The 72,089-nt window shown below is 40.2% G+C and overlaps 1 protein-coding gene and 1 pseudogene across 4 annotated transcripts; both read right to left on the bottom strand.

Moving 5' to 3' along the window:
* Positions 1-14,076: 14,076 nt before the first annotated feature.
* On the bottom strand, positions 14,077-47,020 carry LOC137079099 (uncharacterized). Of its 4 annotated transcripts, none has more exons than XM_067447054.1 (3): positions 46,971-47,020; positions 17,164-19,249; positions 14,077-14,479 (listed from the first exon to the last, which is right to left on the bottom strand). In XM_067447054.1, the coding sequence occupies exon 2, from the start codon at positions 19,231-19,233 to the stop codon at positions 17,182-17,184; it is 2,052 nt and encodes a 683-aa protein (XP_067303155.1). In that variant the 5' UTR covers positions 19,234-19,249; positions 46,971-47,020; the 3' UTR covers positions 14,077-14,479; positions 17,164-17,181. The 4 variants fall into 4 exon arrangements, with proteins under 4 accessions (XP_067303155.1, XP_067303157.1, XP_067303154.1 ...); XM_067447056.1 differs by having other exon boundaries at positions 17,143-19,246; positions 46,971-47,012; XM_067447053.1 differs by having other exon boundaries at positions 17,164-19,246; positions 46,971-47,012.
* Positions 47,021-60,158: 13,138 nt separating this feature from the next.
* Positions 60,159-70,166, bottom strand: LOC137079568 (putative nuclease HARBI1; annotated as a pseudogene).
* Between the last annotated feature and the right edge of the window lie 1,923 nt (positions 70,167-72,089).

Here is a 72,089-nt window from a genome sequence, read left to right as displayed (position 1 = left end):
GAGCCATGCTCTTCACTTCGGCAATCGTTCTGTATTTGACGGGAGGCGTTTTCCTCGGAAATCCGAGGTTTGCCACCACAGAAACCTCCGTCGAGCTACCACACTGGATGTCATACTCACCGCCATCCCTACCTATATCAAACACGTCAACACACATATATTACTAATCAGTAACACGCACTTAAACACTTACTTATTCACACAACTGAATCTGGATACTCACCGACTCCACGTTTAATCCTTTCCAGTTTCACTGGACTGTGATTCCTGTCGGCCTGCACGAACGTTGAATGTTTCTCCGCGGCGAAGACGACAACATTGTGAAACTCATCGCGGTTGACTTGGAACACTGCATTAAAAAACTTGTTTGCCGTTCTAAATGCAGTTTTCACTTGACTCACGCTGTGCACATAGCCACAAACTAACTCGTTTTTGTTGTCGACCTTGAATTTTTTTGCAGCTGGCGACTCCATTTTGCGCGTTGTTGGCACGTCTTGTTTTATTCGTTTGCTTGGCAATTGTTCATCCTACACTCGCATCAGCGCCACCTACAGGGCCACTGTATGTATGACAGGGGAAACATAAAATGGACACTGCCAAATAAATGACTTGGTACAATTTGCATCTTTAAACAAACAAACAAAAATGGACACATTAACCTGTACGAGGACGTGCTGAAACTCTCTTTCCTTAGATTAGCTCAAAATTACTGTCAGGTGTAAGTAATTACTTTGGCAACCAATACATCATTAAAACGATCTAAGACTAACGGCTCAATTTGTTAACCTCTCAAACTCTTTTAGTGACTTTGAGAATAACAAATAAAACTGATTGGGGAACTTTGCACCTAGACAATAGAGGCAATACACTGAATGAAAGCTCAGAAGAGATGGCAATAAACTTCCAGTCAGGGACGTGCACAGGGGGGTGCTCAGGTTGCCCGGGCAACTGCCCATATGCCCTTCTCGACTCACGTTGCCCTTCTGGAAAAAAATTAATAAAAAATCGTACAATGGATGCAGAATTTCACGTAGGCCAAGATACAAAAAAAAATGGTGTAATTTTGCAGCAGGTAGGCTAGCAAAAATATGTTTATGTTAGCTAACGTTACCTGCCTGATGGCAAATCCCGCTTGTAACGAACAGTTAGTGCAACTTTGTTTTCAAACGGACGGAATATGGTTACATACTGTAATATGTTTTCTAACGGGATAAGGAAGACGCAGATCTGTTCCAGAATAACTGTTTATCGTATTTAATGACATAAAATTGCTATAGCTTTGTAATAGGTTTTGATGAAAGTGGCATAGCATGCTATAGGCCTATTAATTATTTTTATGCTATGCATAAATAACCTGGAATAGTTCATATATAGCATGCTATATTAACTATTATTATAAACATTATTTAACCAGAAAGAGGCAGAGGAACATGATTTTTTTCCATCGCTTATCTTAATGTGCTAGTGTCGGGATATACTAAACAGTTAATGCAAATATGACATTATTTTTATAAGTTACCAATGGATCTTGAACCGTTACTTTATTCGGTGTGGCAATTTTTACACTGTTGCATTTTGAAGTACAGTATCAGGACAACCCACATGTTTTACTGTTACTGTTTATTAACTATTTAACAGGTATTATAGTCATCTGTTGCAACTTCATAATAACCATCCAGATAATGTTTATAGACAGTTTACAAACCAACTAGTAACCCTTAACAAAGTGTTAGGAATATTTGGTCTGTCTATCTATGTAATGTTTATAGATGTTTTAAAAATGGTTTCTTAAAGTTTTACAAACATGTTTTAATCATTACCCGTTTATCTGTAGAAGGTTAGCCATGTCCATTTTGCTTGGGGCCCCAGATTCCTTCTGACCGCCCTGGCTGAGCCTGCATGAGCGGCACTAGAAGGAGATTGTCGCGGTTGTCCGGTGAGACTTAACGTTGTCGGAAAGGTATAACAAACGGACGATCATCATCATCAAGTTTTATGAAATAAATTAAAATCTTCATAAATCCACTTTTTCTATCTGGACACGGAGCATAATAAACATGCAACTTGTTCATTAGGTCAAAAAGGCTTGCTTTTTTTTAGGTCAGAGCAACTGCCCCTCAAAAATCCTGTGCACGTCCCTGTTGACTAGGTTCATTTTTAACAAGTGGAATTACCCATTAGAAAACCATTAAACACACACATTGATGCATTTTAGATCTAAATATCCTTAAAAGACCAACTGCTCCTCTTCAGGATGACATATAATGGGTCTCCTGCTCGCGAGCTCCTCCTACTAGGTCCTAGGAACCAGTAAGACAAAGAATCATACACATTCATATACAAGCATTGTTTGTCCATATTTATCTTGTATGCTTCACTTTGCTTGCAGTCACCATTGAATCTTTCATGTGACTGCCCCTGGAGTAAAACAAACACAAAATAAATACCTCACAAACTGTTTTGTGTGTGTGTGTTTTTTTAATGAGCACGTGGCTATATCACAGACTGTCAAGTTTACCAGAATAGTGATGAATTGGGAGTAAACTGCCACCATGATCTTGCATTAGACATGCAGTCATGGACATAAAGCACTAAGGGCCTGAATCTGAATGTGAAGGAATAAAATATAATAAATTCAATAACATGAACAGTTTCACACTTTCTAACACAGCTTTGCATTAAGAGCCGCGGTAATGTTAACACTTACGCCACTTATGTAAAAGCCATTAAACCGATTACATGCTATTGACGTCTTATTTATCCTCACACTCAGTGAATCAGAGTAAAACTCATAACACAGCCTTAATGAATATAGTATCACAGGAAACACATTCTGTAAAATAACACACTTCACATACTCGGTACACGACCAACACCGGCGTGCGTGCTAATCACGGCACATATGCTAACCATGTGCGTAGAACGGATCAATGGCGCTAAATAAAGGGTACACAGTTTACAGACATGGCATTCACATATACATCGTCAAACAATATAGGAAGCAATTCTTTCTTATACTTAGAACAATAATGGTGTGCATTTTATACCGGTAAAATGATGAATCATAAATGATCAACATCCACGCTATGCTTCTTCTTGTTGTTTTATCGTGAAAGAAGCGTACCGCGAGAACGACGCGCGCATGCACATACAACCAATCACATACATTCATTTTCAACAACAATAATATAACGTTTACATTTGGATAAATAATGTTTCTTACAGAACAAAAAATATTTATAACCAGCATTTGATTAATGTAATGATAATAATTATATAGATTGGGTATAAATCTATTAAAGCATGAAAGCAACAGAAATGCATAAGAAAACAAATAGTGATAATAACACGCATATACTGTATATATGAAGAAATAGATAATAATTATAATGGGAATAATTCAGTAAGAGGCAAAAAACTACCTGTTCCGACCAGTTTATGCTCACGCCGTTTATGACCTTACTCCTATAAAAGAAAACGGCTTACAGCGCCATTGTCGGCTTATTAGCCATAATCAGCTTTTTTTTAAAGGACCATGCATGTAAATGCACCCATTGAAAGCTTTGAGCTGAATTTCTTCCATACAAACATTATCAGAATCTTTAACTTGGCCTTTCAACAAGTCCTAGAGAGGCTGTGCAATTGAGGCATATTCTTCAATCCAAGGTCTACAGTAACCTGCTGTTCCTAAAAAGGATCGGAGTGTTTTAATTGTATTAGGTGGCGGTATAGCCGTGTGTAACATGTCAGCTGCGGTACCCTTATGTACCAGCAGATGGCAACTTCATTTCCATAGACATATGGAATTCATGTTATTCATGTTATTCTTGGACTTCATTTCCCAGTATCCTCTGCTCATTATTAGTTAACCTATTTCACCTGTGTCTTGTTTTTTTTGGTTTATTACTCTGTCTATTTAAATACCATCTGTGTTCAGGGGCCTGTTGCACAAAAGTAGGATAAGGGATTAAGCCAGGATATCTTGGTGATCCTGGCTCAATTGATCCCTAATCCGGTTGCACTAAAGCTGGATAGGGGGCAGGAGGATATGTTATGGTATAAATTACCATGGAGATTTATTCTGTGGAGCTAGCCTGCTCCAGACCAGGCTTAATTCCAGGATCTATTTAATCTCATCCCTAATGTCAGTCAGCAGTCGCCACAAATGGAAACCAATAGTTATTTCACTGCTCACTATACATTATCACATATAACTAGACCCACTGTCATTATTTAAACGTTTGTGATCATTAATTTCAATCATTTTGGATAAATAATGATTTTTAGATGATGTTGCTATCATTAGATAATTTACAGTTTCCAATAGACTATAAGGCTATATATAAAATGATAGAATATTAGGGCCACAGAGGGGAAAAAAAGACAAGTCATAATATTGTAACCAGTTGTTTTAAAGGAGGACAGTTGTTAAAATGACAGATGTGGGGCATTTCGTGAAATTGTACTTCAGTATGGTTTCATAAACAAAGACATGCTGATGTGCCAGAATATGAAGGATCACATTGTCATAACTATCAAAACTGTAAAAAGAATATGTTGCTTTTCTGCCTCATAAATGTATGACTTTATCCTTTTTCTTCAGTGGGTCCCTAGTACTCTGTCATATAAACAAATACACATTCCATATGAATATAAAAACACAATGTGTAACATTATGTTCCTTTATTAAATAAGGACAAAACAAAGCAGGTAAACTATCAGCTTCTTTCGAAACTGAAATCACAGTGACTCTACAAGATGGAAAGCACAGAATCAAAGCATATTATACATACACATTCAAAGGTCTGTATATAACACACCCTGCATGTCTGCACACTAAAATAAATGCAGGACAAATCCATACACATCAACTGAACAGACAAATGAATGGATGCAGTAGCCTCCCTGCAGCCTTGTATTACACACAGTATACCGCACAATCATCATAAGAGGCCAAATTCGTAAAAAAACAACCCAAAAAACGCTATTTCCTCTGCCACAGCAGGACATTTTTTACCTAAATTGAAAGCACACATACTAACTAAAATAATTCAACACATATTGGTCCCTCAGCAGCCGACCACTGTCGTCATCAGGGAAGATTGCCGGATTGTCCCAGTCCATGGCTGGTGGCACTCTGGGGGCCCTCTCCTTCCTCAGGCAGGCCACATTGTGGAGGACAGCACAAGCCACAGTAATATCACATGCCCTAACAGGGTTGACCCTTAATTTGTGAAGACAGTGAAAGCGTGCCTTCAGGAGGCCAAAGGTCATTTCAACTCTGGCCCTGGTCCTGGCATGGGCATGGTTGTAGGCCTGCTGTGCTTCCTGAGGGTCTGTGAAAGGCGCTATATAAATTAAAGTGATTATTATTATAGCTCATCTATGTATTCAAGAAAATTTTATTTATATAGCACTTTTCACAATTGTTTCATTCTGTCAAAGCTGCTTTACATTAATAAAAGCAGGGGAAACACAAAAAAAACGGTGGACAACATAAGCAGAGTACAACGGCTAAGATTAAACCGTACTGAGCGTAGTAACGTAAAATAATAATGTAAGGCTTTAATAATAATATATCATAGCTTTATACAGTGTGATGGAGTTACGTTACACAATTTCACTCATATATGCAGTGCATTTCAATAAAAAATTTAACCGTTTCATAATTACAGTACAACTGCGTTTTTGGAGATGTGAATTAAATATTTGACTTGTAATTGTGATATTTCAGCGGAGCGGTGAGTGTGTAATTGTGCACTACTTACGCATTCAGGCGGTCTGCAATACTTTGCCACGCTTTTTCTCTTTGCTTTATCACTGTGGCGGTGTTGCCTTTCTTCTTAATTATATCTTTTACCTCCTCGTATGCCTCCATGAGGATTTGTGCTTCCGACGGGGAAAAGTACGCGGCTCTAGTTGCCATGGTAAATCAGTTAATCTGTGATCTGTGGCGGGGTCTATTTGAGTGAGCCGTGAGCGCGCACCTATCCAGGATTGGTTTCACCTGGCTTAATGAATCCGTGTCTGCTCATCCTGGCTTGGTCTTTGTGCAACCAATTAAGCCTGGACGCACATGTTTTGGCTTTATTGAGCTCAGCTGAGTCATTTATCCCGGATGTCTTAATTCTACTTTTGTGCAACAGGCCCCTGGATGAAGTCTTGTTTGTATGTCTGTTGGTTTTGGTTGACATTCTCTGTTGGCATTTTGAGCAGTTTCTTGTTTTTCATAAGTTTGATTCCTGCCTGTGCCTTGGATTCCCTGTTCCTGTCTGCGCTCCTTAGAGTGTATGTGCTGTATTTGGACTGATTATATGTGTCCAAATTTGACCCTCTGCCTGGTATGGACTGTGACCTTGGATGATGCTTGTAAATAAACTGTGTTTGGATTCTCACTCCTTCTGCTGTATGCTTTCAATATAACACCAAATCATTACAGAAGACTTCATCCTCATGAATCCAGCAGTTGAACTAGTCCGTATGCACCAAGGTAACCACACTATCGAAGAACACATACAGATTTTATTGGACATTGCAAATACTTCGGATTTACCAGACTGTGCTCTCATTGACTTTCTGTTATGGGCTTAACCCTCTTCTCAAGGACAAATTGATTTATGAAGCTCCTCGAAGCTCATTAAGTGACTTACTTGAGTATGCGTTGTGTTTAAGCGGGTCCCCGTTCACCGTGGGAGTGGCAGACGAAGGAGGGGGCTATTTTTCGGAGGGGGCTACGTGAGACAAGCTCCGATGTCCACGGAGCTTGGCCTGCACTTTCCATCTGTGCCCACTCTAATGATGACAACCCTAGTGCTTACATCGCTTGCCAGTACAGTCACGCCGGTTACTAGTACAGTCCAGTCAGAGCCGCCAGCTTCCAGTCCAGTCCAGTTAGAGCCACCAGCCACCGGCACAATCCAGACAGAGTTGCCAGCCACTGGTACAGTCACACCAGCCACCAGCGCAGTCCAGTCAGAGCCACCAGCCACCGGCACAATCCAGTCAGAGTTGCCAGCTGCTGGTACAGTCACGCCAGCCACCAGCCCAGTCCAGTCAGAGCGACCAGCCACCGGCACAATCCAGACAGAGTTGCCAGCTGCTGGTACAGTCACACCAGCCACCAGCCCAGTCCAGTCAGAGCCACCAGCCACCGGCACAATCCAGTCAGAGTTGCCAGCTGCTGGTACAGTCACGCCAGCCACCAGCCCAGTCCAGTCAGAGCCACCAGCCACCGGCACAATCCAGTCAGAGTTGCCAGCTGCTGGTACAGTCACGCCAGCCACCAGTGCAGTCCAGTCAGAATCGCCAGCTGCCAGCCCAGTCCTGTCAGAGCCGCCGGTCGCCAGCGCAGTCACAGTGGAAGTGTCAGTTGTCAGCACAGTTGTCAATTCAAATTATCCTGTTAAGCTAAAGACTGAAAGGCTTTATCCTATCATGGACACCGGCTGGCAACTTTTTTTTAAAACGCTGGCGGGGAAAGAGTTAATGGCCAATTCACACGGGATAAGACATCTCAGTAAAACTAGCAGAAGTGGGAGGAGTAACTCGCTTTGTGCACAACGGTATCCTCCGTGTCATCATGTGCGTATGAGCGCATGTCTGAACTCCGTCTCAGGCTATATATGTGTGTTTTAATAAACAGTTAGGTCCAGTCTAATGATTCTGATTGGATTGTTTTGGTAATATACACTTTCCTAGAGCTAAAATAAGTGTTGTGCCTCTAATAAGTGCTTTTGATCTTCTTTTTGCTTTAAATGATATGCGGAAAATACTGGACGTTTGACACAGAGTTGTCCCTCCAACGCAACCGAATGCTTCAAGCGCCTCCATGCTCGCAAAATGCACTTTTTAAAAAACTTTTAAATCGGAAATGACGGAATTTTACCATACATTTTTACAGCAGGTCTATTCGAACGGGATTAGTATTACCCCAGGTCATTTTTCCGGACCTTTTTACAGAAGGTAAAAGTCTCGGTAATCTTCACTGACATTGTCCATAATGATTACCGAGATGGCACATTCGGACGGGACTAAAATCACAGAGAACCTCTGGTTATAATTACTTTACCCCCATGTTAATCTAATCCAGTCCGAATAGGGCTTTAGAGTACGGTCAGAAAAGCAGACTTTCCTATGCCGCTATCACTTAGTATTCTTGCTGATGTTTCTCTGGTCCCCAGGCGTCTACATAACGCCCATTTTGGGCGCATTTACACCTGAAAATTACTGCGTGCGACTGTGAAAAATATTTAGGCGCACCGGTGCGAGTGACCCAATCGATTCTCATGAATGGATGTGTAATACAATTGGAATAAAAACTCCCAAAGTGCATCAACACTGAGAAACTGTTAGGCTACGTTTCCTACTGCAATCAACTGATTTTCATGCCTTCAGTCAGCAGAGTAAGTGCAAAAACGTGTGCGAAGGGCTACACTTCAAACAAAGATTGTTTACAAGGTGAAGCAAGCGAGTGTGACAATGCAGCCTTACCAGATTACCTGATTTACAGCCCAATCAAAATGAACTGGAAATACCGCATTTGGATTATCATAAACAAGCTAAGAAATGAAGGGATGCTTGGGGCATAAAAAATAAACATCAAAAATACTGTCTTAATAATACATTTAAAAAGCCCTTGAGTTCTTGAGTTTAATCTTCATCACACATACTGTTTAAAATAAAATTAATAAATGTATATAATTAGCGAGTATATCATGACATTTTTTCCAAACCATGTTCTTGCCTTATCCTGAATCACTATGGTACACATAAAATAAGTGTTTATATTCCCGCTGCGGATTAGCACCGTATCTGCGAGACTCCCATAGACACAAACAGAGAGAAGTAGATCCGGCTGCAATGTTCTTCCGCAAGACGCATGCGGTTCTGTTTATGAAGCGCCAGAGCGCCAAAAGTTACGGCTTGCTATTGTTCCGAGTATTGGCATGATTGCATTTGTGATACTGATCTTGTTCAAAAGTCCAATAGATAAGTTGATATTAAGTAACAACGTTTTAGCCACAACACTGTCTATTTCGTGAAAATCAAAGCCACACCAGAACTGATTCGCATCCAAGCGATTCGATTCAAATGAATCTTTGTTTTGAACTATTGACTGAAATCCTGCCACCTACTGGCAGTTTTATTTTCATATTTTTTCTTTGTATGGACTTTTTATTTAAAATATTAAACTTTTAAAGTTTAAATTTGTACATATTTGTAAATTCAAAAACTTACATGTAAAACATTTTTCTGAATCCAAGCCTGAGCCTGTCCTAGTCTACAAGTCGGTTCCTGAGCCAGAGTCTCTTTATAAACCTGAGCCTGAGCCAGAGCCAGTCCTAGTCTACAAATCTGTTTCGGATCCTGAGGCTCTTTCTTAACCCGAGCCTGAGCCCATCCAAGTCTACAAGTCTGTTCCAGGAGCCTGTTCGAGTCTATGGATCTGTTCCTGTCAATGAGTCTGTGTACTTTATGGCCATTTACGAACATGATGCCAAGCCTACTCCTGAGGTCAGTTAAGATCTTGTATTTCGCTTTGAATACTGCCTTGTGTCTACGTTGGTTAACCCTGCCTCTCCAATCACTAATGTGGATGTGAAGTCTGTCTGCCAGATTAGTTTTGTGAGGTTTTCCCGGCTTTGGCTCGCAGCTGATCCGCCTGGGAGGTTTCTTGTTCCATCTGCCTGGCTCTGGTGGTCACGGGCTGGAGACCCTCTGTCTGGAGGGCTCTGCCCTGGAGACCCTCTGTCCGGCGGGCTCCGCCCTGGAGACCCTCTGTCCGGCGGGCTCCGCCCTGGAGACCCTCTGTCTGGAGGGCTCCGCCCTGGAGACCCTCTGTCCGGAGGGCTCGGGCCTGGAGACCCTCTGTCCGGAGGGCTCTGGCCTGGAGACCCTCTGTCTGGAGGGCTCTGCCCTGGAGACCCTCTGTCTGGCGTGCTCCGCCTTGGAGACCCTCTGTCTGGAGGGCTCTGCCCTGGAGACCCTCTATCCGGCGTGCTCTGACCTGGCCGTCCTCTGTTCGGCGTGCTCCGCCCTGGAGACTCTGTCTGGCGTGCTCCGCCCTGGAGACCCTCTATCCGGCGTGCTCTGACCTGGCCGTCCTCTGTTCGGCATGCTCCGCCCTGGAGACTCTGTCTGGCGTGCTCCGCCCTGGAGACCCTCTATCCGGCGTGCTCTGACCTGGCCGTCCTCTGTTCGGCGTGCTCCGCCCTGGAGACTCTGTCTGGCGTGCTCCGACCTGGCCGTCCTTTGTCCGGCGATTGAATTATAAAATCTCATAGATTGAATAGACTTAAATATCACATAAGAAACATTTCAAGTGAAACACTAATCATTCACACGGGGCACTGGATGCTTGCCATTTGTGGCTATACTCTTTTATTCATTTATTCTAATAATCTAATCATTCTGAAGGATCATGTTCCACTGAAGACTGAAGTGATGATGCTAAAAAAAATCAGCTCTGACATCACAGGAATATATATATATATATATTGCCTTGATGAGCATAAGTACTGACTCATGAATTGACTTTTAAAGGGACATCTCTAATGTGAGGCTGTGGACAGTTTTTGATGTCTGTTGCTGGCTGACAAGAAATGACCTCTCTGCACTTGCCCCATCTTTTGAAGGTGTGTAAATAGTTGAACAATGACTGTTTATAATTGCCCACTGTGCAACAAGAAGGCATTTTATCTTACCCTTTTACTCAAACACATTGGACATCAACTTGAGACTCATTTTCATATAACTTGTGGACTTAATGGATGCAGCCATTACAGTAGTTGTTTTACTTCCTGCTGTCGAAAACTGCTAAAATGCAATCTTTAAATTTGTATTTAATTAATTTTTCAAGTTAATTATTTAATTTCACACACACACACACACACACACACACACACACACACACACACACACACACACACACACACACACACACACATCACTGATAGAAAACTGTGTAAATATTAGTTACGTCTTCTATTGAGTGTCCACAATGACACTACACTTACTTTATAACAGCAAATGTGTCATTTCTAAGGTATCCAACACAGCAGCAGTATAAAGAAATGTGTACTGCACTCACTGAGATGTATCCAAACTTGAGAGTCCAAGCCGGCATTGGATATGTGAGATGTTTTTTTATTTTTATTTACAGTTTGTGCATAAGTCCTTTCGAAATTCACCATTCGCTTATGAATAAAAGTTTACTTATTGTATAAAAGTTAGTTATTGTTTACTCACCTTCAAGTTGATGCATGAATTTCTTTGTTCTGCTGAACAGAAAATAATCAGTAATATATTGAAGAAAGTCATAATCAAACAGTTGATGGACCCCAATGACTTCTGTAGTTTTTTTTCTCTATTGTGTAAGTCAGTGGGGTCCATCAACTGTTTAGTTCCCCATATTCTTCAAAATATCTTTGCCTATGTTCAAAGGAACAAAGAAATGTATACACATTTGGAAAAACTTGGGGGAGAGTAAATAATAATAATAATAATAATAATTAATAATTTGCTACATTTAAGTGCTTTTTCTGGGTCCTCATGATGACTGAATTATAATTTTTGGGTGAACTATCTCTTTAAATTGTTTGTTGTTATCAGGAATCCTGGCATGGAATGTTGAGAAACAAATTCAAGAAGGAACAGAAACCTCTTGCAGATCTGAATTTAATGAATGTGCCAGGACTATACATCAGAAAAGGCAGAAAAAGAAGTCTGGATGAAAATGAAAATGATACTGCTTCAATTGCTGATGTAAGTTTAATACACTTGCATTTAAAATGTTCTGACTGCATAGCACATCATTCCAGTTTGTGTATTTGTCTGAGAGTGCTGCTCTTTCGGTCACTGTTGACTAAACTATTACAACTATGGTTGTTTTACTCAGATGACTACAGAGGATGAATTTAGTATTAGACAGCACATTAGCAAGATGAACACAGAATGTGAGAAAAAGAAACCTAACATCTCCATGCTCCAGGATAAAATGAAGAGAACCGAGAGGGATAGAGATGCCTACATTAAAGATTGACGTATCTTATCTAAATCAAAAACAATAATGTGTTTTTAAATGTATATCAAGTACATTTTGATATACACGGTAATGTAATTTCTGAAAATATATTTTTTCAAATCAGATTTTTTCAGAAATGAAAACAAAATATAATACTGACGTGGACAGGAGAATTTTGACTGGATTTGGGACCACTGCAGAAAAATGTGTGACTGAGGCACAAAGAAGAGGTGTGGCTAAGGATCTACTGGATGTCCAACACTGCACTTCAGTCACATGCTGAAGAGCCACACAAAGGTCAATGCTTCGGATTGCGTACATTAGATAAGCAATGAAAGTTTATAACTAAAATTATTTGTTTCTGTAATTGTGAACGCTCACATTCAGCATAATCATGCATTCGACATATAGTTTGTCCAGTCCATTTTTTTTTGTCCACAGCAACTGTATGTGTTTTTTCTATAGAGATATATATATATATATTATTAAATTGTTATTTTCTTTAAATTTTTAGGCCTCATGGTCATTGCAGGAATCCTTGTCTTGCCGTACCTGTTACATTATGATGTGATAAACAAGGTCAGTTTTTAATGTATATTATGCAAATGTTTTGGGTCATTGATGATTCAAATAATCATCTTAAAGTTATGCCAGTATTATGCCAGTTATTGATAGAGATTTTGTGCAATTAGCCTCTCCACATCCTTAAAGCCACTGCTACAAAGAAAAAATGGCCTTGAATATTATGTATATTGTCAGCTTAGTGAACAGCTAAATTTGCTGTTCCTTATTTTTAAGTCACTTTGGATGAATGTGGAAAATGAATACATGTAAAAGTTTTGTAATGAAATTGTATCTTAACCCCTCTTTTTTCAACCAACAGCCTCAACAGAACCTCACACCAACTATGGAGATCACTGGAAACCCATTGGGTGAAAGCAGCATTGTGGTTTTTCTTGATGGTGAAGAACTGTTTGCTGATGAACCGGATGACGTAACCATGGGAGTAGGCCTCACTATGAGTGTCTACTTCCTATTCAACATACAGTACAATAAACCAATTCAAAACACACTGACCTTTCTGCAGTATCTGTTAGGGATTCAGAAGGAGAGCATCAAGCTACCTATAATTGTGTTACGGCTCATAAATTACTTCAAATGCCCAGTGTGAACACGTTACAATTGACTGCATTTTACAATCTACTGTAGTAAATTTGAAATGTACTATTTGTACTATTGAATTTCATATTTATCTTTTATAAGATGATTTCATGTTTTGCATGTGTAAACTCAATGTATAATGTATTAACATAATGGGCATAACTGAAATAGATGTTGATGTAGCTATTGACTGTTCAAGATAAATATTTATTTAACTTTTTATTCAATCAATATTGTTGTGTATTAATAAACAATGTTTGCTTTGCATTTGGTTTTAGTTTTTAATTTTTCAAACAAATAAAATGTAAATAGATAAATGTTATTTTATAGTAGATAAAAGTGCGTTATAAATCAAATCTATTATTATTATTATATGGGGGGGGGGGGGAGCCGTGTAATAAATCTAGATAAGATGTAGCCTGTTGGTGACACTTTACAATAAGGTTTCATTAGTTATCATTGGTTAATGCATTAACTAACAATGAACAATACATTTGTTAAGAGTATTTATTAATATTTTGTCAATGCTAGTTGATAACATCTTGGTTAATAACACAACTGTTTGTTCTTAGTTCTCAGGTCTATTAAATTATATTAACAGATACAACACTTGATTTTAATAATGTATTAGTAAACGGTTAGTAAAGGAATATAGGAGTATGTTCATTGTTAGTTCATGTTAATTTATATAGATAACTAAATTAATAAATGTAATTGTAAAGTGTTATTGATTTGTTTAGGTTTAAATCATGGCAAGTTATTAGGAAGAAGCAAAAATTGGTGAGCAGAAGAGTGATATAAGATACTGATATGTAATTCAAATCAAGAAGCAATATAAATAAACTTAAAATAAGTAAAAAACATTTAAGCTATTTTAAATTGTCCTTGTTTTATTTTAATTCTTACACATGGTATTCTAATTTCTTATGCACAGGTTATCACTATTTTAATACATTTCTATGTAAAGCACTTTGATTTGCCTTTGTGTATGAAATGTGCTATAAAAATAAAATTGCCTTGCCTAAAACAGAGCTAAAGTAATAACTGTGCTCTCCAGTAATATTTGCATACAGCACATGCCTAAAGATAAATGCATTCTTAATAGAAAAGTAAATTGAAGTATAACTAAAACCCAAAGAGAACTCCTTGAGTAAACACCATAAGTAAAATCCAATATACTCAAAAACATGCTCTCCAATTTTCCACAATTAATCTGCGTGGAAATGCAGATGTTGATCGGTGACCGGAATGGTTGTTGCTTTTGAAAGAAGAGGCTTTCGTCTTGTCTCACATTTTCTAAAAAGAAACACACATAGTTATTGAAATCCAGAAATCCTGGACCATTTTAAAGACAAAGCTATCACACAGACAACATTGAAGTCAATTTATGATCAGATATATGTTTTTAACATTATAAAAGGTAATGATGTTTCTTTACTGAAATGTCTTAATTCATGAGAATTTAAAATGAATGGTAATAGAAAACAAAATGATTAATGTGATCATCTAAAATGTTCTACACAGCAAAAACTCCAGTGTTAAATTAACTCTCCTCAGAGTTTATTTGGCTCCACACTCAAGAGTGTTAAAAGTAACTCTGAAGAAGTGTTAAAGGTAATGAGATAATTAAGAGATTAATTAAGTGATGATTGGCCATTAGTGATGAACACCTGATGATAACAAGCAAAATCACTGAAGGAAAGAGTCACCATTTTTAAGTCACCATTATGGAGATCAGTGTTTTCTTTAGTGGGGCTCTTGACTTTATAACATTAGTCTTTGCCTGACTGCTTTAAAGCAGCCATACAAGTGCAGAGAAAATGTGACCAAGTGTTGATGGTTATGTTTTGACATAATCATCATGAGCTGAATCACTGGTGCCATTTAGAGCCTAATCTTTGAGTTAGGTTTACTTTATTGATTACAACAGCTCTGTGATTCTACAGCATATGCTCTGGTGCTTACAATATAATCAGATGGATTTTTAAAAATTATTCTGTTCTTAAAAAAAAAGTTTTGAATCTCTCTGTCATTCAGTCACACAGAGACATCAATAATCAGCGTATGAATCTCAGCAATGGTGGCCATCAAAAAGCTTTTGCAGTGCATTCTGGGTGCACCAATCAAAACTCACCCATGGCTCCCAGCATGCATTGCAGCATGTATAAATTATAAGATGAACTGATTTAGTGATTTCTTTCTATTCTCACCATTTTATTTTATTTTTGCTGTTTTATGTGACTTTAGTAGCTTGTTTTGTGATGTTCAGAGTTGATCTGTGTATATGATATGCTGTTTGTCACCATTGTTGAGATTCATACACTGATTCTTGATGTCTGTGAGTGTGTAAAGCAACAAAGTAGTTTGATTTTTTTGTTTGTTGCAGAATCTCACCCTATTAACTTCACAGAGCTGTTGTAATCAATAATGTAAAATCAACACATGCCCCATATAGCTTGAACTTTGTCTCAGAATGATATTAGTTGATCCAGTCACTAAATGATGATTATCTTAATCAAAACATCACTAACTCCTGAACATATTTTCTCTGTGCTTTCTTTGCCAAAATGTATGTTCCAAACACACAGTTAAAGCAGCAAGAACAAATAACTAATGTTAGAAAGCCAAGAGTCAAGAGCCCAACTAAAGCAAACACTGATCTCCATAATGGTGACTTAAAATGGTGACTCTGTCCTTCAGTGATTCTGCTTGTCATCATCAGGTGTTCATCACTAATGGCCAATCATCACTTAATTAATCTCTTAATTATCTCATTACCTTTAACACTTCTTCAGAGTTACTTTTAACACTCTTGAGTGTGGAGACAAATAAACTCTGAGGAGAGTTAATTTAACACTGGAGTTTTTGCTGTGTATCATGGCTTCATGTTAAAGAAAAACAAAGCTTCAATTTGAATTATATTATCACCAGGGGCCTGTTCTTCGTACGTCGCTAACTCAGTCAGCTGGATTTGGTTGTTGACGGTTTGGCTTGATCTCGGATTGTTTGGTTCTTCGAAGCTCATCTTGGACCTGCTGTCATAGCAACAGGTCCGTTAGCTTAAACCTGCTCAGGCTTATTTCATATAAACCGGATTAGATCGCATCTTGAGGAGATCCTTAAAATCTGTCCCAGCCACTGCTACTTTATTACAAGAGTTCATTACTGAACCAGGGCAATAATCATTTAAAATAATAATAAATATCAAAGTTTATTTGAAAAGAATATTTTAATGTTATGTATAATACTATAGACACAGTCACTTGATAGAGAGATTTATTTATGAATTGTGATGGAATGATTACTTTATAGTTGTATTGGAGGTTTACACACATTGTGCAGTTATTCTCTGTCGTGCATTAATGTGAGTGATGACGGATATTATGGGATGCAGCGCAAGAGATGCAGATCATTTGATCTTGACCATTAAGAAACTTTAATTAATATTGTCACATAACAAATCTGCTTCAAATTGACTTAAAAATAAAATTACAACTTTGAAATAAAAATGTAAAGTGTGTACAAATATTATAAAATCGTGAATATAAATAATTGGGAATCATGTTCATCAAAACAGTGCACATTTAATTTATCTAACTTTCATTGGTTTAGTCGTTTGTCTGTTTCCTTATAAAGGTCCAGAAACTCGTTTCTTCTTCTTTTTTTCTTTGACAAGTTTTTTGCCAGGTGGCTTTTTTAATTATATGACGTCATTGCGTGGTTTTGACGGCAGCCAATCGCTGCTGATCGTGGTTTCGAGTATCGATCATCTGCCCTCTTCAGGGAACACAGGAACGAGCAGTGATCTCAGATAACTTCATCCAGATATTTTAATCCAATCCGCAAATTCGTTTGAAGAACCAAATTAGCCAGATATCAGTTATCACGATTAAAAGGGATCTGTCAAATCATCTCAGATGTATTAAGCGAGGTACGAAGAACGGACCCCAGGTGCTCACCAATGTAAAACTAGAACATACATATGTCTTCACATTCCCTCAGATATATGCATCCTCATTGAATCCAGCATGAACATCTTCTTTAATACTCTGGATTTCTTTGGGAGAAGCAGCAGGTAGAATGGCAAGCAATTCACGATCAATCCTTTCTTGTCTTGCGGTGGTGTTCTTGTCAAACTCCTCTTTATTCTTCAGGACAAGCCTTAAGATGCCTTTCTGTGCCTCCTCACAGCTGTTCTGGAGCTGTTTTCGCTCCCTTTCAAATTCTGGTTTATTTTTATCCATGGCCATCAGTTTGCCCAGTGAACTGACACGATCCATCAGGTACTTGTTGGAAATATCTGTGTATGTTCCAGAGATCATATGGACCAGATTAGCAATGTTACAGGCTTGGAAAGCTTGCGTGTACAGCAGATCTTTTGAGAAGAGCTTTGCGTTGTAGGAGAGGGCTTGTGTTTTCTCAGACGTTATGACAAAGTTTGTGAGAGTTTTGCTCAGGCTGGTTTTTATAATGTTGGATACCATCTGAAAGAAGCGAACCAGCTTCTCCCACTGCTCCTTCACTCTCCCCATGGCATCCATTCCTTTGACCAGCATCGTCATGATAGTTTTGAAGTCAATCTCTTTCAGCTCACAATGTCTCATTTCGACCAGGATATCAGTCAGTTCCTTCTGGTTCTTCTCTAGGTTCTCCACACACTTCTCATAGGTCTCTCTTGTCTTGTTCAGCTGAGCTCGGGACTGCTCTATGGCAAATCTTGCATTGTCAGTAGCCTTCTGTGAAGGACTCTGATTCTTCTTTTCTTCATTTGACATCATTGGTGGTTTTTGAGAAATGGCTGGAGAATTTGTGATGTCTTTGCTTTTGCTATCAAAACTACGAGCAGACTTAATCAGATCCAAGACACGTTGAATTATCTCAGTGGTTTTATCTTTGTCACATTTGCCATCTGGTGCATATTTTGCAAGCTCTTTGCATATTTGAATGCCCTGTTGGCCCATCTTTTGAGCTTGTTCCTTGGCTGGGCAGTCAGGGATTTTCTGTAAAGTTTCATTAATTCTTTCAAACTGGTTTGCTATGAAATCCGTATATGTGGCTTTATTCTTCTGATCGTATATATTTTTCCAGTCAATGTCTGTCCCATTACCCTTCCCATTAATTTTTTCCTGGATAGTCTGTGCACAATTTAAAATTTCACCTGACTTACTATAGACATTTATTTCATCTACCACATCTCTTTTTGGAGCATTTCCTGAGCTTGTAGCGTCAGGCTTCTCTTTTGTTTCACTTTGCTCTGAACGAGAAAAAATAGATGTCACTCCATTAATCATGCCTAAAGCACTGCCTGCTATCCCACCCACAAAATCCATGCCAATCATATCCCATCCATTAGGGAGAGAATCCATAGCTCTCTTGTAGCTCTCGTTGGCCTCAGCCAGGTCCTTCTCCATGGCCATCATTGCCTTATCAGTCCTTTTCTTGGTTTCTAGTGCTGACTTCTCCCTCAGTTTGCCCTCTTCTATTTTCCTCTTGATTGCTACCATCTCCTCCCCATAGAACTGATCTGCATTCATACACGCTTCAAGCAGCTCTTGGACGATATTGATGACATCAGTGAAACGCTTGTCAACATCAGCAGACAAATTAAGACATTCATCAGCAATGTCTTTGATATTCTTCAGCTGATCAGGAAGATGCGCTTTAACAACTTCATCATCACCGTGGAAGAGAATCTTCACAGCTCTCTTCATGTAATCTGGAACTTGGGCAGTGTAGAGACGAATCTGATCCATGTTCTTATGGGCCTCATTAAATGCCCACCAACCAGAGTTACACACTTGCATGAGAGAAGCGCGAAAGGAATCAGGGTATTTGATGAAACGATAGCCCTCTTTGGGTGGATTTTTATTGATAGAGAAATCTGTTGAGGACGAGATGAATACCAGCTCCCCCAGGATGGCTATAGAAAGAGGGGCTGGTGTCAGATACTCTTCCCAGTTGGCATAGGGCTGCATCATAAGTTTGGTTTGGTTCCTCATGTCTTCAGAAGTAGTAAGACTTTGAGTAGATTTTGAGACAGCAGTAGTCATGATTTTCCAGTTCCTGCTTAAAACAAAGATACAATTTGAAAGTAAAGTAAATGTCTCATGGGGGAATCTTTCTGTGTAGCAACAACTTTTATTAGACCTAGATCTAGTGTGTCTGTTCAGAAATTTAATTACTAAAAGTACTTCAGTTAACTGAGATTACAGAAGGTAACTGAGGTTACTAATCATAGCCTGTGCCAGCACTGTGCACATACATCAGACCATTATCATCAGTACAACGGTGCAAACACAAGACCAGATATATGTATACACACTAGGGCTGTCAAAATTGCTCAAAAATGACGTTCAAATACTCCCTGTAAAAAAAACCGGAATATTCGAACTATTCGAACATCTGGTTGTGCATTTTGTCAATGACGCGCATTGCGTCATTAACAGGACAAATAATACAAAAATAGACTTAACTACTTGTATAGGTAGTCTATTTAAGTTTAAACATATTTGACAACATATTACTTACACAAACACAAGTAAATCAAATAAATGAAGCTGTTCTCTGCGGGTACATGAGGGATGAACGCCGCTGACGGTCTGGAGCTCACATCATAATGGCCAAGACCGCCGCAGACCTCACTCTCTCTCGCCCTCACACTCTCTGCTCATACCCGTTTAAATGAACAAACTTTGAGTGCTGATCAAGAGTTTTGTGCAAGCAATTTAAGGTCTGAATTTTGTCTCAAATATAGCAGGCTTCTTTCAGTGATTGAAACAAATATTATTAATATTAATGTAAGTTTTACAGCATATTGAACGCTCCCAGCGAGCTGTGCTGTGCTAAACATGGAGCTTTTCCTTGACATGAAACGGTAAATAATCACACCAGTGAAAGCAGTGCATTTATCCTTTATTCATGTGATATCTTCAGTCATTACAGTAGCCTACACTTTAGTGATGTTTCTGTTTAATGTTAAATAAAATGAGGCATGGTATGCTAACTGTAGCTTACATATCTGGCATACAACTTTATCTCGCGGCTTAACAATTTGAACTCCTACTGACCCAAATCCAAAGTGCTTCCAGACATGGCTTTTTAGATTTTGGAGGGTTTAAATCTCTTTCTCTGCTGCGGTCGAATTGGGCTCTGCACTTTCTGCCATCTTCACTGCAAGACGCGTCACTTTCAGCAGTGACTCCTGTGACCTGTCCCTGAACCCCATGAGCGCGCCCACTCGCAAAGCAGACAGCCACGCCGCTACTACCGCTGGCGGGTTTTTTTTTCCCTTTTTTATTTTATTTTATTTGAATATTACTTTTCACCTGCGAAATTCATTTTTTAAAAACTATCTGAATATATATTCGATTTTAGATTATTCGTTGTAAGCCCTAATACACACTAGTGTGTCATATCGTCCTTTCGTCAGCCTATGAGATCAGCGATACATGGTACTATTGTGGGGGATAGGGCTTATATAATTTGCTTATTTACTTGGTGTTACAAATGCAGCATTTTGACTTCAGCACGAGATGACATTTAAAGAAAGTTGGTGCTTTACTGTGAAAAGCTCTCTGTATCAATGCGTTAATAAGGACGCTATCCTCTCGCATACACTCACTTCAATAAGATCAAAGAATGCAAGTTAATGTGTTTATAGTAATCGGGAAAGGAGCAAAAATTGACTGGTTTATGCTTAGGAATGTGCATGTTGAAACAAAACTGTCCAAGCTTTTGAGTCGCTGCACAGCAAAAACTCCAGTGTTAAATTAACTCTCCTCAGAGTTTATTTGGCTCCACACTCAATAGTGTTAAAAGTAACTCTGAAGAAGTGTTAAAGGTCATGAGATAATTAAGAGATTAATTAAGTGATGATTGGCCATTAGTGATGAACACCTGATGATAACGAGCAGAATCACTGAAGGACAGAGTCACCATTTTAAGTCACCATTATGGAGATCAGTGTGTGCTTTAGTTGGGCTCTTGACCCTTGACTTTTTAACATTAGTAGATTTATTTCTTGCTGCTTTATTTGTGTTTTGTCAAAACACACATTTTGGCAAATAAAACACAGAAAAATCTGTTCAGGAGTTGATGCTGTTTTGATTAGAGAGGAGCAATTAATTGACTGATAGACAACTACTCTGTAAGTGTTTGTAACTTCTCATTTGATTGTTTGTTCATTTGTTGTTGGATAAGTGTGTCTGTGTAGTGCAGAGGTGTGTATTATTAGTTTTGGTATATTCTCTCGGTGTGTGTGGGAGTTAGCATTTGTTGAGTTAGCATTTGTTTGGTCATTGCCACGTTGGAGTGAGTTTGTTGGGGGCGTGGCCAGCGAGGTATTAAAAGCCTTGTGTGTTTGTAACATTTTGGCTAGAGAGGAGCAATTAATTGACTGATAGACAACTACTCTGTAAGTGTTTGTAACTTTTCTCATTTGATTGTTTGTTCATTTGTTGTTGGATAAGTGTGTCTGTGTAGTGCAGAGGTGTGTATTATTAGTTTTGGTATATTCTCTCGGTGTGTGTGGGAGTTAGCATTTGTTGAGTTAGCATTTGTTTGGTCATTGCCACGTTGGGAGTGAGTTTGTTGGGGGCGTTCCCAGCTGCTTTCAATAACGATACTCAAGTGAGTATAAATAGCGTGATAGTCCGCGGCAGCGGAAGCGGCAGTGTGAAGCCCTCCCTGTGCAAGACCAACGAGTGTAAAGACTTCAACTCTTCTCTGTGCAAGACCAACGAGTGTAAAGACTTCAACTCTTCCCAGTGCAACTCCGCCCGAGCAAGGACCCCGGCAAGGCACTTGAGTATCATCTTCCTTTTCATTATTTGTGGTCGGTTCTTTTCTAATTTCTATCTGGCCTTTTCTCTGATCTGTATTCACCATGTGCTTTCAAATCTCAACTATAACTACTAGCACTCGTAAATCACGCTCTGTACTAGAGTTTAGATTCTCTGCCCGAGCCCGAACCCGAACCTGACCCGAACCGACCCGCGGGCCGGGTCGGGCTGAGATTTCCCTGCACTATCCTCGGGTCGGGTTGGGCCGGGCCCGTGATCAAGCGTTTTTTTTTTTTTTAATCATTAGCCTACTTTACTAGTCTAATTGGGTGGGCAGAAAGCTATGCTATAATCAGAAATTATATATATTTAGCAAAGTAAGAACTAATACAACAACTAAGAAACAAATGTGTAGGCTACAAAGCTGCACAAGTCAGGATTAGTGTAAAAATGCGTGTTAAACTCACAGCTCGAGCAGTGATGGAGCGCAGCATTATAAACAGAAACGCTCTGAGTCAAGAGCTGCTCGCGTGAACACTGCACTTTGCTTAATTAAATATCTTCGAATCGTTTCGTTTAAAAGTGGACATTTCAAGCTTTCTATATGCATATTTCTCATGTCTGTGAGGCGAGTATAGCCTGCTGAGTTTCGGTTTATTAATGAGACGCGCGCTCCAGTGCATGAGGAATGAAAGCGATCACTCCCACGACTTCACCTCATAATTTTATTCTGCTATTTGCTTTTTATTTATTAAATCCAGGCAATTGGTCTAAGAAACCTTTTTTAAAATTAAGATACAATTTAAACAAAACGAAAAAAATGATTTCAACAAAACAAAACTTAATATTAAACTAAATATAACCACCAAAATCATTTCTGACCCACTCGCATCTTTTCACTCATCGTAATCAGATGAAACATGTAAAAATAATATTATAATATTTAAACATAAATATGAAGGAAAAAACACATTGTTTAATGGCAACAACAAAGTAAGCTACAGATAAATGTCTGAGCTGGATTTGAGCAAACATCAGTTTACCGGTGAGCGGATCATGAGCGCGCGCCTGCGGATTATTGAGCGGAGTCCAGTCAGCTTTATTTATAGCCTATAGAGCTTTTACAATGATGATTGTTTCAAAGCAGCTTCAAAGTGTTAAACATGACAATATTGCAACAAAATGTTATTCGGCAGTACAGTCGCTGTGGAGAAAACTGAAAACTAAATGTAGTTTTATCATGAGCCTCACCAGTCCGTTTCGCTGCGCTTTGCTCATTACAGGCTCGTTCTCATCAAACGCCCACGTATTGAACAATGGTCGGGTTTAAATCGGGCTCGGGCTCATAATTACAGTTAATGTGCCGGGCCGGGCCGGGCTCGGACACAACGTGCACGGGCTCGGGTAGGGTCGGGCTTGATTTTTTGAGCCCGATCTAACCTCTACTCTGTACGCACAAGATGCCGCAATCCTAATAATTTGCGCTATATCCTAACATCCTCTGCTACTTTACTCTTTATTCCAATTGGTCTCTGGAATTGCCAGTCGGCTGTAAACAAAGCAGACTTTATTTCATCTATTGGGACTCATTCTCAGCTCAGCCTCATGGCCCTAACTGAGACCTGGATCAAACCAGAGGACACTGCTACTCCTGCAGCCCTCTCATCCAATTTAACTTTTTCACACACTCCTCGGCCTATTGGGAGGGGTGGGGGTACTGGTTTGCTTATCTCAAATGATTGGAAATTTGATCCATTACCGTCTCTACCGGCCAATTCATTTGAATCGCACTCAATCACTATTACTCACCCTGTTAAAATCCATGTGGTAGTGGTCTATCGTCCTCCAGGTCACCTCGGTAACTTTGTGGAGGAGTTGGATGTGTTACTTTCTAGCTTCCCTGAGGATGGCACTCCACTGATTCTGCTTGGCGACTTCAACATCCATCTTGATAAACACCTAGCTGCAGACTTCAGCACTCTACTGACTTCATTTGACCTTAAGTTAGTATCTACTACGGCTACTCACAGATCAGGTAACCAATTAGACCTTGTCTACACACGCAACTGCTCCACGGACAACACTTTAGTTACTCCATTACACACATCAGACCACTTTCTCATCACTCTTAACCTCATACTGACTTCTGATACAACACGTACTCCTACACAGATTACCTTTCGGCGTAATCTACGCTCCCTCTCTCCCTCTCGCCTATCCACTATGGTTTCATCTTCACTCCCTCCACCTGCTCAGTTCTCAGCACTGGACACTAACAGTGCTACCAACACTCTTTGCTCCACTCTAACATCCTCCTTAGACAGTTTTCATCCAGACCAGCCCGCCCCACCCCATCTGCCCCCTGGCTGTCTGAAGTTCTCCGTGAACATCGCTCTGGACTCAGGGCGGCAGAGAGGAAATGGCTGAAATCTAAAAACTATACTGACCTTGCCTTTTATCAGTCTCTTCTCTCTTCTTTCTCTACAAATGTCTCCACTGCTAAAACAACATACTACCACAACAAAATCAACAATTGCTCTGACTCTCGCCAACTCTTTAAAACATTCTCCTCTCTCCTTTGTCCTCCTCCTCCCCCTCCTTCATCAACTCTTACAGCTGATGACTTTGCATCATTTTTCACCAACAAAACAGCAACCAGTTCTCCTCATCACAAACTGACACGCACATCTCAACAACTAACACGAACACGCTTCCATCCTTCTCTCCACTCTCCGAGGCAGATATTTCTAAACTCATCCTTTCCAATCACCCTACTACCTGTCCACTTGATCCTATACCCACTCACCTCCTTCAGGCTATTTCTTCTTCAATCACTCCTGCACTCACTCACATTCTCAACACTTCTCTTCACACGGGAACCTTTCCCACAGCATTTAAGCAGGCTCGGGTAACCCCACTGCTTAAGAAACCCTCTCTGAATCCAGCACTTTTAGAAAACTACCGACCGGTATCCCTTCTGCCTTTCATTGCAAAGACCCTTGAGCGAGTTGTGTTCAATCAACTCTCTATGTTTCTTGAACGGGACAACCTCCTAGACAACAACCAATCCGGCTTCAAAAGCGGCCATTCGACCGAGACTGCCTTGCTCTCGCTAACTGAGGCACTGAGACTGGCAAAAGCAGCTTCCAAATCCTCAGTGCTCATTCTGCTGGATCTGTCTGCTGCTTTTGACACAGTTAACCACCAGATCCTCCTGTCAACACTTAAAGCTGGGCATACACTGTGCGATTTCTATGCGTTTTCAGCAAGGTTACCTACTCACACTGTACGAGTAGATCGCATGCGATGTAAAGCCAAAGCTCACGATTGATGTGCTCTCACTGTGCGGTCCGACCGTCGAGCGCGTCTTGACTGCTCACACTGTACGGGTGAAAAATGCGCAATAAAACCCCCGTGGCGACGATAGACCATGGTGTAGGTAAATGCATCAGCTATTGATATCAAGAGGATTTAGAATTTATGTATAAAATTATTATTATTATTAGAGTAGGCCTACTTTTATTATTAAATTGATATTACATTAATTTGCCCCCTCCCCCCAACAATAATGCATAATCGACACACTGCATAATAAAATAATAGATTACTCCTCACTATTAAAAACATTTAGCCCGATTAAACAAGGAATTATAGGTCTATAATTATATGATTATAATGTCAGAACACTGCAATAATAATGTCCGTCTCAATGAAAAGTAAGAGCAGATTTATCTAAAAACAACTTCTTTAACACAAAATGGGCCTACTTCTCTTCTATTTTTTTTTCTCACAATATGGACCAAAATAGAAATATTAAGAAAATAAATAAGAAAGAAATAGGCTACGTTATCAGTATGTTGAATTAGATTTATCTCTCGTTGTCTGAGAATATGTACCGAAAGCTTGACAGATTTTTACTTACAAATAGGGCAATCAGTTCGTGGCTTTGCTTCAGCTGTGCGATAACCTCACGAGGGGCGAGCAGAATTTCTGACATGCCAGAAATTCATCCGACCATCCGATTCCCGATCGTGAGAGGTTTGTCGCCCCTCGCTTCCCCCTGTACACTGAACGAACACCTCGCGACAAACGACGCACGATAAATCTGAAAATCGGCCCGACCCAAAAAAGAGTCGTACGAGTCAGAATTCGGCTCAAAATCGGACGAAAATCGCACAGTGTATGCCCGGCTTAAGAGGACAGGGATCTCAGGATCTGCTCTCCAGTGGTTCAGGTCTTACCTCTCTGGTAGTTCCTACAGGGTGTCATGGAGAGGTGTAGTGTCTAAGTCACATCATCTAGCTACTGGGGTTCCACAGGGCTCAGTCCTTGGACCACTTCTCTTCTCCATCTACATGTCATCATTAGGTTCTGTCATTCAGAAACACGGCTTCTCCTATCACTGCTATGCTGATGACACTCAACTCTACTTCTCATTTCAACCAGATGATCCTACAGTCAGTGTTCGTATCGCTGCCTGCCTGACAGACATTTCTGACTGGATGAAGGAGCATCATCTTAAACTCAATCTTGCAAAGACAGAATTACTTGTTTTCTCAACCAACCCAGCACTTCATCAAAATTTCTCCATTCAGCTTGGTTCATCGACCATAACTCCATCCAGGACAGCAAGAAACCTTGGAGTTGTGATTGATGACCAGTTACACTTCACTGACCACATTACTGCAACAGCCCGGTCCTGCAGATTTGCTTTATACAACATTAGAAAGATTAGACCCTTCCTATCAGAACAGGCTGCACAACTCCTGGTTCAAGCTCTTGTTCTCTCCAGACTGGATTATTGTAATGCTCTTCTGGCTGGGCTTCCAGCATGCACTATCAAACCCTTGCAGCTGATCCAGAATGCAGCGGCGAGAGTGGTCTTTAATGAGCCGAAGAGAGCGCATGTTACGCCTCTCTTCATCAAACTGCACTGGTTGCCAATGGCTGCTCGCTTCAAATTCAAGGCACTAGTTCTCGCCTACAAAACAACCACTGGCTCTGCACCAATATCCCTAAACTCACTTGTTCAGACTTACACACCCTCCAGAAGCTTGCGTTCTGCGAGCGAGCGGCGCCTCGTTGTTCCATCCCAAAGAGGCATGAAATCACTCTCACGGACATTTTCCTGGACCGTTCCCACCTGGTGGAATGACCTGCCGATCTCAATTCGTGCTGCCGAGTCTGTAGTCATTCTTAAAAAACATCTTAAGACACATCTTTTCCATTTGCACTTGACCAATACAGAATAGCACTTACTGATCACCACAGCAACGACCAAAAGCGCACACTCCTGGATCATATCTACGTCTCTCACCCGGATTTGTGCCTTCAGGCGGGTATGTTACATAGTTATCATAACTATCAGAATCCAGTGTTCTGTATTTTGCGTACGTGAGTTTTTGTTGTAGATGGCTATTGCTGCGCGTTTAGCTAGAATACAAAACCAACCCATTGGGCCACTGAATCTGCATTAACGACAACAGCTGGGGCAACAGCCTTAGTCCTAATGGGTTGTTATCATAGCTATCAAAATCCAGTGTTCGGCATTTTGCGTACGTGAGTTTTTGTTGTAGATGTCTTTAAAAAAAAAAAAAATTGTTGTGTACTGTGCTAATTAATTGAGATTTCTTACAGCTCTTACAGGTTGTTGGCCTTGTCTGTTTCGTTGCTTCTATTACTCTCCCCTTTTTTGTAAGTCGCTTTGGATAAAAGCGTCTGCTAAATGATTAAATGTAAATGTTGCTTAACATTATTAACATAATCATCATTTAATGACCTGATAAACTAAAATCATTCTGAGACAAACTTTTAACTTAATGGGGTGTGTGTTGATTTTACATTACTGATTACAGCAGCTCTGTGAAGTTAATAGGATGAGATTCTGCCCATAACATTAATCACACACACAGACATCAAGAATCAGTGTATGAATCTCAACAATGGTGACAAACAGCATATCAGATACACAGATCAACTCTGAACATCACAAAACAAGCTACTAAAGTCACATAAAACAGCAAAAAGAAAAGAAAATGGTGAGAATAGAAAGAAATCACTAAATCAGTTAATCGTATAATTTATGCATGCTGCAATGCATGCTGGGAGCCATGGGCGAGTTTTGATTGGTGCACCCAGAATGCACTGCAAAAGCTTTTTGATGGCCACCATTGCTGAGATTCATACGCTGATTATTGATGTCTGTGTGACTGAATGACAGAGAGATTCAAACCTTTTAAAATCAGAATAACTTTTAAAAATCCCTCTGATTATACTGAAAACACCAGATCTTATGCTGTAGAACCAGGGCTGCTGTAACCAACAAAGTAAACTTAACTCAAAGATTAGGCTCTCAATGCCATCAGAGATTCAGCTCATGAGGATTATGACATGATACCAAGTTTTTACCAAGAGTTTTAGCTGTGTGCATTAATGCTGCATTCTCTCAAGCTTCCTTAACAAAAGCTGATAATGGGAGGCCTATATCAATCTTAATTTACTTCTTAATTATTCTTGTGGACCATAGCCTACATTAATGACAGTAAAAAAAGAGAAGTATCAATATATTGCTTGTTTAAGTCAGTGTTTTTCACAGATGACTGATTTGTGCTGTGTTCTGACCTAAGACTGTTATTAGGCCTATATCATTTTTATGATATTATACCTATGAGTGATTTGCCATTGTATTGTTTTTAGTGTTATGGGTGTCATTAATTATTTTAGTAATGCGCTATAGAAACAATGAAATCCTGACGAACATCTATGCCGCTTTCATCTTGGCTTAAACAACTGTATATGATGCATCTCTTTCATAACAAGCTCAACAATTTGTGAGTAGATTAACTTTAATATAATTTTGATGTGGGATGAAGTATTGTAGTAGTTAAAAAAAAAAACCACACATTTCATTGAAAAGTCCTCAATCCTAACAATTATGAAATTAGGGATGGCAAATTAACTGAATTGTAGGTAGCAATAGAATATGAGCTTGGGCCCTCTATGGTACCAAACATACAGGCCAACCTATAACGATCCAAAATCATTATCAGCCATTTCATTATATACACACTACTCAAACTAAAGTTTGTAATAAAAAAAAGTAAATGATTTTTAAAATGTTTTTTAAAAAGTCTCTTCTGCTCACTAATGCTGCATTTATGTTATTAAAATACAAAAAAGCTGTACTATTGTGAAATATTATTCAAATGTAAAATAACTTCTCTATGTGAATATATAGTAAAGTGTGATTTATTCCTGTGATCAAAGCTGAATTTATCATCATTACTCCAGTCTTCATATATATATATATATATATATATATATATATATATATATATATATATATATATATATATATATATATATATATATTTAGGATTATTTGATGAATAGAAAGTTTTTTTAAAAAATTCTTTTATAAAGAAATTGAGCGAAAGAGTCAGTTCTGGCAGGCTAGTTAGTCAAGATGCTGCTAACGCTATTTGGTCTCATCAGCTGATTTGCATCAGTGCATCAGCTGTTCACACTCCCCTGCTGCTAATGGCCATGATATAAACAGCGCGCACCTTCAAACAGATTCAGTTCGCTCCTAAACTGCTGTTGCTAGCTCTTTGCTCCCCACCACCTCCCCAGCTCCTCCATGTCGTGTATAACGTGGCATTTTACTTTGTCATCGTTGCTGCTCTGTTCATAGGGGGAATAGTTCAGCTCTCACAGCCCTAAACTGTGCGAGCGTTCCCTAATACTGCTGCCGTCTTCTGACTCTCTGCTATTTCATGGTGCTCATCAAAGGTCAGAGGACTCCCTGAACAGAGCCATACCGCCAAAACATTCATTCAGAATTATCAACTGAATTGCAATCTATATAAAATTCCTAAATCATTTTATTTGTTCTTGACTTAATAGACCTGACAGAACTTAAATAAATGAATACAGATTTTATGCAGCAAGGATGGTCAAGTGACAGTATAACATTTAAAATGTTGCAAAAGCTTTATATTTCAGATAAATGCTGTTCTTTTGAACCTTCTATTCATTAATTTTATCCTGAGAAAACACTGTGTTTTCAACACTGATAATAATCGTAAATGTTTGTTGATCATCAAATCCTCATATGAGAATGATTTCTGAAGGATAATGTAATTCTTGAGACTGCAGTAATGAGGATAAAGTCAGCTTTGATCACAGGAACATTTTTTTTTAATGTATTCAAATAGAAAAAATATATTTTACATTGTAAAAATATTACACAATAATACTGTTTTGCTGTATTTTGGATCAGATAAATGTAGCCTTGGTGAGCAGAAGATACTTTTTCACAATTTTTTTTTTTAGATCTTACCATTCTTAAACTTTTGACTGGTAGTATCTGTGTTAAAAAGCACAATAGCTTCTTCTCATCTCCGTCCCCTTCTCCTTCTTCCTGATCTGCATATTCCTCTTCTCAGAGCTGAGCTTTGGTTGATAAAGTCTTTGCAAACTGATTGTTTCTGTTGCTCGTTTAACTGCCATCGTAACACATCTGTTTAGTTAGTTAACTTACACATCTCCCCTTGCACATTGTGTTAACTGACGCACAGCAGCTGTGAACATAAAGCCCACGGAACGTTGTTTTTATAGGTTGTATAGGTTATTTGACGTTAAATGCATTATATGAGTCACATTTACAAAAGCCAAAATTACATTATTTTTATTTTCATCGTTGAAAAACGTAACCTATTGAATAAACTATCGCTGTAGGCTTGGTTTAGATAACCAGACTCGTTGTTGAGCGTGAAGACATCTCTAATTTGACAGTTTACCATCTGATCTCAGTGATGCAGAAATAAGACATCATTTTGTTTTATTTGTTACTCTGGTAGATTATACATTTACAATTTATATTTCATTACTGCTAGTACTGTTACTACTATTAAAACTGATCTCTGGGGGCCCCAAAAGTTCTTGAGCCCTTAGAATCGTCCTAACTTTACTCCCCTTAGCTACGCCTCTGATGGTTAATCTCTGTTGTCTATCAGCACAACTCTAATACACACACATCACCACAATATATATATATATATATACAGTCTTGTTCAAAATAATAGCAGTACAATGTGACTAACCAGAATAATCAAGGTTTTTAGTATATTTTTTATTGCTACGTGGCAAACAAGTTTCCAGTAGGTTCAGTAGATTCTCAGAAAACAAATGAGACCCAGCATTCATGATATGCACGCTCTTAAGGCTGTGCAATTGGGCAATTAGTTGAAAGGGGTGTGTTCAAAAAAATAGCAGTGTCTACCTTTGACTGTACAAACTCAAAACTATTTTGTACAAACATTTTTTTTTCTTCTGGGATTTAGCAATCCTGTGAATCACTAAACTAATATTTAGTTGTATGACCACAGTTTTTTAAAACTGCTTGACATCTGTGTGGCATGGAGTCAACCAACTTGTGGCACCTCTCAGCTGTTATTCCACTCCATGATTCTTTAACAACATTCCACAATTCATTCACATTTCTTGGTTTTGCTTCAGAAACAGCATTTTTGATATCACCCCACAAGTTCTCAATTGGATTAAGGTCTGGAGATTGGGCTGGCCACTCCATAACATTAATTTTGTTGGTTTGGAACCAAGACTTTGCCCGTTTACTAGTGTGTTTTGGGTCATTGTCTTGTTGAAACAACCGTTTCAAGGGCATGTCCTCTTCAGCATAGGGCAACATGACCTCTTCAAGTATTTTAACATATGCAAACTGATCCATGATCCCTGGTATGCGATAAATAGGCCCAACACCATAGTAGGAGAAACATGCCCATATCATGATGCTTGCACCTCCATGCTTCACTGTCTTCACTGTGTACTGTGGCTTGAATTCAGAGTTTGGGGGTCGTCTCACAAACTGCCTGTGGCCCTTGGACCCAAAAAGAACAATTTTACTCTCATCAGTCCACAAAATGTTCCTCCATTTTGTAACCTCTTCTGCACATGCCTTTTTTTTAACAGAGGGACTTTGCGGGGGATTCTTGAAAATAGATTAGCTTCACACAGACGTCTTCTAACTGTCACAGTACTTACAGGTAACTCCAGACTGTCTTTGATCATCCTGGAGGTGATCATTGGCTGAGCCTTTGCCATTCTGGTTATTCTTCTATCCATTTTGATGGTTGTCTTCCGTTTTCTTCCACGTCTCTCTGGTTTTGCTCTCCATTTTAAGGCATTGGAGATCATTTTAGCTGAACAGCCTATCATTTTTTGCACCTCTTTATAGGTTTTCCCCTCTCTAATCAACTTTTTAATCAAAGTACGCTGTTCTTCTGAACAATGTCTTGAACGACCCATTTTCCTCAGCTTTCAAATGCATGTTCAACAAGTGTTGGCTTCATCCTTAAATAGGGGCCACCTGATTCACACCTGTTTCTTCACAAAATTGATGACCTCAGTGATTGAATGCCACACTGCTATTTTTTTGAACACACCCCTTTCAACTAATTCAACTAATTGCCCAATTGCACATCCTTAAGAGCGTGCATATCATGAATGCTGGGTCTCATTTGTTTTCTGAGAATCTACTGAACCTACTGGTAACTTGTTTGCCACGTTGCAATAAAAAAATATACCAAAAACCTTGATTATTCTGGTTAGTCACATTGTACTGCTATTATTTTGAACAAGACTGTATATTAGGGATGCAACAATACAGTTCGACCTCGTACCACCTCGTTCAAAAGGTTCAATACTTACCTCGGTTTTTAACCACGGTTTTTCAGTTCGGTTCGTTTTTTTTGCTATTCTATTCATAGGCGACAGGAACAGAAAAAGGTTAAGGAGAAAATGTTTTTATTGCAATACTCTTTCTTTATTTTACTTTAAAGACCCTTACTTAAACTTAAAACTTTACTTAAAAAACCCTTGTACACATTCCAAGTGTATTGTATAATATAAAATAAATATATAAAGATTTACAGTGGCAGCTCAGAGATGTACAGTAGCATTTAAGAATGAAATTGAATGAATAAATGAAGGCTTAAATTAAAACTACATAGTCTTCAGTATACAACATTTATTAAAAGCTACTGTATGAAAGGTCTTTTATTTTTATTTTTTAAAATCACTTTAGAGGTGAACTGTCCCTTTAAGGACAGCGTGTTCAGTAGGCTGCGCTGCTGTCAATTGAAGACCTGCTCATCTCATATATAGACACTTTAGACATATCCGACTGTGTTTATATGTTTACCTTTTGTGTATTATTTGACATTATACCATGGTCTGTTTTAAAGGGATCCCCTGGTGTTGAGACTTGTATGGCTTATTATAACATAAATAATATCTCTAACTGAAATATGTAGTAGAAACCCCATGAAAGATCTACGTTATTTAAAAAATCGTTCAATCTAATAAAGATCTAATAAAAATCTAATAAAGTTCAGTAATTTAAAACCTCAATCTTTAAACTTTCACTTTTAAGACACAAATAACATCCCCTACTTTTGTTCACTAATACAACTTGAAGGAGTGAATGAAGACGAGTGTGTGAAGTCGGACAGCTGTTTGTAAATCGGCTGTACACTCGTTATTGCGGTGAACGTGAGACTGAATGACTGCACTCGAACATGTCCCTATGGTGTCGGACAACACTACAAATGGCCGTCGCTTCAAATAATGCCCTATTTCAGGGTATAGGGGGTCGATTTCAGATTCAGCCGCTGTCGTGGAGACTGAGCAGCCCAACATCTCGATTGAGACAGCGCAGTCTGTCAGGTGTGTGTGCCCGGCCGCCGATCTGTTTGTGACTTGTGTAGGTGAGTTTGTGTGCACATATATGTTTGAGTGTGTTTTAAGTACAATTACAAAGCAATTCATTGGTTTTGTTTAACTCTGAAACAATTTTCGAGTTGCGTTGTGGTAAAAATAGCTACGGGTAACGCCAGCTGATTAAGGAGTTCAACCAATCTACGTCATCAACCTAGAACGCAAACAAAATGGCGCCGCCCATGGTCCAAATATAAAATCGATTTTTTAAATAATGTAGATCTTTCATGGGTTTTCTACTACATAATTCAGTAAGAGACATCATTTATGTTATATTAACATACAAGTCTCAACACCAGGGGATCCCTTTAATACTCGATTCTGATTGGCTGGAAGGTGTGCAGTAAAACCGTTTAATGCACACGTAGTTCCAGTCAGTTTGATTACAGTTCGGAATTAATCCGCCACTATAAACACTGGTAACCATAGTAACACAGCTTGCAAACAGAGTGACAGTGGCAGCTGGCAGTATCAACCACAGGTATGCATATCTATGGCAGCATTAAGTGACATGAGACATGACGTGACACACAGAAGCCAATGGCACATATGTCACTGCGCAGGTATGTATATGTATGTATACCTATCTATGACTATGCGCGTATTGTATTGGCACATCCGTGGCACATGCGGTCTTCATTGTCATGTCACTGACATTATCGCGACACACACTGACACCTGCATGACACTGAGTTGCGGAACATGTCGCCGTGTTCTATGATGGCCATGACACTGACAGACTCGAGCACCTATATTATTATTTAATTTAATGCATTAAATGTAATGTCTTTATAGGTTGACGCGGGGTTTATTTCACACTAGGCTACATGATGATTAGTTCAAATAAAGATTGCCTTGTCACTGCAGTGTTGCCTGTCATTCATAAATAATCATTCAATAAATCCATTAAATAATCATTAAGTTATATTCGATATGCTTAAGCAACTTCAGACTGACATGAAGAAGAGATCGCGAACGCATCTCTCTCTCTCTCTCTGATCTTTCTCTTGCAGTTCTGTCTCTTTCTTTTAATAATGAATTTAAATAAATGTGGTAACTTGTTCATATAAAAACATTTCGATGGCTCTACTTTATTTAAAGACGGTGTGCTAGAACTAACGAGCCATAAGAAAACAACCCTCATTTTAACCCGTCTCTTAAAAAGCATCAGTTACAGCTTTAACTTGTTTTTAACTTGGCAAATGACCATGGTATAAGCGGGATAATCCATGGCTAGCCATGCATTAAAGGTTCTTTGCCTCTACGCCGTGCATTAACCGCACTGGCCATTATTATTAATGGAAGGAGACATGGGCGCATTCAGGGCCGGCTCTAGCTCTTTGGTTGCCCTAGGCGAGATGGAGTTTTGCGCCCCCCACCCCTCCCCACTCACTTTTATCGTCTCTATTCTAATTCAGCACATGTCTTTTTTCCTAGGCCTAACCGAGAAGCACTTATTATTAAACACGTTCGACGCTTTATTTCCACTTTTCAAACATTTTCTCACTTTTTATTGAAAATAAATGCCTTTCCGATCTGATATGTGATGGGAAAAGGGAATAGAGCGAGTGTGGTAAAAGGCAGGATCGAACCTCTGATCGATCAGCATCAAATCTTGATGCCATGTGACTTACCACTACACTACAGCCACTGTAAAGAATTTGGTGAACACAGCATATTTGTGTTTAATGTAAATAATATGGCATCTTTCGTTAGGCTGCTCCAGTAAAAAAAAAAAAAAAAAAAACGAGAGGCCGTATTTATTTCCTTCCGACGCCCACGTAGAGAGCGTTTGTACTTTTTATAAATAAAATGCATACGTTACATTCATAACCAACTGGACTTTTTATATTTAAATGACATCCATGTAGGTTATTGTAGATTATTGTCAGTGAAGTTATGTTTGCAATACGTATAGTAATTATGTAGAAAACTAGCAAGTGATAGCTTGGTGACAATATTAATAATATTTATAAAATAAATATTAGTTGATAAGATTGATACTAAGTAATTTTATTTAGTTTGACAACTTATTGGCTGAGATAAGAAGACTAACCTCTATACTGGGCTTTCTTTTGATTTTCTTCCTTTCTTTTTTCTCTTTTTCCGTCCCTGTGCGTGGTTTAGGCGCCTCATTTTTGATGAACGCGCAAGATGAGCACTGGCCTGACCTAACGCCTGAACTAATAATCAATAATCACCATCAATTCAATCTAATAATCAGGTTGATAAGTAATTAAACGTGTGGCTGAGGGGGCGCCCTATGACGATCATGTTTAATGAACATTATGTTGTATTTCGCTTGTTCCGATTCGTAGTAATGGGCGGCACTAGAGTGCGCTCGCGCCCCTAACACAATTGTCGCCCTAGGCGACCGCCTAGCTCGCCTATAGCAAACGCCGGCCCTGGGCGCATTATTCGAGCATTAATTAAAAATTAAAAGAACAAAAAAATGTTGATTATGAAAAGTAAGCAGTTGAGTAAAATAGGCTACATTAAGTTACGTAATATGTCTGGAGACATGGAGTGAAGTCATACATGATTTTGACCACTTCATGGAGTATTATTTTGTAGAAAGTCTTTCTTTAAAGGGAATTTAGTTTTGTATAAATTGTATTATAATTTTGATCAATGTTTCATCAACTAATTGCATGTACATTAAATAAATAAGAAGCAAACCAAGAACCAGCAGGGCCATGTCAAGCCTTTGCGGGGCCCTGGGCTAAGCTTTTACGGGGCCCTTGCCTTGCTTTTAGGGTGGCAGTTGAAACCCCGGTAGATCCGCCCCTGCCTGCCACTGTCATATTTCCTTACATTTTCGTTCGACATGTTGAGGTGATGTACTGGGTGTCCGCTGTGACTCGATTCGGGTGTGTGACACACCACCACACCTGTCCCTAACTCTACCCTTAAACTGACCCACACCACCACACCTGTCCCTAACTCTACCCTTAAACTGACCCACAACACCACACCTGTCCCTAACTCTACCCTTAAACTGACCCACACCACCACACCTGTCCCTAATTCTACCCTTAAACTGACCCACACCACCACACCTGTCCCTAACTCTACCCTTAAACTGACCCACACCACCACACCTGTCCCTAACTCTACCCTTAAACTGACCCACACCACCACACCTGTCCCTAACTCTACCCTTAAACTGACCCACACCACCACACCTGTCCCTAACTCTACCCTTAAACTGACCCACACCACCACACCTGTCCCTAACTCTACCCTTAAACTGACCCACACCACCACACCTGTCCCTAACTCTACCCTTAAACTGACCCACACCACCACACCTGTCCCTAACTCTACCCTTAAACTGACCCACACCACCACACCTGTCCCTAACCCTACCCTTAAACTGACCCACACCACCACACCTGACCCTAACTCTACCCTTAAACTGACCCACACCACCACACCTGACCCTAACTCTACCCTTAAACTGACCCACACCACCACACCTGTCCCTAACTCTACCCTTAAACTGACCCACACCACCACACCTGTCCCTAACTCTACCCTTAAACTGACCCACACCACCACACCTGTCCCTAACTCTACCCTTAAACTGACCCACACCACCACACCTGTCCCTAACTCTACCCTTAAACTGACCCACACCACCACACCTGTCCCTTACTCTACCCTTAAACTGACCCACACCACCACACCTGTCCCTAACTCTACCCTTAAACTGACCCACAACACCACACCTGTCCCTAACTCTACCCTTAAACTGACCCACACCACCACACCTGTCGCTAACCCTACCCTTAAACTGACCCACACCACCACACCTGTCCCTAACTCTACCCTTAAACTGACCCACACCACCACACCTGTCCCTAACTCTACCCTTAAACTGACCCACACCACCACACCTGTCCCTAACTCTACCCTTAAACTGACCCACACCACCACACCTGTCCCTAACTCTACCCTTAAACTGACCCACACCACCACACCTGTCCCTAACTCTACCCTTAAACTGACCCACACCACCACACCTGTCGCTAACCCTACCCTTAAACTGACCCACACCACCACACCTGTCCCTAACTCTACCCTTAAACTGACCCACACCACCACATCTGTCCCTAACTCTACCCTTAAACTGACCTACACCACTACACCTGTCCCTAACTCTACCCTTAAACTGACCTACACCACCACACCTGACCCTAACTCTACCCTTAAACTGACCCACACCACCACACCTGACCCTAACTCTACTCTTAAACTGACCTACACCACCACACCTGTCCCTAACTTAACCCTTAAACTGACCTACACCACCACACCTGTCTCTAACTCTACCCTTAAACTGACCCACACCACCACACCTGTCCCTAACTCTACCCTTAAACTGACCCACACCACCACACCTGTCCCTAACTCTACCCTTAAACTGACCCACACCACCACACCTGACCCTAACTTTACCCTTAAACTGACCCACACCACCACACCTGACCCTAACTCTACCCTTAAACTGACCCACACCACCACACCTGTCCCTAACTCTACCCTTAAACTGACCCACACCACCACACCTGACCCTAACTCTACCCTTAAACTGACCCACACCACCACACCTGTCCCTAACTCTACCCTTAAACTGACCCACACCACCACACCTGTCCCTAACTCTACCCTTAAACTGACCCACACCACCACACCTGTCGCTAACCCTACCCTTAAACTGACCCACACCACCACACCTGTCCCTAACTCTACCCTTAAACTGACCCACACCACCACATCTGTCCCTAACTCTACCCTTAAACTGACCTACACCACTACACCTGTCCCTAACTCTACCCTTAAACTGACCTACACCACCACACCTGACCCTAACTCTACCCTTAAACTGACCCACACCACCACACCTGACCCTAACTCTACTCTTAAACTGACCTACACCACCACACCTGTCCCTAACTTAACCCTTAAACTGACCTACACCACCACACCTGTCTCTAACTCTACCCTTAAACTGACCCACACCACCACACCTGTCCCTAACTCTACCCTTAAACTGACCCACACCACCACACCTGACCCTAACTTTACCCTTAAACTGACCCACACCACCACACCTGACCCTAACTCTACCCTTAAACTGACCCACACCACCACACCTGTCCCTAACTCTACCCTTAAACTGACCCACACCACCACACCTGTCCCTAACTCTACCCTTAAACTGACCCACACCACCACACCTGTCCCTAACTCTACCCTTAAACTGACCCACACCACCACACCTGTCCCTAACTCTACCCTTAAACTGACCCACACCACCACACCTGTCCCTAACTCTACCCTTAAACTGACCCACACCACCACACCTGTCCCTAACTCTACCCTTAAACTGACCCACACCACCACACCTGTCGCTAACCCTACCCTTAAACTGACCCACACCACCACACCTGTCCCTAACTCTACCCTTAAACTGACCCACACCACCACATCTGTCCCTAACTCTACCCTTAAACTGACCTACACCACTACACCTGTCCCTAACTCTACCCTTAAACTGACCTACACCACCACACCTGACCCTAACTCTACCCTTAAACTGACCCACACCACCACACCTGACCCTAACTCTACTCTTAAACTGACCTACACCACCACACCTGTCCCTAACTTAACCCTTAAACTGACCTACACCACCACACCTGTCTCTAACTCTACCCTTAAACTGACCCACACCACCACACCTGTCCCTAACTCTACCCTTAAACTGACCCACACCACCACACCTGTCCCTAACTCTACCCTTAAACTGACCCACACCACCACACCTGACCCTAACTTTACCCTTAAACTGACCCACACCACCACACCTGACCCTAACTCTACCCTTAAACTGACCCACACCACCACACCTGTCCCTAACTCTACCCTTAAACTGACCCACACCACCACACCTGACCCTAACTCTACCCTTAAACTGACCCACACCACCACACCTGTCCCTAACTCTACCCTTAAACTGACCCACACCACCACACCTGTCCCTAACTCTACCCTTAAACTGACCCACACCACCACACCTGTCGCTAACCCTACCCTTAAACTGACCCACACCACCACACCTGTCCCTAACTCTACCCTTAAACTGACCCACACCACCACATCTGTCCCTAACTCTACCCTTAAACTGACCTACACCACTACACCTGTCCCTAACTCTACCCTTAAACTGACCTACACCACCACACCTGACCCTAACTCTACCCTTAAACTGACCCACACCACCACACCTGACCCTAACTCTACTCTTAAACTGACCTACACCACCACACCTGTCCCTAACTTAACCCTTAAACTGACCTACACCACCACACCTGTCTCTAACTCTACCCTTAAACTGACCCACACCACCACACCTGTCCCTAACTCTACCCTTAAACTGACCCACACCACCACACCTGACCCTAACTTTACCCTTAAACTGACCCACACCACCACACCTGACCCTAACTCTACCCTTAAACTGACCCACACCACCACACCTGTCCCTAACTCTACCCTTAAACTGACCCACACCACCACACCTGTCCCTAACTCTACCCTTAAACTGACCCACACCACCACACCTGTCCCTAACTCTACCCTTAAACTGACCCACACCACCACACCTGTGCCCGGTTGCATAAAACACCTTAAGTTTTTCCCTTAAGTATGATACTTAAGGCGTGATTTCCCCTTATCTAAGGGAATGATTTAAGGGTGTTGCATATAATCCCTTAAACGGTTCTCTTAGGTAAGGGACGCCGCTAAGTGTTTCACGACTGTGACCCAGGTTTTACCGTTATAAAATTCTATTGTTGCCATAGACACGCTACGCTGGCGGGTTAGAGAGTGCAGCTGAGATTCAACAAGAGGAATATTACACGGAGTGAGAGAACATTATTGTCTTAAATCAAATAAAAATGATCACTGCTGAGGATAAACGATTTGAAGATCACGACAAAATAAAATACTTTGCTTGGTAACGTTATTTGTTTCACACGTTAGACAGCTTCAACACCGGCAGAGCGCCAGCAGCACGCCAAATCATGCAGCAAAGTGAGGCTTTATTGCGTCTTTGTTAACAAATATTTTAGTCTATTGTTAATTTTACTTAGAACAGCCTCGATATTATTTTTAGATTTTTTTCATTATTCCTTCAAAACACTTGTGAATTGCAGAAAGACGCAAATATCCTCTCCAGCCGCGACAAGAGAAGAAGTGCTAGAACTGCAGAGAGACGTCCTACAGCTTCAAAAGACAAAACTGCAACTAGAGATCGAAAAACTTAAAAAGGAGAAGGAAAATCAAGACCTTTGCAACTTCATTCTTAATAACAAACTAATGCAGCTACAAAGTGAAGGAAAAATAAAATGCACATCAATTGACGAATATTTTTTTATGACAGATCTGACAGGTTTTGTATTTATTTATGATTTATTTATTTATATTTTATTTATTTATATTTATGAGTATTGTCCATAGGCTACTAGCTAAACTAATTAAAGAATGCATTTACGATGGCATCTCTGACAACAAATCCAGCCCGTTGAAAATCTTGTTGATTTTCTTCATGAGCCTCTTCTGCTTCTTGAGCCTCTTCTTCGACATCATCTCCTCTTCACAATACATCTTTGACATGTTAAAAAGAACAACGCTGGAGACAATAATTCTGCAGACGCGCAGCTCGCTGTGGAGACAGTGAAATCTGCGTTTGAGCTGTCCGATCGTCCTCTCAGTTATAGACCGTGTGTGTGTCAACGCATTGTTGTATCTTTCATAGGATCAAACGATGACCATAATTATCAACAAGTCAAAATACATTTTAATACATTGATAAAATATTTCATTTCTAATTCTGCACACATGGTCACACTAGCTGCACATTAACAGAATGGTAATTTTTTCTGTTAACATACTGATCTTCATGCGTGCGGGGAGCCTGCTGAATTCTGACATGTGTGCCATCAATTACACCACTTATTCGAGGAAACCCCGCTTTCCGAAAAAAAGAGGTTTGAATGGCATCCAGTTCAACACGCGTTGGAAATGTCACAGTTTGGCTTAAATGACGGCAGAGAGCCCCTGCAACCCGGTGAATAACTCTACTAACTGACGATTTATGAACATGGAAAACATCTCCCACTACAGACTGGAAACTCCCAGCTGCAAAGAACCGAAGTGCTATCAGCAACTGTAACACAGAGGGTAGTGAGCGGTTACGCTGGGTAACATGATCAAGATCGCCTTCCAGTTTGTTAGCGATCTCATTTATCCCGCGGCGATCAAATCTATATTCGTGAAGCAGTTTTTCATCGCTAAGATGGTCCAGAGGATTCTCCCTATCGCGAAAAATTCACTTTGGCACATTTACATCTTCACCAGGATCAATAAACTCAGCCATTTTTTTCTCATTAATGTTCGTCAACTCTTAAGGTAAACTTTTCCTAACCTTAAACTATACTTAGGAAAATGACAGTTAAGGGGCTTTATGCAACACTTACCGGTTTTTAAGGGATTACTTAAGTGAAAAATAGACATTTGAGGATAATTCTAAGGGTTTATGACGTTTCAGTTTAATAAACCCTTAAGTGATACTTAAGGGTTATTTTATGCAACACCCTTAAGTTTAAGGGAAACCTAAGGGCGATCTTAAGGGAAATTTTCACTTAAGGTTTTTTATGCAACCGGGCACTGACCCTAACTCTACCCATAACCTGTTAAGCTGACGAATTTTGAAAAAATCCTAAGAAATGTATACTCAGACTAAAACAAATACAGTTTGTGAATCCTTTGCACTAAAAGCATAATTATGGTCTCATTTGAAAGCAGACACCTGGCAGTTTACTGTAAAGTCAAAATGATAATATTTTTTATAATCAAAAAAAGCTATAATAAGCTTCAAAGTTTTGTAAAGTTATTAGAAATTTATTTGTATGAAATATCTTTATGAAAATAAAATTGAAGTGGGCCTTGGAGAAATCTAGAAATGCACTACAGCTAAAGCCACAAGTCTGACCATGTTATATTTCAGATCTGAAGATGATCAGTCTAAAACTCTGCATTTTATTAAACGTTTTACAAGATCGTTTCATGTGATTTTATTTTGAGATATCTCTGAAATATCAACTGATGTTTATTGCCATGTCTTCTCAGCTTTCAGTCGCTATATTGCCTCTATTGTTTAGAGGTGCAAACTGCCCCATTCAGTTTGTCTCCCCAACACATATTCACACTTCTGCGGACTGGTTATGGCTCTAATTATTATTCTTTTGTCTGCATTATAATTACTAACGATTCTCTATTCAAACTGTTCTATTCAAACCTCATTTCTAAATCAAACCTCTCACTTTACCCTCACTGAGACTCTATTGAATGCATTTCGTCCAAATAAGCATTTCAGTAGTTTTACATTTAGAAAATGTTCATAAAAATAAGTATTTACTCAGTGGCAGGTGCATCTAGGGCACGCTAACATGTTAGCTTAGCACACCAGCAAAATAACAATTTATACGATTAAAATCACGTTTTATTCAAAACTTGCTTCATATCACTTTATAATTTATAAGTCGAATGTTTTATATAACAATATGTGATCTCATGTAGCTTCGGGTCAAAAAATCTGACAGAAAATATACAATGCTAAAAGCTATGTGGAATAGCATTGCATTATAAATATCATCTATTATGAAACCACCCAACATGGCATAAAGAACACAGACCAACCATATATTGCCGCGATTGTGTGTTTATGGTCTTAAAACGTGTCTATCTGCATAAAATAGCCATCTGACGATCGCTAGAAAGCAGCTTTGGTCATGTCAGATACTTCCTGAATGTCACATGGTGTGTCTGTTCTTCATCTATGCATAGGGGAGTGAATTTTCAGTAGTACAGCTTTCCAGCGCCCTCCGGCTGCCAGAATGAATTGAAAACACAGCATATCACAGTATACTGCGCTCATAATCACACATCTGCGGATTTTGGATAAAGATTTAATAAATAATACTTCTCTGTATAGAAATTTGACTCAAACATGTGAGAATCTATCAATATTTCTCCACATCTGCACACATTTGAAGTAAAAGCCCTGAGGGAAGTTGTTTTGTCGAGTGTCTTCATGACGACCACAGAGGAGTTTTTTATGAATGGGAGCAAATGACGCGCATATTACAATCAAAAGGTAGAGACGCCCAAGATCATATTCATAACTCCTGGCACATATTAACACATTACTGTGACTATAAGACTTTGAGAATAAAACAGAGGTAAAAAAAATTAAACTTTAGTCTTAGATCTTTTTAATGATGTATAGTTTGTCAAGGTAATTACTTACATCTGATAGTAATTTTGAGCTAATTTAAGCAAAGAGAGCTTCAGCACGTCCTCGTCCTCGTGACGGTTATCAGGTTAAAATGACCCACACCACCACACCTTTCCCTAACTTTACCCTTAAACTGACCCACACCACCACACCTGTCCCTAACTCTACCCTTAAACTGACCCACACCACCACACCTTTCCCTAACTCTACCCTTAAACTGACCCACACCACCACACCTGTCCCTAACTCTACCCTTAAACTGACCCACACCACCACACCTTTCCCTAACTTTACCCTTAAACTGACCCACACCACCACACCTTTCCCTAACTTTACCCTTAAACTGACCCACACCACCACACATGACCCTAACTCCACCCTTAAACTCACCCACACCACCACACCTGACCCTAACTCTACCCTTAAACTGACCCACACCACCACACCTGTCCCTAACTCTACCGTTAAACTGACCCACACCACCACACCTGTCCCTAACTCTACCCTTAAACTGACCCACACCACCACACCTGTCCCTAACTCTACCCTTAAACTGACCCACACCACCACACCTGTGTCTAACTCTACCCTTAAACTGACCCACACCACCACACCTGTCCCTAACTCTACCCTTAAACTGACCCACACCACCACACCTGTCCCTAACCCTACCCTTAAACTGACCCACACCACCACACCTGTCCCTAACTCTACCCTTAAACTGACCCACACCACCACACCTGTCCCTAAATCTACCCTTAAACTGACCCACACCACCACACCTGTCCCTAACCCTACCCTTAAACTGACCCACACCACCACACCTGACCCTAACTCTACCCTTAAACGGACCCACACCACCACACCTGTCCCTAACCCTACCCTTAAACTGACCCACACCACCACACCTGTCCCTAACTCTACCCTTAAACTGACCACACCACCACACCTGTCCCTAACTCTACCCTTAAACTGACCACACCACCACACCTGTCCCTAACTCTACCCTTAAACTGACCACACCACCACACCTGTCCCTAACTCTACCCTTAAACTGACCACACCACCACACCTGTCCCTAACCCTACCCTTAAACTGACCCACACCACCACACCTGACCCTAACTCTACCCTTAAACGGACCCACACCACCACACCTGTCCCTAACCCTACCCTTAAACTGACCCACACCACCACACCTGTCCCTAACTCTACCCTTAAACTGACCACACCACCACACCTGTCCCTAACTCTACCCTTAAACTGACCCACACCACCACACCTGTCCCTAACTCTACCCTTAAACTGACCACACCACCACACCTGTCCCTAACCCTACCCTTAAACTGACCCACACCACCACACCTGTCCCTAACTCTACCCTTAAACTGACCCACACCACCACACCTGTACCTAACTCTACCCTTAAACTGACCCACACCACCACACCTGTCCCTAACTCTACCCTTAAACTGACCCACACCACCACACCTGTCCCTAACTCTACCCTTAAACTGACCCACACCACCACACCTGACCCTAACTCTACCCTTAAACTGACCCACACCACCACACCTGTCCCTAACTCTACCCTTAAACTGACCCACACCACCACACCTGTCCCTAACTCTACCCTTAAACTGACCCACACCACCACACCTGACCCTAACTCTACCCTTAAACTGACCCACACCACCACACCTGTCCCTAACTCTACCCTTAAACTGACCCACACCACCACACCTGTCCCTAACTCTACCCTTAAACTGACCCACACCACCACACCTGTCCCTAACTCTACCCTTAAACTGACCCACACCACCACACCTGACCCTAACTCTACCCTTAAACTGACCCACACCACCACACCTGTCCCTAACTCTACCCTTAAACTGACCCACACCACCACACCTGTCCCTAACTATACCCTTAAACTGACCCACACCACCACACCTGACCCTAACTCTACCCTTAAACTGACCCACACCACCACACCTGTCCCTAACTCTACCCTTAAACTGACCCACACCACCACACCTGTCCCTAACTCTACCCTTAAACTGACCCACACCACCACACCTGTCCCTAACTCTACCCTTAAACTGACCCACACCACCACACCTGTCCCTAACTCTACCCTTAAACTGACCCACACCACCACACCTGTCCCTAACCCTACCCTTAAACTGACCCACACCACCACACCTGTCCCTAACCCTACCCTTAAACTGACCCACAACACCACACCTGTCCCTAACTCTACCCTTAAACTGACCCACACCACCACACCTGTCCCTAACTCTACCCTTAAACTGACCCACACCACCACACCTGTCCCTAACTCTACCCTTAAACTGACCCACACCACCACACCTGTCCCTAACTCTACCCTTAAACTGACCCACACCACCACACCTGTCCCTAACCCTACCCTTAAACTGACCCACACCACCACACCTGACCCTAACCCTACCCTTAAACTGACCCACACCACCACACCTATCCCTAACTTTACCCGTATCTACATCAATATCAGCAAAAGTGATGTTTTTGATGCAAGTACTTAGTAGTTAACGCCACTTATTTATGTTCCCACTTTATTTAGTGTTTTTGTTTTACATTTTTACATTGGACTTACATTTAAAAAATAAATGCATGTACTTCCCTAATTAAGTACTGCAATCACATGTATAATTAGACCTACAATTTTGACCCTACCACTGAACCACAATGTTGTACCTAGCATTGATTGATTGATGTGAGTACATAGTAGTTAAAGACGCCTAATATAAGGACCTGATTTGATTAGTTAATATAATGAGTTATTTTAATTGTAATTACCTTACCTTGTTGGATAGTGAGAAGTGTTTTGTCAAGTCTCTGGTTATGGTCTGGTAGAATGGTGAAATCAAGGCATGCCTTTTTATTTTCATCTGAAAGGGGCGGAGGTGGAAGATGAGGACTTGGGGAGGAGTAACTAGAATAACTCATACTCTGTCTTAAGGCTATTAATATTGTTCAACACGTAGATGGCGACAAAATCCCACTTCTCTCAAAAGCCAATTGGGGTAAGGGAGTGGGGCCCATTTTCAGCCTGGGAGTTTAATTCTCTAACCAAATAAACAAATTACATGCTAAACTTTTTAAGCACACATTCTGCCTCAGTCTTATGACTAGGCATAATTAAAAAACCACCACGTAAAAATAAAAAAAGTCCATAATTAATATGAATATCAGACACCAGTATGGATTATGTTCTAATACAGGGGGTTTTCAAACTTTGATTCCAAGGACCCCCAAATATGACAAACTTTTTATAAGGAACCCTCTTCCTAAAATAATTTATATACTTTTATGTATGAAAAAAAAAACATGTGTAAACTGTTAGATAAATAGTAATTGTGAAATAAATACAACATATGGTGTCCTAACATAAATTGTCTGTACTCTATGTTTGGATGTATAAACCAGAAGAACATTCTTCAATGACAAACAATTTGTATAAGCAACTTTCACAATAAATGTATTTAAGCAGCTAAGTGAGCAAAATAAAGGGGACTATATAGTGAGAAAATCTCACTAAAGATACAAAGCACACATACAATTCTGGAAAGTATGTATACAGCACGAAAGGAGAGAAACATTTAGAACTGAAACAGAATGCTTTGTAGACTTTAACAATTTTTGCTTTGTCTTTTAATTCTCTGAACATTTCTGGGGACCCCTTAGAATATTCTGAAGGACCCCCGGGGGAGAGCGGGGGAAGGAGAGGCCCTGCTGCCATCCCCTGGAAAGAACTGGAACCCATCTCTGTGCTGTCCGTGTCAAGAATGCTACCCTGCCTGGTGTTAAGGGCAGGCTGCAGGATTGAGCGGACTGGGCGACATCCTGTGACCACCTTCGTCGTATGGCCCCGGTGAAGGCTGCTGCTGGGTCTGGGCCGGAGGGCGCCCTCAACGGCGAGCAGAATGAGGTGAGTATGAGTGAGGCAGTATGTTTTTTGTATATATGTTTTTTTGAAAAATATGTTATTTTTCTCCATCATGCCCTGATGTAGTTTTGGGTCCTTGCCACTGTCGCCTTGGCTTGGCTTGCTCAGTTGGGGACACTAAAATTATGATCCAAGTTATTCAACTAAATATACAAATTAAATGTATTAATAAGGTCATATTAAATTCTATAAACTATCCAAATCAAACTAGCCAAATCAAATTTTGTTGCAATATTGTCCTGTTTAACACTGTGAAGCTGCTTTGAAACAATTGTCATTGTAAAAGCGCTATATAAATAAAGTTGATTGATTGATTGATTGTATGTGTTCTTACAATCACTCAGCCTTCCCACATCGATCAGGTGAGGCCAGATGTCTTTTTCCGGACCACAGCTGTGGACATCTCCTGACCCAGGGGGCGTTTGGTCACCTTAACCGCCCGGAGGGCGGGGTCGGTGGCGGCACGCAGCTTGTTGATGAGCCCTGGACCGGCTCTGTCCTTGTGCATACACTCTAAAAAATGACCGTGATTTTAACGGTGTAAGGTTGTAATATTCTACGGTTAAAAACTGTTATTTGGTAAACAGAAAGTTTCCGTAGGAGAGGTTCCGTACTATATACGGTGAATAACTGTAATAGATCTAACCTTATGCCTGTAACATTTACAAAAAAACAATGTAAAATCCCAACAGAATATTATTAGAACCCCAAAAACATATATTTTTTGTTTAAATCACAATGAACTTTTGTAAACTGTTAAACAGAATATTGTGTTATATTTACAACAACATGTGATTATGAACAAATTTGTTTCTTAAACCTACAAATATTGGTATCAACAACAGAGAAATACTGTAATAATGTAAAAACTATTTTGTTAATTTGATATCTAAATATTGTAAAAACTTATGTTTTAGTCAGTTGTTCTTAGAAATTTAAGTAATTTTACAAGTTTATGCACTTAAAAAATGTCTAAATATGTATTTGAATTGCATATAAATGTTCCATGCATTTTGATTATGTAATTTTGACAAACAAATTAATAAATTTAATGAAAATCTTATTTGTAAATCAAACATAAATGAAACAGGTAAGATACTCAGATGAGAAGCTCACTACTGAGTTAAAGTACTATTCAACCAGTGTTGACATTAATGAGATAATTAAGAGCCGATTGAACATTAATGATGAACACCTGATGATAATGAGCAGAATCACTGAAGGACAGAGAAACACAAGATCTACAACTGACTTCAGCCACAGCTTTAGATGAAATCAACTGAAGATAAAAGAAGACATTAAATCTCTGAAGATCTCAGCAGAGGATTAAACAACTCCACAAACAGCATTACCAGCTTCACACATTACTAACCAGACTGACTTTATTTCTGTAATTTATGTTTTAATGAAAATAATAGTTTTATTTGAAGTCACCATGATGGTGAGTAGTGTTTTCTTTAGTTGGGCTCTTGACCCTTGACTCTCCAACATTAGTTTTCTGGCTGCTTTAACTGTGGTTATAACACTTTTGTTATGGCATGGAAAGCAAAGCAAAGACATGGCCAGATGATTTGACTCTTTGTTCATGATGCTATAATCATCATCTAGTGATCACTGATCTTTTTCAGAGTCTAAGGTCCTTGTTATGTGTGTTAATTTTGTTTTATTCATAATAGTGGCCAACTAGCATTTCGTTCTACAGCATGAGTTTCAGCAATGTGGTGGCAATCTAATAATATGCAAAGCTAAAAATATAAAATAGAAAAGTGTGCAAAAGGTTTTAATCTATGGCAATTATTAGACACAAACAGATATCAAGAATCAGTGTATAAATCTCAACAATGGTGACAATCAATGAAAAGCTTCATGCTGCAGTGCATGCTGGGTACCACCATTCAAAACTCTCCCATGGGTCCCAGCATGCATTGCGGCATGAATAAATTATCCATCTGAATTGACAAATTTTCTTTGATTCTTACAACTTGTTTTTTTTTTACTTTTGCTGTTTTTCTTGTGACGTTTTATAGTAGCTTGTTTCATGTTAAGAGTAGATGTTTATCTGATTTTTTTTTTTGCTTGTCACCATTGTAGAGATACATACACTGATTCTTGATGTCTGTGTGTGTCTAAATTATGCTGTAGTTTAAAACTTTTTTTATAAACCTGCATATTGTTTGATTACAACAATCATACTGGCTATCATACTGCAAACCACATGGATATTTTTACACATACGGCTAATCACCTTTATAACCAGAGCATTAGAATCTGAATGAGCTCAGTGATTGAACCACTACATGACGATTATATAATCATCACTAAAGAGCCAAATCACCTGGCCATGTTTCTTTCTTGGCTTTTCATGCTATAACAAAAGTGCTTTACAAACACAGTTAAAGCAGCCGGAAAACTAACGTGAAAGAGATATGGGTCAAGAGCCCAACTAAAGAAAACACTGTTCACCATCATGGTTATCATCAGGTGTTCACCACTAATGCTCAATCATCACTTAATTATCTCATTAACATCAACACTGCTTCAATGGTACTTTAACTCAGTAGTGAGCACACACATGAACACCGGGAAGTGGTAATTTAACATGAGCATTTTTCGGTGTGCTTTTCCATCCTGTTTAATTTACGTATAACTGGCATATATCAATCACATTCAGTTTATTAATACAATTACACAAATCTTACCCGTTTAATCTGTGTATACTTAGAAATATGAATCACATTAAGTTTATTATTTTGTTTATGTAAAAAAAATCCAAATCCATTGAAAATTTATATGCAATATAAATACATAAATCTTATGCTTTTTGTTTCCTTTTTTCTTTTAGTCTTTACATTTTGATGTAATACTTACTGGTTTTATATTTATATTTATGTAAAAAAAAAAAAAAAAAAAAAAAACAGTGCCTCCTCTAACCACGCCTAATTTTGAATTTCATAGTGTGCATAGTTTCATAATTCTCTGGTAACGGCAGCTGCCAGCGTTTTCCCGTAAAAACAACAGTTTTTCCCCATAAAATTTACGGTAAAAAACCGGCAGCTGTGGTTGCCAGAACTTTACCGTAAAAAATACGGCATTTACGTTTTAGGTTTTACGGGACAGGACCATATAATTTAAAGGTTTATACTGTAATTATTACGGTTAAAAACCATTTATTTTACAGGTTAAAACTGTATAATTTACAAATGTTATACATTTTATTTTATTTAACAGTAAAACACCGTTAAATTTACAGTTTTTCGAAGTGAAAAAGAACAGGTCATTGTGTAATTAACAGTGAAAAACCGTAAATTGACATTCCCAGAATTCCCCATGTGACACTTCGCATTTGATGCATTTTCATTGAATTAACTATGTTTCTTCTTAGTTTTTTCTAATCACTTATGTACATTAAGGTTTTATTTTACATCTAATGTTGTTAAATTAATGTTTATTGGATTTTTAAAAAGCCATGTCTGTTACCATAATGGTGTTTGGTGTTTAGTGTTTGTGTGTGCACCTTCTATATGTTAATATTGTCTCTCCAAAAGCTGCTTGTGATGAGCTTTGATTCATCATGTGATTCTCATCACCACTGTCATTGGTGGCTGTCAAGCTATATCAAAGGTACATAACAGATATTAGCATTTCAATAAGTTGGTAAATTAATATTATTTCAGTTAAATATTTTTTTACCGTAATTGTTTATAGTGCACTGTGTACATATAATTATTACAATATAAACTTTCAAATTATATGGTTTTGAACTGTAAAATAAACAGTTTTTAGCCATAATTACCACATTATAAACCTTTAAAATATATGCTGCTGTCCCATAAAATCTAAAACGTTGCTGCTGTATTTTTTATGGTAAAGTTCTGGCAACCACAGCTGCCGTTTTTTGACCATAAATTTGATGGGTATTTTTTTACAATGTACAGTTTTGAATGGTAAAATAAACGGTTTTCAACCGTGATTATTACATTATAAACCTTTAAATTATATGTTGTTGCCCCGTAAAAACTAAAACGTAACTGCCGTATTTTTTACGGTATAATTCTGGCAACCACAGCTGCCGGTTTTTTACCGTAAATTTTACGGGGATTTTTTTACAGTGTACGCAAAGGGTCGGCGGCTTACGCCGTAGCACTGCTGGACTTCGCCACCCAAGAAGATGAGCCGACAGGCTTTGGGAGAGCACTTAGGATAGCCTCACCCCGTTAGGCCAAAGCACTCCTTGGACACCGTAGTGCACAACAGAGCGTTTGACTGAGGGGGAGGGACCCCAGTGTACCAAAGTACCACCTCTTTCAGAGACGGTAGATTGGAGTGTGGCAGAGGGGACTCTCTCTCTTTACAGGGGTCATTGAGTCTCGACCACAACACCGCGATGGTCATGTTCCTGCAGAGGGAACACGGCACATCCATAAACACTGTCCGATCGTGCTGAAGCCCAAACACGTCGAGCAGTGAATGCGCCCAAAGACAGCAACGGATATCGATCGCAGCCGGAAGTGCATGGTCAAACCGTCTTGAAAAAAAGATGTGCCACAGGCAAGCTCTTCTGTGAGAGGAAAGCATTTTGTGAGAGGAAAGGGTTATTTGTTGGTCAAATAACGAAGCTGGAGGCTTTAATCTTTATAATTATAACAAGTTTTTCCAGATGAAATTAGAGTGTGATGTTTTAACGTGCATTGATTGTTGAAAACAGTAATCTGGGGCCATCGGCCATACCTGACTGCTAAGGGGTTAACTCTTAGAAATTAGCCATATATATATATATATATATATATATATATATATATATATATATATATACACTCACCTAAAGGATTATTAGGAACCCCATACTAATACTGCGTTTGACCCCCTTTCGCCTTCAGAACTGCTTTAATTCTATGTGACATTGATTCAACAAGGTGCTGAAAGCATTCTTTAGAAATGTTGGCCCATATTGATAGGATAGCATCTTGCTCATTGTCATGTTCAAGAAACCAATCTGAAATGATTGAAGCTTTGTGATATGGTGCATTATCCTGCTGGAAGTAGCCATTAGAGGATGGGGAGATGGTGGCCATAAAGGGATGGATATGGTCAGAAACAATGCTCAGGTAGGCTGTGGCATTTAAAGCGATGCCCAATTGGCACTAAGGGGCCTAAAGTGTGCCAAGAAAAAATCCCCACACCATTACACCACCACCACCAGCCTGCACAGTGGGAACAAGGCATGATGGATCCATGTTCTCATTCTGTTTATGCCAAATTCTGACTCTACCATCTGAATGTCTCAACAGAAATTGAGACTCATCAGACCAGGCAACATTTTTCCAGTCTTGAACTGTCCAATTTTGGTGAGCTTGTGCAAATTGTAGCCTCTTTGTCCTATTTGTAGTGGAGATGAGTGGTACCCGGTGGGGTCTTCTGCTGTTGTAGCCCATCCGCCTCAAGGTTGTGTGTGTTGTGGCTTCACAAATGCTTGGTTGAGTGGTTATTTCAGTCAAAGTTGCTCTTCTATCAGCTTGAATCAGTCGGCCCATTCTCCTCTGACCTCGAGCATCAACAAGGCATTTTCTCCCACAGGACTGCTGCATACTGGATGCTCTTCCCTTTTCACACCATTCTTTGTAAACCCTAGAAATGGTTGTGCGTGAAAATCCCAGTAAATGAGCAGATTGTGAAATACTCAGACTGGCCCGTCCTGGCACCAACAACCATGCCACGCTCAAAATTGCTTAAATCCCCTTTCCTTCCCATTCCGACATTCAGTTTGGAGTTCAGGAGATTGTCTTGACCAGCACCACACCCCTAAAGCATTGAAGCAACTGCCATGTGATTGGTTGATTATATACAGTCCCTGACAATAGTCTTGTCGCTTGTGTACAAATTGATCTTAAGTGCCGCTCAAATATATTTCTAATCAAGATTTTTTTTTACAAGAAATGGCTCATTTTAATCCCACCAGCTTTTGTGATAATGTTTCAGTGAAAAACTAAACTTTCAAAAAGTATTCTAATATTCACAGCTTGGTAAAGCCTGTTGAGTCAATTTTGGCAAAGACATAAGTGTTGTCACCTTATCATATGAGCTTCACCTGTGACTAATAATGGATCAATTAGGTCTCAAGTGTGTATAAAAAGAACCCCAGTACACTAGACCTTCACATCAACTGCAACTAGACCTCTGCAAACATGCCTAAGATTCACCCAGAGACTAAAGTTTTGATTATCAAGAGGCTGAAGACCAGATCCACTGCTGATGTGGCAGACACCTTCAATGTGTCTCAGCGTCAAGTACAGAGGATAAAAAAAAGATTTGAAGAGACTGGAGACGTTTTTGACAAGCCCAGGTCAGGCAGACCCCGCAAGACAACTGCTCGAGAGGACCGTTTGTTGGCTCGAAAATCCAAGGCCAGCCCATTTTCCACTGCAGCAGAGCTCCACGAGACCCGGTCACCTGAAGTCCCTGTGTCAACCAGAACAGTTTGTCGGATTCTGTCTCGGAATGGCCTCCATGGTCGAATCAGTGCCCAGAAGCCAGCACTAAACAAAAGACAATTGAAAAACCGTGTGGAATTTGCCAAGGCCCACAGCCTGCTAAAAGGATGGACGCTGGAAAAGTGGCAGAAGGTGGATTTTTCAGATGAATCTTCAGTTGAATTACACCACAGTGGCCGGAAATATTGCAGGAGATCTACTGGAGCCAGAATGGATCCGAGATTCACCCTGAAAACAGTGAAGTTTGGTGGCGGAAAAATCATGGTATGGGGTTACATCCAGTATGGGGGTGTGCGAGAGATCTGCAGGGTGGAAGGCAACATCAATAGTCTAAAATACCAAGAAATCTTAGCTACCTCTTATATTCCCAACCATAAAAGAGGCCAAATTCTGCAGCAGGACGGTGCTCCATCGCATACTTCCATCTCCACATCAAAGTTCCTCAGGCGAAGAAGATCAAGATGCTCCAGGATTGGCCAGCCCAGTCACCAGACATGAACATCATTGAGCATATGTGGGGTAGGATGAAAGAGGACGCATGGAAGACGAAATCAAAGAATATTGATGAACTCTGGGAGGCATGCAAGACTGCTTTCTTAGCTATTCCTGATGACTTCATCAATAAATTGTATGAATCCTTGCCAAACCGCATGGATGCAGTCCTTCAAGCTCATGGAAGTCATACAAGATATTAAATTTGGATCTCACTGCACCACAACTTAATATGCTGTCATATTTTTGTATTTGCTGTAAATTTGTTCAATTTCTGTATAGGCGACAAAACTTTTGTCTTGCCAAAATTTGACCTTTCTGTCTTGATTAAATAATAAATATTTTTTCTGTCAAAATTATTTATTTCAGTGCATTAAACATCATTTGGGAGGGTTTTAGCTTTTCATATGAGCTATTTCTAACCCCAATTAATTAATTAAAAGTCAGGTTAATATCAGGTATTTCTAGAAAATAGATAAGCGACAAGACTTTTGTCAGGGACTGTATTTGCAATAATGAGAAATTGGACAGGTGTTCCTAATAATCATTTAGGTGAGTGTATGTAGCCTGGCTAAAAAGTTATGGTCTGGCAAAGCTTCATAGACAAATCATCTCCAAAGTGGCGTCATCAACGGACAATGATGGATGCAGAGCGACAGAGAAACATCTGAGACAGCAATTCTCTGTTTTGAATTCTCGGTCTGATTTCCAGTGGTCTGTTGCACAAAACAAGTTAGGTAAACTCCGGGTTACAGAGTAAGTTCTGAGTTAATAAAACCACACAGATCTAACCTGGGTTAATTAGGGATAATATGTTTCATGACGCTGGTTATCAACTTTCTCTCTCAACCCAGGTTTAAACCCTGAGTCAATGATTAATTATCATAAGCATGCACATAAGAGCCACACCTTTTCCGCTATCAGCCAATAGCATTCAACATGGAAAAAAGCAGGTATGCCTATTTCACAGTGGAAGAGCAAGAAATCATAATGAGGAAATATAACGAATTTAAGTCAATTTTAACAGCAAAAGCAACACAGTTGCAGCGGCCAAAGCTCAGGAGAATTGCTGGCAGAAAATAGCCGATAGTGTAAATGCATAAGTTTTTACACATTAATTTTTATAGGATATAACTCATAAAGTAAACATATTGCATATAATTTAATAAGAAATGAGTATATAAAAAAGAAAATGATTTGTACAGAAATAATAACTTAAAAGTGAAGAAAATATATGTTAAAAGATTTTACTAATTTAATAGTGATTTAACTCATTATTTTATATTTAGATGCAACCCGACCTGCAAAAGGTCTTTTCAGCAGATAAAAATGAAATACAAAAACATCATTCAAAGTGGTGAGTAATTGTAATGTGGTTTTTATTGTTCTTGTTGTCATGTTATACTTACTATGTAGCCAAGAAGAAAATGTGTGATAGTAAGAAAACTGGGTGTGGGCCACCTCCTCAAAAATACACTTCTGCAGAGGAGTTGGCCTTGTCCAGTAACCAGGGTCGACCCATCATGGATGGCATTGATGGGAGTGCATCCTCGGATTCAAGTGCTGGCTCTTCCAAACGGGATACATTTATACAGGGTAGGTGTACTGTACATACATTTTGGCTCTTTTTTAAAAATTAGCTGTAAACTGTGAGCACTTATGACTTGGTGTGTTTTTCAGCAGGGGGAAGTTCAGTTACCTTGTTGGAGCCAGCACACTCACCTACAGGGTCTCATGCAGAGGTAGTAACCAGCACAGAACATACTATAAGAAAATGTTATTGCCATGCTAAATATATTTATTGCATTACCTTATTTGGTTAACAGGTTGAAGCCAACACAAGCCAACACAGATCAGGCACTCAAGGAACTGTATGGGAATATAAGTGAGCAGGAAACCGCGTACCCAGATGCAGCGTTTGTTGTTATGGGGGACTTTAACAAAGCTAACTTTAGAACAATAGCTCCAAAATACTTCCAACACATCACCATCAATACGCGCGGTGATCGAGTACTCGACCATTGTTACTCTCCTTTTCGGGATGCATACAAATCTCTCCCGCGCCCACCTTTCGGCAAATCAGATCACTCCTCCGTCCTGCTCCTGCCTGCTTATAGGCAGAAACTGAAACGGGAAGCACCCGCCCTCAGGACCATTCAACGCTGGTCGGACCAATCAGACGCTACACTACAGGACTGTTTTGATCACGTGGACTGGGACATGTTCCGTGCAGCGTCTGATGACGATATTGAGGTGTACTCAGAGACTGTAATGTGTTTCATCAGGAAGTGTGTTGAAGATGTTGTACCGACAAAAACAATTCGTATCTACCCCAACCAAAAACCGTGGATTAATAGCGATGTTCGAGCAGCCTTGTCCGCACGAACATCCGCTTTTAAATCCGGTAATGCTGATGATCGCAAACAAACCAGTTACGATCTCAGGAAATCCATCAAAGCCGCGAAAAGGCTATATAAAATCAAAGTTGAAGAACAATTCAACAACAATGATCCAAGAAGTATGTGGCAGGGAATCAGTAACATCACAGACTTTAAAGGGAATAAACCAGCTATGGTGAACATTGCCGCCTCTCTGCCGGATGAGCTTAATAACTTTTATGCTCGTTTCGAGGCTCACAACACTGCCCACACAGAGAGCGCTGCCGCGGCTGCTGCAGGAGACGCGAGTGCACTCACCGTATCCGTCGCGGATGTAACCCGATCCTTCCGACGGGTAAACATCCGCAAGGCAGCGGGTCCTGATGGCATTCCAGGCCGCGTGCTCCGAGCATGCGCATTCCAACTAGCCGGTGTCTTCACAGACATTTTCAACCTTTCCCTCTGTCTGTCTGTGGTTCCCTCGTGCTTTAAAAAATCCACCATTGTGCCCATACCAAAGAGAAGCAAAACCACCTGCTTAAATGACTGGAGGCCCGTAGCTCTCACACCCATTTACAGCAAGTGTTTTGAGAGACTCGTCAGAGACTACATCTGCTCTGTGCTGCCTTCCTCATTGGATCCACTACAATTTGCGTATCGTAGTAATCGTTCCACAGATGACGCTATTGCTTTCACCCTACACACTGCTCTCTCTCACCTGGAAAACAAGAACACCTATGTGAGAATGCTGTTTGTGGACTACAGCTCTGCATTTAACACCATAGTGCCCACTACACTTGTTGCAAAGCTCCAGAATCTGGGACTAAACAGATCTCTGTGCAGCTGGATCCTGGACTTCCTGACAGGCAGAAGTCAGGTGGTCAGAATGGGCAACAAAACGTCGTCCTCGCTGACCCTCAACACTGGTGCTCCTCAGGGCTGTGTCCTCAGCCCACTCCTGTACTCCCTGTACACACATGACTGTACAGCTACACACAGCTCCAACGTCATCGTCAAATTCGCCGATGACACAACGGTGATAGGCCTGATCACCGACAATGATGAAACGGCCTACAGAGAGGAGGTAAGCACCTTGACTGAATGGTGTCAGGAGAACCACCTCTCACTCAACACCGACAAGACCAAGGAGCTGGTGGTGGATTTCAGGAGACAGAGCCGAAAACACAGACCCATCACCATCGGCAAGACACCTGTGGAGCGGGTAAGCAGCTTTAAGTTCCTCGGCGTTAACATCAGCGAGGATCTCACATGGACTGCACACACTGACGCAGTGCTCAAGAAGGCACATCAACGCCTCTTCTTCCTGAGACGGCTGAGGAAGTTTGGAATGAGCTCCAGCATCCTCAGATCGTTTTACACTTGCACTATAGAGAGCATCCTGACGGGCTGCATCACTGCCTGGTTCGGAAACAGCACCGCTGGCAACCGTAAAGCTCTGAAGAGGGTCGTGCGAACTGCCAGCCACATTGTTGGAGGTGAGCTTCTCTCCCTCCAGGACATCTACACCAGGCGGTGTGTAAGGAAAGCCCGGAGGATCATCAGTGACTCCAGCCACCCGTCCCATAGACTGCTCTCTCTGCTGCCCTCAGGTAGACGTTTTCGCAGCATCCGATCCCGCACTAGCAGGCTTAGGGACAGCTTTTTCCCACAGGCTATTAGATTACTTAACATTCAAAACTAATACACTCACCATACTCCCACAATAAGGCATACCACACACCGCACTTAACTTTAAGAGCCAACACTGCACTATATACACACACACTGCATTTAACATCTACCTGTTACATCAGGCACATCCATCACATTTCTTCCAGTTCATGTACAATCTGTGGCACTTCAGCATTTTTATTTTTATGTGTATATATGTCAATAATGTAGTTTGTATATTCTGTGTAATTGCGTAAACAATGTATAGTGTAATGTGATGTTAACTGTGTGTATGTATATTGTGAGTATAATGTGTAGTGTAGCACTAACTGTAAGCATGCCAATGGTACATTGTGTGTACTGACTATGTATGTGCACATTGCACATTTTACCTGTTGAAGTTTGTATGGTTATATGTTAACTGTTTCTGCAAATTTCTGGAGCATGCTCCCAAGAATTTCACTTACCGAGGCACATGTGCTGTGGTAATGTGACAATAAAAACTTGAACTTGAACTTGAAGCTTGTGAGGAGACAATATCTGTGTGCTCTGAGACTCCTGCAGAGGTAAATGTGCTTTGTTCAAACGTGTGGAAAACGTTTCTCATGTCTATTATAGGATTACTCACCACTGCATCCTCTTCATGAGGCCTCTTCTTCAAAAAGCTTCCCAGGCCGCAGAAAAAAGGTAATTAATCTTTCCATATAAAGTTACAACTGCAATAAAATCATAACCAGTCTGTTACAACTTTAGCAGGAAACAGACACCATCAGAGTCCTCTATAAGAGAAATTTGGAGCTGGACTATGAAATTAAATTACTGGGGAAAAAAAGAAGTTAAAACTACAGATTGAGCAGTTGGAATACCGTAAAATGGTATGTGAAGCAATAGTTTTGAATTTACAAAAACTTTAAGAATGCACTAACTTTTTTTCCCCCGTTTCTTTTTTTGAGCAACGTGAAAATCAATAAAACACTAACTCCCAAGTATGTGTACTGTACTATTTATTAGAAATCAGTTGAAATACTGTGCTGTTATTGCATCTCTCAGTGCTCTGCCAGATGGTTAGTCCAATGTAATGGGGTCAGTTTCATCAGGGGGGAGTTGGTGGTTTGATGGTGGCACTTGCTCTTTTCTTATGGTGGCTATAATGTGCAGTAGTGCACATGCAGCCACTATCTGGGATGCTCTCTGTGGTGATCTTCTCAGGCCACTTAGACAATTAAATCGTGCCTTCAGGATACCAAAGGTATTCTCAATTCTGACCCTGGTTTTGCTGTGGGCCACATTGAATTGCTGCTGGGGCCTTGTGTCAGGGTAGGGGGTCATCAAAAATCGCTGGCAAACATAACCCCTGTCTCCAACCAACAATCCATCAAACATCCCAAATACAACAGAGTTGCATTTAAGCATGTGTGAAACACACAGTAAATTCCCCGGTGTTGAATTAACACCGGTCGGTGTTCATATGGGAACCACCACCAGGGTGTTAAAGTAACACTGAAGCAGTGTTAGAGTTAATAAGACACTTAAGTGATTAACTGGGGGAGGATTGTTTGATTATTAACAACACCTGATGATAATGAGCAGAATCACTGAAGGAAATATGTTGCTGTTTTCTTGGAATGTTTGTGTTTGTTTTGAGTGAAAAATGTTTGTTTTCAGTGTTTCCTTTAGTTGGGCAGTTTGCCTCTTGGCTTCTGATGTCAGTTTGTGTAACAGTGTTTATCAAAACATGTAATTAGTTACAAAATAGGTTTAACCAAAGATTATCAGATGATAAAACTTGGTTCATTATAAGAAAATATTGATTAAACTCATCCCTGGCTCAAATTATTTAACTCTTTATAGATTATATTCAATTGCTTCCTCGCCACAGATCAAACATTCTGAAAAATAATCTTTATCCAAACACAGAAAGATCAAGAATCAGCGTATGAATCACAACAACGGTGATGTTTTCATGCTGCAATGCATTCTGGGAGCCACTAAAAATCATGGCTCCCAGCATGCATTGCAGCATTTAAGTGTGTCACCATTGTTGAGATTTATACACTGATTCCTGATTTGTGTGTGGATCTAAAATAAGTAACACCATTTATTTAAGATAAAAAAAAAACAATTCAGACTGTTTTATTAGTTACAAGAAAGTACTGTTGGTGAATATTATCAATTAACATCAAGAAACCTGTTTTAATCAATGAGAAGTTAAGAAAACATTTTGCTTTATGATGATGAAAGCAATATTGTTGTTTTCACAACAAATAACTGTTTTAAAAAAAACATAATTGCTCAAATCACAAACTGACCTCAGAAGCCAAGAGGCAAACTGCCCAACTAAAGGAAACACTGATCACCATAATGGTGACCAAACATTTCAAGAAAACTAATAATCAAACAATCGGCACTCAATTAATCACTTAAGTGTCTTATTAACTCTAACATTGCTTCAGTGTTACTTTAACACCCTGGTGGTGGTTCCCATATGAACACCGACCGGTGTTAATTCAACACCGGGGAATTTACTGTGCACCCCCCCATACCTTCCTCAAAGCGCTGACCTAACACAGATTTCCCAAAAAATTCTTGAGTCATGTACTGAGCCAGGCCATGTAGCATCCAAACTTGTGATCAAGTATTAATGGTCACAAGTCATCTGCAATTAACAGAAATGTCAGTATAATGGATGATATGACCAAAGGTTAAAAGTTTTATAGGATTTGATAAGAGTCTAATCCATTATAAAGAAATGAGAAGGCATCTCATGTTGATGTCCCCACACATTCCAAGGGACACACACTGGATTTGGTCATCTCAAACTCAGCCCTCCTCAGTAACCTACAGGTCTATGATCTTGGAGTATCAGATCATAAGGTTGTGACTATGGAGTTGCCCTTTCTGTCATCTCACACCAAACCTAAGCGACAGATCCACTATAGAAGGTTGAAAAACATCAATGCGGATGTCCTAACCCAGGACCTTCAACATATCTCATCTGTCTCCTCCAGTTTTTCTGACTTCATTTCTGTTGCTGACTCTGTGGATTTTTATAACCAGTCCCTGAGCAGTCTTCTGGACCTCCATGCCCCGCTAATATCCCGGACAGTCTCATTCACACGCTCAGCACCTTGGTACACTTGCGAGCTGCGAAAGATGAAGGCGGCAGGGCGTGTCCTTGAGCGGCGCTTCAAGGCCTCGGGACTTACTGTTCACAAACAGGCATACCGGGAACAAAAGAGGGCTTATGCTTATGAAGCTCTGCGAAACGCACGGTCACAGTATTATTCCACTATCATTAATACCAACCATGGAAACTCTAAACAACTTTTTCCAACTATAAACCACCTTCTTAAACCCCCTGCATTCTCCCACTCTGAGACCACCGAGGAAAGGTGTAATATGCATATTCATTTTTTCAAACAAAAAGTAAATAACATCCGCTCCAACCTTACTACTACTACTGCTCTGTCCCTTCAAATGGATGACCCACCATTGAAGATTGTCCAGCCCCTCTGTTCTTTCTCAAATGCTACACAGGAACAGGTGGAGGATGTCATCAAAAAAATGAAGCCGGCCACTTGTGCTCTGGATCCTTTCCCTTCAACTCTATTGAAGGCCAACCTCTCTATAGATTCTCCTTTTATTACCAAAATCATAAACCACTCCCTTACGGTTGGTCAGATCCCATCTACATTAAAAACTGCTGTCATCAAACCTTTACTGAAAAACCCATCCATGGATCCAGAAGTTCTCTCCAAATATAGGCCCATATCGAATCTGCCCTTTCTATCGAAGGTCCTAGAAAAAATAGTTGCAGCACAACTTCATGTTCACCTCAAACACAATAACCTGTTTGAAAAGTTTCAGTCGGGTTTCCGCCCTGGTCATAGCACTGAAACAGCCTTGGTCAGGATCACCAATGACCTCTTGATGACAGCTGATACTGGTTCTCCATCTCTTCTCCTCCTACTAGACCTAACAGCTGCTTTTGATACAGTAGACCACAACATTCTCTTACAACGCCTGAAATACAACATTGGACTCTCAGAAAAAGTTCATAATTGGTTTATTTCATACCTGACTGGTAGAACTGAGTATGTTGCCCTTGGAAAATGCAAATCACTCACCCAAAATGTCACCTGTGGTGTTCCTCAGGGCTCTGTGCTGGGACCCACACTGTTCTCTATGTACATGCTTCCCCTTGGAAAAATCATTAGCAGACATAGTATATCGTTCCATTGTTATGCTGATGACACACAGCTTTATCTACGGACAACCTCTAATTCCTCTGCTCCCCTGCCAACATCCACACTGACCACCTGCCTGGAGGAGATAGAGACATGGATGAACCTCAATTTCCTACAGTTAAACTGTTCCAAAACTAATGCTATCTTAATTGGTACACAACATCAGCTTCGCTCTTCGATCATCACTGGCAATACTTTCTCTGGCCAAAATATCACCCTTTCCACATCTGTCAATAATTTAGGGGTCAAAATGGATTCTCACCTCACTTTTGACACCCACATAAAACACCTCAGCAAGACTTCCTTCTTCCACCTCAAGAACATCGCCAAACTCCGTCCAACTCTCAGCCTGGCTGATGCAGAGAGGCTCGTCCATGCCTTTGTCTCCTCCAGGCTGGATTACTGTAATGCACTCCTCATCGGGATCTCTGGCAAAAGCATCCAGAGATTGCAATACATCCAAAACAGCGCTGCCAGAATCCTGATGAGGGTGCGCAAGCATGAACATATCACCCCCACCCTGAAATCTCTTCACTGGCTACCTGTCCCGTTGAGAATTTAATACAAAGTTTCACTCCTCACCCATCAGTGTATTCACAGACATGCCCCCCTTTACCTACAGGAACTTATCACCTATCTGACTTCTTCACGCACCCTTCGTTCGGCAAACACAAACACCCTCCAAGTTCCGAGAACAAAACTTTGCAGCATGGGTGGTAGGGCCTTTTCATCGGCAGCTCCGAGGCTGTGGAATGCCCTGCCGGACTACCTGAGGGCCCCACAGACTATTGATGTTTTTAAACGAAACCTTAAAACATATCTTTTTACACAAGCTTTCGAATAAATGTGTTTTATAGGTTTTATTGTGTTATATGTGTGTATGTATATATATATATATATATATATATATATATATATATATATATATATATGTATGTATGTATGTATATATATATATATATATATATATATATATATATATATATATTATTTTTAGTTTATTTTATTTTTATTTTTAAAAGTGGCTTTTTACTACCACTTGGTGTTTTGTAGCACTTTGAGATTGTAAAAATGTAAAGTGCTTTACAAATAAAATTCCTTATTATTATTATTATTATTATTATCTCAGACTGTACCTACACAGTAAAATCCCCAGTGTTAAATCAACACTGCTCAGAGTGTATTTGGTCCCACTCCACAGAGAGTTAAAATAACACTGAAGCAGTGTTAAAGTTAATGAGATAATTAAGAGATTAATTAAGTAATGATTGAACCATTAGTGATAAACACCTGATGGTAACGAGCAGAATCACTCAAGGACAGAGAAACACAAGATCTACAACTGACTTCAGCCATAGCCTTAGATGAAATCAACTGAAGATAAAATAAGGCATTAAATCTCTGAAGGAGGATTAAACAACTCCACAATTACTTTTGTCATACTGTACTTCTACATATGTTTTTATTGAGAATGAACAGAGGTTTAGATACTGATGTTTTATGGAAATCATTTGGTCACCATTGTGGTGATTAGTGTTTCATTTGGTTGGGCAGTTATACTTTAAATTAACATTTCAATCTTTGTAACAGTGTATGCCAAAACACATTTTTTTGCAAAGAAATGTGATCTTGTTACATGCATCATACAGTTTGTTGTCAAGTTTTAAAGATCAAGCTCACCAATCTTATACTGAACAAAAGCAGTTGTTTGTTTTTAAGTAAATTGATCATCAATGTGAAAGTCTTGGCACAAATTAAACAGAATTTAGATATCTTAATTGGGGGGGGGGGGGGGGGGGGTATTTGTACACAGACATCAAGAATCAGCATATGAATCTCAACAATGGTGACAGGTTTTTATGCCACAATGCATTCTGGGAGCTGACCAATTATAAAACTCATGGCTCCCAGCATGCATTGCAGCATGAAGCATATTACCATTGTTGAGAATCATATGCTGATTATTGATGTCTTGCTAAAATAATTGGTTCTGTAACTTTTGAAAAAATAAATAAATAAATAAATAAATTCAAAATCTGACCCGTGGCAAATATATATATATATATATATATATATATATATATATATATATATATATATATATATACACACTCACACATTTGGTCACTGATGAGATTAGTAAATCATTCCATTTCATTATGAAAATCATATGAACTGATTTGCTTCTGGATTCCATTGTAACTAAGTAAGTGTACAAAACACTGTTAGCAACACTGCTCTTCAAAAGCCAAGTCAAACTGCCCAACTAAAGGAAACAGTGATCAGCATAATGGTGACCAAACATTTTCCATAAAACATCAACATCTAAACCTGTTAATTCTCAATAAGAGCTTATGTAGACGAACAGTATGACAGGAATAACTGTGCAGTTGTTTAATCCTCTGATGAGATCTTCAGAGATTTAATGTCTTCTTTTATCTTCAGTTGATTTCATCTAAGGCTGTGGCTGAAGTCAGTTGTAGATCTTGTGATTCTCTTTCCTTCAGTGATTATGCTCGTTATCATCAGGTGATCATCACTAATTGTTCAATCACCACTTAATTCATCTCTTAATTATCTCATTAACTTTAACACGGCTTCAGTGTTAATTTAACTCTCTGTGGAGTGGGACCAAATACACTCTGAGCAGTGTTGATTTAACACTGGGGATTTTACCGTGTACACGTTAAGGGAGTGAATGGATTTTCTATTTACAAAATCAGCCTCATGCTCACCTAGGGCTGCAGAAATTGCAATATCTGTGCAATCTATTGCACCAATGACCCTAGGAAATCCTTTAAAAAATATGGATTATGCAACTTTAAGCTCTTAAACATAAGAATAATCTTAATAGGTAGGCAGCATTTGAAATGATCTTACCAGATATTTTGTAAAATCCCTCTTTAATAGCTAGCGTCTCCAAGTGGCCAGGAAAAACAATGAATACATCAATGTATTCCTGCAATGCAATCACCACTTTCCGTATTGCTCTGCAGGCAGTATGCTTGCTTATGTTTTCAGCATCACCCACTCCATGTAAATATGTTCCACTAGCAAAGAACCGCAAAGCAATACATATAATTTGCGGTAAATTAAGCGCATGGCTTCGGTGTGTCATATTTTTAATGTGTGGCTCGAGAAGCCGGCATAGATAAACTATACGATCTGCCGAAAATTGATACCTTTCGTACAGATGCTCATCTGGAAAAGCTTGGGGATTTTGCCTGTCCCTGAAAGTTCTTTCCCGATGAAGTGCTCTTATTATCTGCGCTCCAATCTCCACTGGATTTTTCAAAAACGGTGACGCCGTCGCTACAAACTCTAAACACTAAACTGGGATGTGTCAGATTTGACACTTTACTCACTGCTGATTGGTCCAGTTTGGGTTTGTGAACCCAGAATAAAACCTGCTGTCAAGCAGCTCATCCGTGTAGCGTAAGTTACCATGGCAATGAACACCGCTAAAAACTACCTGGGTTAAAACCTAAACCGGCTTTGTGCAACAGGCCTCAGGGAGATGTTGCAATGGCTTCTGATGACTTTTGCTGTTGTTGTTAAAGAAATATGGTAATAGTTGGTGTCCACCGCCACTCCATCAACATTTTTCCAAAATTTGGAAAATCTAACAGCATATCAGAGCACCTCAAACATCTTGGATTGATGGTCGAACAGAAAACATCGAGCTCTGATCGCTTTCGCCCCCGATGTAAGGCATTTGTATTGCGATCAGAACGCGATTTGCAATATTTTGAAAATAAAATAATATTGATGAGTCTTTGGAAAATTGTCTTACAAACTTTTTTCAAATTCAGTCATATGAGATGTGTTAGAATGTTTTTAGACTCAAGCATAGTTACGCTAGTTCTTTATTTACAATTATTTAAAATGTTTACATGACTACTAGATCTAGTCTGAGGAAATAAGCATAGAAAGGCCAGATACAGAGTTGCAGTGTGGCGTTAGCACATGATCACACTCCAAATCCTCCTCATCAAAGTAGCTGGTGTAAGATATATATAAATAATAGAGGTGTAACGATTCGTTTTAACAACGGTTTTATTTAACAACGGTTTTATACGATTCGTTTTAACAACTGCATGATTTAACTGCCGCAGCAGTGTTTTTTCACACCTTCGATTTGAAAAAGCTTGTTAAAAGGGGAGTGGTCGACTGTGAAGAGGTGGGATGGTATTGTGTGGAAAGAGGGAATGGTTTGCATAAATAGGGGAGTGTCATTATGTGCATTAAGATTAGCGATACCAACAGCAGCAGTTACAGCGGTTCTGAGACATGTTCTCGGTTCACGTTGGCATAGTTTACCACAGTGAGATTGAATAAGGGATGAGTACAGCGAATGAGAGAGCTATGAGTGGCGTGCTGCAGAGATCGCAAATCATTCAGCCCTTTAAACCAGCATAATACTGTGAGAGATGAAAATAAATGTTATTCTGCATGACGAAATATTTTGCAAACGTGATAAAACTATATTTGTCCAAATATGCACGCTGTTTGGCAAGATGCCGACATCTTCACATCTACAACGCGCCGACGTGATAAGAGAACGTGAACCACCCTCGAACATGCGATGAGATAGAGATGTGTAATTCTAGATCGGGGTAAAAGCGAAGGGGTTTGAGGCTAGTCTCGACCGCGCATCTGAAGCACAGAGCGACCCGCGCTGGGTTGCCGTGACGATCCGCGCTGTCTATCACTCGGCAGCTAAATCTATATCTGTCCAAATATGCAGCACGCTGTTTCACTAAGAGCCCGAACACATGCGGTTTAGTGCATGGCTGTGACTACAAATAAAACGGAGAGGACGTGGCTTTTGATTCTTGTTGATATTTCATCAAAAATATTGTTCATTAGCCTATAGATCGGTTATTTTGCACTCCTGACATAAATTAGATAGTCAACGCTTGCAGGTTCGGCATGCGAATCCTCAATTTAATTTTAATTTACCGAGCCTTTGTAGCAAAGGCTTCCACAGACGGCGCCGGTTACAGCTCGCTCAGCGCCCTTTACGTTACTTCGTATCAGCACAACGCCTAGCTTTCCTCCGTGACTTTTCCGCACACTGCTTCCAAAACTTCCCCACCATATCTCTACAATAACGATGGAAGACGAGCCTGACAGAAGTGACTGTCTCATGCATATTAACTAAATTATCTTGTATGCATACAAGCGCAGTGATTGGACTGAAGGAGCTTTATGTCATGAATATATATCGAGAATCGCTCGGAGCGGTCGACGTCAGCATGTCCCCAGCAGCCCATACTCGGGCCGAAAGCACACGCTGACGTCAGCATTTGTGACGTTGCTCCGACTCAGCTTTTCAAACCGGAAAACAGAAATCACTCTGAAAAATGCAAAAATAACTATTTTCTCATATGAATACCATTAATGAGTACCCTTAGTGTTTTCAATGATGTGCAGCCAATACATATCTGTTTACATCTCAAAAAAAGTGTTTTGGGGTTTCATGACCCTTTAAGGTTGTCGATTAAGGTTGTCACCACCCTTAGTAATTAACATTATTAAGGGGGGTGAAATGCTTTTTACACTGTTAAAGACTTGGATTCCCATCCTAAACATAGACAAAGTTTCAAAAAGTAATGTTGGACGTTTGATGGAGTATTTCTGTGTTAAAAATACTCCTTCCAGTTTCTCACAAGTTTCGGAGAGTTTTTTTCGAGTATGGGTCGGCTTGACGTTAATAGAGCGGAAGGTCCTTGTATGGGCCGTACGGGCTCTTCTCCCGGTAGGGTGCGCGCGCGTGTGACTAGAGCGAGAGAGGAAATGCACGCCGTCTCAGGTGCAGATCCAGTCCTCCGTGAAGACTTATGTGGCGCGCCGCGCTCCACTTTATTCCTATGGGTGACGTCGAGCGACTTCAACGCTTCAGCACAGCATTCTGGGAAGGCAGCGCTGCATTTGAACCGATTTGAACGCAGAAATGACAGGAAGCTTCAAGGCATCGCTTCAGTCTCGTTGCAAAGTGGATCTCCACAGTCACTGCTGTCACAGGACTTCAGCAAATCATACCAAAGAAGTGTGTTTCTGACGGAGCGGTCCCAGCGATAAAGGTTCGGTCCTGCTTTGGAAGCAGCCGGTGAGTTAAACTGCTTCAAATGTCTGTGCTGTTGGCTATCGTCGCGTGAGTAAACATCAGTAAACGACACGATCGCGTGCTTCCTCATTCAAATGCGCTAACGGACTCCATTGTTGTTCTCTGTATAACGTTACACTAGTCTGACTTGCAAAACCGTTTAGCTTGCTACTGCTAAGGTTTAGTCGCATCCAATAGTCCATAAACCGAATCATGTCCTCATACACTGCGAGTAGACACAGAAATGTTGACAGGCCACTAAATACAGTCCATACCACAGAGACGGGCGTCCTGCTGTTGCTGTTTCCACGCTTGAGGACGTCACCGCTTTGCGCGCTCGTCATTCTTTAGCTCCGCCCACACGATACGGAAAGACTCGGTACAGCCTATATTTCTTTTATAAATACTGTATGATAAAACTAAAGACTTTTCGGAGATATGAAGGATGCAATACTACTCTATAGGTACTCAAGATTGACATGAGATATTGACTGAAACTGAGTGTTTCACCCCCCTTTAAGTGTAATTAAGCATATATGTATTATTTTCTAAATGTATTTATTATTTTTAGGAATATAATAAAATGCAATTCAATATGTTGGGAATACAAATGTATGTATAAACATACTACTTGAATATACTTTTTTCACCTGGCGTGACCACCATGACAACAATCCAAACTTTGTAAACAATGAGAATTGGCAAGTAATGTATATTCTTCTGAGATTACACCATGTCTAATTAAAAAACTGTGGGGCAACGGCTTATCATTCCTAATGTGTCCAACATGATTTTACACGTTTCTTATCTTTCACAACTACATGTACAATGGCTTTGGCATATTTGTGCTTTAAAAGCCAGCTCTGCACAGAAATAAGACACAGGAAGCTGTGAGGCAGAGCCTGAGGTATTTCTAGAGAAGGACAGACTACAAGTTGTCTCAGGTTTTAAATACCTGGGTGTACTTAATGACAACAATCTTACCTTCAAATTGCACATCAAGAAGGTATGCAACCGAATCAAATTCAATTTGACAAACTTTAGATTCGCTTATAACTGAATGTCAACTAAGGCTGCAATGATGTTCTTGCATTCAATGATCTTCTCACACATTCCTTATTGTTTGACAACCTGATCACAAGAAATTCTTCTCTCAAACCACTACTTTCCTTATATAAACGGTCTTTGAAAGTTTTAAATCCGTACATTTTAATCATTGCCACATAAAAAATAAATACAACTTTTATTGTTATCTGGCACATATGGCCCAGATATGGCATGGCTGAACATATAGGGCCAGAATGTGACCATGTTTGTTTGCCATAACTTTAAAATCGGCGGGAAATGTTGTCTTGGTTCACAACTCATTCTGAGGTATATGGCCCAGATAACAATGTACACATGAGGGCCATATGTGTTTGAGCTATGGCACAAAGTGAGAAAGGCTGACTTGTGGTAAACCTTTGGATTATATATGGAAAAAAAAGGACACCTGAAATCAAGCGCAGCTGACATCTGAGGTTTCACACCTCAGGTGGTAGCATCTCATTAGTGGAATGAATCTGACTGATACGGCACCATTTTCTCATCTGCTCTCATGAGTTTTCGGTCACGGTCTTCAGGTAAGTGAAGTTTCGGCATTTCAAAGTCTTTTTAAGGTTATTTTGTGCAGCATTATGTATTTGTTTGAGGAGGGTGTCAAATTAGCCTCAGTTGAGTGTATTTACCATTTCAATCCCATGTGTAATGCAGCACACAGTCACCGAACGAGTCATTGATTGATGATTTACAACTCTGGACTAGTTTTCTTGCATGCGCCCATTTTAACGCTGACATTTATGACAGTTTTGATCTTACAGTGTGACATGGCTTACAGCACTGATTATGTTTGTACAGCCTGACAAGTTACAATCGTGAAGGACTATTATAAATCTGACAGTGTGCACCCGGGTTAAGTTTTGTTGCGGTCGCGACACATAGGCCTAGTAACTTTTGGTAACGCCAGTGTGTTGTGGCCATGCGATCTTTAGAGGGGAACGACTTATTTTTGTTCGCGTCTATGAGCTTAAAGCGATGGTTAACCCAAAAATTTATATTCTGTTATTTACTCGCCCTCATGTTGCTCCTAAGAATTTATTTATATTTATTTTATTTATTAATAAATTGATGAATAAATTCAAATCTTAACCTGGCTGGTGATGCATTACATTGATTTTAAAAACGTGACAATAAATGATAACAGAATTATATTTTTGGTTGAACTATCCCTTTAGTTTAACATCTATTTTAATCATAATTATGCAGACCTAGCTTCCAGGTTATATTGGTGTTAACATTATTACCTTTTTATTGCAGGTGCAGTCGGTTGATACAATGCGAGTCCCAGCAACACACTTCCAACACTGATGAGTGTCACAATTCACCAGTGTGAGTGCCCGTGCTCACCACCAGAGGGCAGTCCAATCCGGACTGTCATTCTATCATAAACTACATTACTCATTATCCTTTGCCCGGACTCATTAGCATTCACTGTTTACACCTGTGTCTCATTATCCTGTTTTCTGCCTGGTTATCTCTGTCATTCACTGC

The sequence above is a fragment of the Pseudorasbora parva genome, chromosome 6 (assembly GCF_024679245.1).
Source record: "Pseudorasbora parva isolate DD20220531a chromosome 6, ASM2467924v1, whole genome shotgun sequence".
Taxonomy (NCBI): domain Eukaryota; kingdom Metazoa; phylum Chordata; class Actinopteri; order Cypriniformes; family Gobionidae; genus Pseudorasbora; species Pseudorasbora parva.
The sequence above is the reverse complement of the archived record's forward strand: the minus strand, read 5'-3'. Positions and strand labels throughout refer to the sequence as shown.

Bases quoted from the DNA above. Each gene is read 5' to 3' on its own strand.
- LOC137079099 (XM_067447054.1), bottom strand. From the start codon at position 19,233: ATGACTACTGCTGTCTCAAAATCTACTCAAAGTCTTACTACTTCTGAA.